Below are 69,843 nucleotides of genomic sequence, written 5' to 3'. Positions count from 1 at the left end.
CTGGCGCTTATGGCAAAGTGTGACCTAATGTGTGCCCACCATTAGAAGTGGGTGGATGCAGGACGGTATATTCTAATGGTGGGCATACCACACACTTTTTCTGGCAGAGATTTCTTCTCATTTTTGTCATTCAGTCCACAGGCTGCATACAAAAAAAAAAAGAACATAGTATATATACCCAACAAGGACCAGCGATGTACTGGTACATCACTGGACTTTGAATGGTTATACCAGGATGATTTTTTCAGCCGGCGATCGGCTTTCATGTAAAAGCAATCCTAGTGGCTAATTAGCGGCAGGATTGCTTTTACAAGCAGCGGGAGATGATGCCCCCCCCTCCCCCGCTGCCTTCCACGGCCTTCTCGGGCAGTCTCGTGCCATCGGGGGAACCTGAGAATGCAGCCGGTGTTCCTGCCAGCTGACCATAGAGCTGATTGGAGACCAGAGTGGTGCCAATCATCTCTATAGCTTAAAAATTCGGAAGCTACAAGCATTTCATCACTTCAGTTTCACAAGATATAAACAGCGCCATTTGTAAATTGGGAAAGCATCTGATCACACCGATTTTGATTTGATTAGATAATGTAAGGGCAGAGGAGATATCTAGAGCCTGATAGACCCCAGATTTCTCAAAAAAGAATATATGACAATGCCCATTGAAGATATAAGGGATATTTGCATTCCCTGTTATAGCATTAAAAGTGATCAAAAAAGGTACAAATGTAAAAATAATAAAAAAGAATCAAATCAAAAAAAAAAAAAAAAAAAATCGCCCCTCCCATGTGCGCACACCTGTGTGCACAAGCCTTGACCCTGTGCCAGTATGTAAACAGCGGTTGCACCATGCATGTGAGGTATTGCCGTGAACGTGTAAAAAAAAAAAAATGTTTTGTCATTTTACAGAAACTTGTGGAAAAAAAATAAATCTTCCATGGACTCAATATGCCTCTCAGCAGATAGCTTAGGATGTCTACTTTCCGAAAAGGGGTCATTTGCGGTTGTTTGTACTATCCTGGTATTTTAGCACCTCAAGAAATGTGATAAGCAGTCAGAAAGTAAACGCTGTGTAAATTCCATTATCTATACCATATTTTGTAGACGCTATAACTTTCACACAAAGCAATCAATATACACTTATTTTTTAACCAAAAACATCTAGCAGAATACATTTTGGCCTAAATTTATGACAAAATTTGAGGTTTTTTTGGATATTTATGACCGAAATGAGAAAATATTGGTTTTTTTTTTAAAAAAAAAATTTTCTTCAAAATTTTTCTGGTTATAGCGCCAAAAATAAAAAAGTGCACAGGTGATCAAATACCACCAAAAGAAAGCTCTATTTTTGTGAAAAAAAGGACATAAATTTCATTTATGTACCTTATTGCATGACCGCGCAATTGTCTGTTTAGCGCATCGCTGTATTGCAAAAAAATAGCGTAAATTGCAGTATCTATACCATAGTTTGTAGACGCTATAACGTTCACACAAAGCAATCAATATACACTTATTAGGATTTTTTTTTACTAAAAACATGTAGCAGAATACATTTTGGCCTAAATTTATAACTAACTTTCAGTTTACTTTATATTTTTTATAGCTGAAAGTAAAAAATACAGTTTTTCTTCAAAATTTTTGGTCTTTTTTTGTTTATAGCGTGAAAAATAAAAAGCGCACAGGTCATCAAATACCATCGAAAGAAAGCTCTATTTGTGTAAAAAAAAAAAGGGCGTAAATTTTGTTTGGGTGCAGCATTGCATGACCGCACAATTATCAGTTGAATTAGTGCAGCGCCGATTAGCAAAAAGAGGCCTGGTCATTAAGGGGGGTAAATCCTCAGGAGGAGGGCAAGTGGTTAATGACTTGGAGAGGATCTGCCAAGAGGAGTGGGCCAAAATCCCTCCTGAGATGTGTGCAAACGTGGTGGCCAACTACAGAAAACGTCTGACCTTTTTGATTGCCAACAAGGGATTTGCCAGCAAGTACTAAGTCATGTTTTGTGAAGGGGATAAAATACTTATTTACCTCATGAACATGCAAATCAGTGCATAACTTGTTAGACATGCATTTCTTTTATATTTCAATATTTATATTGAGAAACAAGCATATTAAAGCATAAAACATGATGGCAAACAATAAAAGAGAGAAGAAAAAAAAAAGGGGCCCACCCGCAAGGTGGAACAAGATGTAGAATCATAATCATAACGCTGGTAGGTACATAAAAAGATTAGCAGACAATAGCATTACAATTCACATAAGAAATGTCATAGCCATCAAAACATACAGGTTTCATAGATCAATAAACAAAAATTGAATCAAAATGAACCAAAAATAACAGAGAGAAAAAAAATGTTTCAACAAATAGTAGAAAAAGAGAGGAAGAGAGAGACGAAAAGGAAAGTACTCTCAAGTGAAAGAAAGAGAGAAAAAAAAAAAAAATATAAGAGGGGGGGGGGGTCAGCTGCCAGACACTCACGATACAGTAATATAATTAATCCAAGGATCCCAAGTCCTCTCAAATCTGGACACATCATCAGTGACGATACTCGTCAGTTTATCATTAACCATAATCCAGTTGAGTTTTTGTTTCACTCTATCCAGCGGGATCAAGGATTGTTTCCAACTCCTAGCTATGGTAATGCGAGCCGCCAATATGATATATAAAACTAATTTAATCGATTTTTTGGGAACATCAGAGGGTAGTATATTAAACAAGGCCACTTCCGGCGATCTACGGATATTAATTCCTGTCACTGAGTAAAGAAAATTAAATATGCGGATCCAGAACCTACTCACGACTGGACATTTCCACCAGACGTGGAACATGGTACCCTCTTGACCACAGCGTCGGAAACAGCCAGATGAAACGGAAGGATACATTATGGCTAGGCGAGCAGGAACCAAATACCACCGAAGTAGCGTTTTGTAGTTAGATTCAACAAGATCAGTGTTAATCGAAATCTTCGATAGGGCATGGGCCGCAGTCCGCCAGGAATCCAAATCAAATGAACTATTTAAATCCCGTTCCCATAGAGTCATGTAAGATAATTTAGTTAGGGGATCAACCAACAAAGCATAAACAATGGACAAGCGACCTCGCATCATCCCACTTGCCCCACAGGAGACCTCGAGGGAAGTAAGCACACAAGGTTCTGTGAGTAGTCTAAGTTTGCTATCAATAAAAGAGCGAAGTTGACGGTAACGAAATATCTCTCCACGAGGCATCCCACAAAAATTCACAAAATAATGAAGAGACCGAGGGCGAACCCCATCCAAATAATCCCCAATACGTAGCAACCCCTTATTAATCCACCATTGGAACCTCGCGAAAGATAAACCCGGGGCAAACTCAGGATTACCAAACACCGAAGCCAAAGGGGTATGCGGAGAGAAGAAAGGTTTACGAGCTCGCCATCTATCCCACACCGACAATGAATAGGATAGAGTAGGACACAAAATAGGAGGGCGCAATCTACTGGGAAGCCACATAAGAGTACCAATAGTGTCAGGGACCCCACTGCGGTAGCCTCTAGCACTCCACAGACTGGATTCCCCCAAGGCGCGGAATCTAAGCTCCGACCTGCTTGTTCACCAGGGCCCCTGATGGTGGGGATGGACTTGGAGCAGGCCGAGACCAGGTCGCGGCCCCTGGGTTCACCCAGCTGTGGTAGAAGCACCGTTGGAGGTGTATAGCAGGTGAGAGTCTGATGTGAGGAGGTAACAGGAGCAGCGTCAGGCAAGCCGGGTCGGTAACAGTGGTGGCGGCGTAGTACAAAATCAGCAGGCAGAGGGATAAACAGGTCACAAGCCGGGTTCGTTAGCAGGAGGTCAGAGCGTACAGGGTTAAGCAGGAGAATGGTCAGACAAAGCCAGGGATCAGAGCAGGAGACGGACAGCAAATCAGGGTCAGGCAGGTTCGGCAACAAACAATCTACTCACAGGAACTCAGGAACACAGATAAGACCATACGGCACTTGAGCATTGCAAGAGCCGGGTTTAAATAGTCCACCCGACTCCTGACAGGCACTCCTGGGTCCTAGTGCTTGCCTAGCCCGTCATTTGTGACAGGCACACCTGGGTCCTAGTGCCTGCCTGCCTGTACGTTTTGTCAGGATTCTACGCATGTGCAGATTCGATCACAGCGGCGATCTTCCCATTCCCTGACATTGCCCCCCCCTTACGGGCAGCCTCCGGATGCCCACCCGATTCCTCCTTTGAGGCTGGTTACGTAGGAATTCCCGCATCAATCTGGGGGCATGGACGTTTTGGGCAGGTTCCCACGAGTTTTTCTCCGGCCCATAGCCTTTCCACTTAATTAAATATTGTACCTGACCACCCCTCCTCCTACAATCCAAAATTGCTTCCACCTCAAATTCCTCCTCCCCATTGATGTCTATGGCTTCTGGAGGTCTAGACCTGCGGTCTAAAAAGGGGTCTGCAACCACAGGCTTCAACAACGATACATGGAAGACTGGGTGTATCTTGAGGGATTCAGGGAGAGTCAATTTAAACGCTACTTCGTTAACCTTACGTTCTACCTGGAAGGGCCCCACAAACTTGGGTGCCAATTTTCTGGACGGGCAAGTCAGTTTCAGGTTGACCGTTGACAACCAAACCCGATCCCCAGGATGTATAGCCAATTCTCCCTTTCTCCTCCTGTCACAGAACCTTTTACTGTCCTCTTGGGCCTTAGCCATTGTTTCTTGTAGTAGCTTGTTATTGGCAGTGAAGAATTCTAAGGTGTCCTGGGCCGCTGGGACTGAGTTCTCAGGAACCAGGTCTGGCAGGAAGGTAGGGTGAAACCCATAATTAGCGAAAAACGGGGATTGGTTGGTGGCAGAATGATTCGCATTGTTATATGCAAATTCTGCCATTGGTAGAAGTGTCAGCCAGTCATCCTGCAGGAAAGATGTATAGCATCTCAGGTATTGCTCAAGCGTTTGATTAGTTCGTTCTGTCTGCCCGTTTGTCTGGGGGTGATATGCTGACGAGAAAGATAACTTAATCGCCAGCCCCTCACATAATGCTTTCCAGAATCTGGAAGTAAACTGTACTCCACGGTCCGAGACAATCTCTTTTGGCACTCCGTGCAGCCTCACAATCTCTTTGATAAATACTTGGGCTGTTTCGGAAGCTGATGGTGTCTTGGCTAGTGGCAGAAAATGGGCCATTTTAGACAGGCGGTCCACAACCACAAAGATCACAGTGTGGTCTCGTGAGGGTGGCAAGTCAACAATAAAATCTAACGAGATCATACTCCAAGGTCGGTCAGGTATTGGCAGTGGTTTCAATAGGCCCCAGGCCTTGTCTCTGGTGGGTTTGTTTCGGTTACAGACGGGGCAAGATTTCACATATGCTTCACAGTCCTTGGCCATGTTTGGCCACCAAAATGTGCGTCGTGTCAGCTCTAACGTCTTATGTATCCCGAAGTGTCCTGCTAGGGGATGGTCATGACAAAACCCCAACACCAGGGATTGGACCTCCTTGGGTACCACGACCTGTTCCCCTCTCCAAAAGAGACCCTCCTTGTTCAGCAGGGAGACCCCAGGCAGGTTAGGAACCCGGTTGGAGGCCGCCTGCAATTTAGACAGTAGTTCTGACTGTAGCAATAGAAAGCTACCTACCTGCCGGTGTCTGGCTGGGGCGTCTCCCTAGGATCCTCGAACATCCGAGAAAGGGCATCAGGCTTAGTGTTCTTTGACCCAGGACGATACGTTATGTGAAGACTAAATCTCGCGAAAAACAGTGCCCATCTGGCCTGGCGTGGACGGAGGCGTTTGGCTGTTTTTAAATACTCCAGGTTTTTGTGGTCAGTATAGACCAGAATGGGGTGTAGGGCCCCCTCTAGCAGATAACGCCATTCCTCCAGAGCTGTCTTAATGGCTAGTAACTCCCTATCCCCAATATCGTAGTTCCTTTCAGAAGGGGATAGCTTCCTGGAGAAAAAAGCCACTGGATGCATTAGCTCCTTGGCCCCTACCCTCTGTGACAATACTGCTCCAACAGCCACTTCTGATGCGTCTACCTCTAGTATGTAGGGTAGGGATGCGTCAGGGTGGCTCAGAATGGGAGCCGTTGTAAATAGTTTTTTCAATGCGTCAAAAGCTACCTTTGCAGCTGGAGTCCATTGGAAACGAACTCCTACCTTGGTGAGCTGGGTAATGGGCGCTACCAGGCCTGAGAAGTTCTTTATGAACTTTCTATAAAAATTGGCGAATCCAATAAATCTCTGAACTCCCTTCTTATCCGTGGGGGCAGGCCATTCCAGGATAGCTGAGATTTTTTGTGGGTCCATAGCGATCCCCGTAGTGGAGATTATTAAACCAAGAAATGAAATGCTTTCCTGTTCAAAGCAGCATTTCTCGGCTTTCGCATAAAGGCCATGCTGACGGAGACGTTCCAGCACACTCTTAACATGTCCCCGATGTGCTTCCAGGGAAGAGAAAAATATCAGGATATCGTCCAAATAGACAATGACAAAGATATCCAGAAAGTCCCTGAAAATGTCATTGACAAAGTGCTGGAAGGTGGCCGGTGCATTACATAGCCCAAAAGGCATGACAAGACATTCAAAATGTCCGAACCGAGTGCGAAACGCTGTTTTCCACTCGTCTCCCTCACGTATCCGAACCAAGTTATAGGCACCCCTGAGGTCCAACTTGGAGAAGATGGATGCCGTCCTTAATCTCTGAAATAATTCTGGGACCAAAGGAAGGGGGTAGCGGTTTTTGACAGTAATCTTATTGAGGTCTCTGTAATCAACACACGGTCTTAGGGATCCGTCCTTCTTTTCAACAAAGAAAATCCCTGCCCCGGCCGGGGATGTGGAAGGGCGGATAAATCCCTTCCGGAGGCTCTCATCAATATATTCTCTTAAAGCCCCTAGTTCCCGCTCAGATAAGGGAAAAATGCGGCCAAAAGGAATCTCGGAGCCCGGGAGCAGATCGATGGGGCAATCATAGGCCCGATGTGGGGGAAGAACCTCTGCCCCCCGTGGACTAAACACGTCTAGGAATTTGTGGTAAGCTGCAGGTACCATCTGAGTTAACTTGGCCTGGAGTTGTGGGTGTTGGTGCGGCCAGGCTCTGGACCTGTCCCTCCAGGTGCTTGTATCCCTCTTCCAGGGTCTTCACTGCCTGTGTGAGTGCCGCCAGATGTTGGCACATCTCTTCCCAGGGTGAAGGTCCTCCTCCAGACTCTGACATGGCCGTATGGTTCTGTCAGGGACCCCACTGCGGTAGCCTCTAGCACTCCACAGACTGGATTCCCCCAAGGCGCGGAATCTAAGCTCCGACCTGCTTGTTCACCAGGGCCCCTGATGGTGGGGATGTACTTGGAGCAGGCCGAGACCAGGTCGCGGCCCCTGGGTTCACCCAGCTGTGGTAGAAGCACCGTTGGAGGTGTATAGCAGGTGAGAGTCTGATGTGAGGAGGTAACAGGAGCAGCGTCAGGCAAGCCGGGTCGGTAACAGTGGTGGCGGCGTAGTACAAAATCAGCAGGCAGAGGGATAAACAGGTCACAAGCCGGGTTCGTTAGCAGGAGGTCAGAACGTACAGGGTTAAGCAGGAGAATGGTCAGACAAAGCCAGGGATCAGAGCAGGAGACGGACAGCAAATCAGGGTCAGGCAGGTTCGGCAACAAACAATCTACTCACAGGAACTCAGGAACACAGATAAGACCATACGGCACTTGAGCATTGCAAGAGCCGGGTTTAAATAGTCCACCCGACTCCTGACAGGCACTCCTGGGTCCTAGTGCTTGCCTAGCCCGTCATTTGTGACAGGCACGCCTGGGTCCTAGTGCCTGCCTGCCTGTACGTTTTGTCAGGATTCTACGCATGTGCAGATTCGATCGCAGCGGCGATCTTCCCATTCCCTGACAAATAGCATATGGACGGCACGAAAGAGCCTCAATCCCAACCCACTGGGGGACATATCCCCTGGCCGAAGTACAAGATAGTTGTGCTATTTGGGCCACCTGAAAGTATGCGAAAAAATTAGGGAGTCCCAAATCGCCATGCCTCTTCAAAGAAAATAAGGTAGATTTGTTCAGCCTAGGGCGCTTTCCCCTCCATACAAATCTGGAGACTGCAGCCTGTAGTAAGACTAATTCCCGTTTGGGAATCAGAATTGGTAACGTCCTGAAATAGTATAATAATCTAGGTAGGAAGGTCATTTTAATAGAATTAATTCTACCGAACCAGGAAAGTGAAAGATCCTGCCAGGCTAATAAGTCATTTTTAAGTCGTTTGAAAAGCGGGAGATAGTTGGCCTGATATAGCGTCGATAAAGATTTCGTAAGGAGAATCCCCAGATAGGGGAGAGAACCAGGGGCCCACTGAAAATCAAAGTTTTCCCGGCAGTAGCGAACCTCTGAATCAGGTAACGAGATATTTAAAGCAACAGTTTTAGATGAGTTAAGCGTAAGACCGGAGGCCTCAGAAAACCGATGAAACAGATGGAAGAAACCAGGCAGAGACGTTCGAGGATTAGATATGTACATAAGAACATTGTCGGCAAATAGGGCGCATTTATGAACCCTTTCACCACAGGTAACACCCGATATAGTGGAATGAGCGCGAATAGCAATCGCAAGAGGTTCCATTGCCAACTCAAAGAGCAACGGAGAAAAAGGACATCCCTGTCTAGTTCCTCGTTCTATCGAAAAAGGGACTGATTTATATCCACGAATGGAAACTTGAGCTGACGGAGTAGAATAGAGGGCCTACAACAGCGTCGTAAAATAAGGGCCAAACCCAAACCTGTCCAACGTTCTAAACAAATAGTCCCAGGACAGACTGTCGAATGCCTTCTGAATATCCAGTGACAGTAGTAAAATTTCCCTTTGCGACCATCCATCCCAATTGGACTGCACAGCTGACAGCAAAGCTATAGTCCGCCTAATTTGGTCCGATGTTTGTCGACCACTTATGAATCCTGATTGGTCATCATGAATGTAGAAAGCCAAGAAGTTATGGAGCCGTAGGGCCAGGATTTTAGTTAGAATCTTTAAATCACAGTTAATTAAAGAAATAGGCCGGTAATTGGACACCATAGCGGCATCCTTGAAAGGCTTGGGAATGACACTAATGAATGCCTTATTTTCCTCTGGGAGAACCACTCCCCCCTCCCGCAAATAATTAAAGTACAGGGCCATATGGGGTATCAGAATGTCCGGGAAAGCTTTATAGTAATTATTGGGAAGACCATCCGGTCCCGGGGCCTTATGAGAGGCCAGGGATTTCACCGCATTCCCAACTTCTTCACAGGAGATAGGTTGTTCCATTAGCTCCCTATGGGCCTCCCGGAGGGGGGGAAATGAGACAGACTCCAAAAAAGCCTCCAGAGAGGAAGAACAACCCCCCGTGGGCAAACTATAAAGCTGAGAATAAAAAGAATGGAATTTGTGGAGGATCTTACCCGGGTCCTGGGATAACGAACCGTTGTCCAGTCTGAGCTTGGGGAGGGCCGTCTGGGAATGTCTAGGAGTCAGCTTGCGAGCTAACAGGGTGCCAGGCCTGTCCCTCCAAGTAAAGAATTTATGATTAGACCAACGAAGTTGTTTGTCCGCAGTGGTAGTAAGACATAAGTTAAGTTCCAGGCGGGCCTGATCCAGTTTAAGTAACAAATCAGAACTGGGATGTCGCTTATGTTGAGCAACCAGGTCAGTATACAATTGAGTTTTAGTAGCAAGTAGGTCATTTCGGGCTTTTTTTAAACGAGAAGAGAGTTGAATAATATATCCCCTGACTGAGGCCTTATGAGCTGCCCAATTAATTGCCGGGTTCGTGTCCTCTGCTTTATTAAAATCAAAAAATATTTGTAGGTGTGAGGAGATTTCCCGACAATGAGAGGGATTACCCAAAATAGAGTCATTAAGACTCCAATGAAAAGCTGTCTTACCAGGAGTCTCGGACGACAAGGTGATAGAATCTGGGTCGTCGTCAGACCAGGGCGTAGAAAAGATTTTAGCAGTAACAAGTTTGGGGAGTGAATATGTATGAAGAAAAATATGGTCAATGCGAGAATAACTATTATGAGCCCTGCAGTAGTGGGAGTAGTCTCGAGAAGTAGGATTAGCCTCCCTCCACGCATCAATAAAATCATATCGATATAAGAGTTGAGCCAATTTACAGCTCCGTCTAGAAGGAGGCTGAAGCGTGGCGATTCGGGAACGATCCAGAGTCTGGTCCAACGCTAAATTAGAGTCACCAGCTAGAATAACGTCACCCTCAAATTCTCCGGCCAGAGTGCTTGGCAAAGATTGGAAAAATTCAACCTGATTGGCATTGGGGGTATAATAAATTATAAAAGTGATAAGGTTTCCTCCCAAGTGGCCTTTCACCAAAAGATATCGCCCCTCCTTGTCCCGGACAATTTTAGATTCGACAAAGGACACTCGGCGAGAAAAGCATAGGGCCACCCCCCGCTTTTTCTCTGAAGCATTAGCAAAAAAGCAGAGAGGGTAATTTTTATGAACATAACATGGAGAGAAGGAGGGGGGAAAATGAGTCTCCTGTAAGGCAACTATATCCGCCCCAAGGGAGTGGTATGAGCTAAAGGCCTGTATGCGTTTGGATGGGGAATTAAGCCCCTGAACATTGTGAGAAAGGAAGCGAATTTCTCTGCTAGTAGACCGTAAGGAAGACATAATAATTAATTATGGAACTAAGCATAATAAAGACCCCTCGTTCCTTAAGAGTATGAAGATCCCTAGAAGTCCTTAAATGTCGCCAGCTGACCCCCAAAAAAATCAGAAAAAAACAAAGAGAAAATATCGGAAAATAAAAGAAAAAAGAAAAGAGGACATTTGGAACACAATAGTCCAAATGCCAAGTGACCGCGGTAGACATGCATTTCTTTTGAATTTTTTGTTGCTATTCTGTCTCTCAGTGTTACAATACACCTACCATTCGATTTGTAGACTGATCATTTTTTTGTGAGTGGGCAAACATTCATAATCAGCAGGGGATCAAATACTTATTTCTTTCATTGTAGTTCTTGCATACAAATACATGAACAATGTATTCCAACAACCCCATTCAACAACTACTCCCTATAAGTCCCATTTTGGATCTCCGTTCTATAAATCTGTTTCTTGTAAGTGGTTTGTCAAAGCATCTAATCTACTTTTGATTCTTATGGGTTGGTAGTCTTTGCATCTCATTCCATGAATCTGGCTTTGGTTTTAATGCTATGCGAGCAACATAAGACAGATGTTTGGCTGGGATGCCTTTATTGCTTCTGATGAATTTCCAGATTGATGCCTCTTGGGCCTGGTTTCTTCTTTTACAATATTTGGATCGTCTGCTTTAATTTCTATTTATGTGTGACTTTGTTGATATGTGACACAGATGTGGAATTTCCCTCGGTTTTTATGCGTTTGTGTTCTTGAAATTTCGAACAAACTGAAGTTTCTTCAACAATTACACTTCTACTGATGGTTACCTTGTTTAATGTCTTTGTGTAGAATTCTGTATCCCTTTTTGAGATTCACTGTACCCCACAAGTACACCTTCCTTTGCGCTAGCATCCCATTTTGTACCTTTTCTTTTGGGATATACACATAGGCTTTCCTTCCAAATTTTTTTTAGATAGTTCATATTCGGGGCTTCTCCATTTCACAGTTCATGTGGAGTTTTCCAGCTGATTTTCCAATCCTGGAGATTGGAGATAGCATGTGGTCATAATTACCTCCCCTAGTATGTGGTTGGCATATCTGCATCAAACAGCATGGTTCTTTCACTCTCACATAAAGTACAATTCATTCTTTCTGCAATCCTGTTTTGTTCTGGGTTGTATGGTATAGTAGTTTGAAGTATTATGCCATGCTTTCTGAGAATTGCCTGTGTATTGTCACCTGTATATGCAGTTCCATTGTCTGTGCACAGCACACTTTGCATTTTGCCAAATTTGTTGCTTACTTGAGCCACATAATGTTCAGGTTTTTCTGGTACTTAACTTTTGTTGTGTAACAGATATTGTGTAGTATGCCTGGAGTAATCATGTATAAAAAGTAAGAAAATACCTCTTCTTTTCTGGAGTCAATTTTTCCATTAGACTGCAAAGATCTGAATGAATTAAGTCCCAGAGGTTTTTTTAAGCTCTGCTGTTACTCTGCTTTGGAAAGGCTTTTCTTGTAATTTTTTCGTTTAATACAGCTGGTGCATTTCATTGTTTGATCACATAAACTCATTTTTAGTCCACTTGCATAGTCAGTCATTCTCAGTTATTTCTTTGTTATATCAGGACTTCTGTGTCTAAGTCGAACATTGAACTTCAGCTGATACAGTTCATCTGTAATTTTAGCCTTTGCAAGTAAGATATCCCCTTTTGTGATGGCACAACTGTCATCTTGGAAGGTCACTACATTGTCTTGTTATGTGAGTCTGTTCACTGAAATACTAGTTTCAGGTTACAGGAGCAGGTGTTTTCATCACAGAACCATATTGCTCACAAGTACCATATGGAGGAGGAATTATACAAAAAAAATAGGGTTCTCTCGTGGTTGACAGTTTAATTGTTCAATAAGACCCTGACAGTTGCAGAGATGAATTCCCGGTCTTTGGAGACGCCAAAGATCAGTAGTTAGATACTCTCTTTAAGGCTTCCATCTCTATGGTAGGAGTCAATCTGCTATCCCACGGGTTCATCGCACTTGTGCCGACAGAGGAGAGGTCTCATGGCATATCTTGAAACCTGTTCAGAGTTCCCAAGCCACATAAAGATGTCCAGCCAATTCTGGACCTCAAGCAATCCAAGTTTCTAAAAAAACAAAAATTCAGGATGGAGTCAATCCAGTTGATTGTTGCTTTGTTTCATCAAGGGGACTTCTAGCATCAGTAGATTTCAAGAATGCCTACCTGCACATTATGATTTTTGGATTCCACCAACAGTTTTTGTGATTCACAGTAGAGAATTGTCACTATCAATTTGGCCTATCCACAACCCCCAAGGTATTTACCAAAGTACTGGCTCCAGTTCTGGTGTGTTCAGGACCTGGGATATCCCAATACTGGGGTACCAGGATGACCTGCTTTTAAGGGAGCAATCAACTCAGAAACGGACGGCCAGTGTCCAGCAGCCAGTACAAGTCTTGCAGAGGTTCAGCTAAGTACTGAACGTTCAGAGATCGACTTGGTTCTGTCTAAATGCCTGCAGTACTTAGGCTTAAAGGATAAGTTCAACTTTTGTAATGTTTCATGTTGCACCCATATTCATGTACACATTCATGTAACATGTTATGAACAGACCGGTCTCTGCACCCCCCAATCCCCCTTGTGACAGCTAGCTGGGGATCTTAGCCTCCCCATTAGCTGTCACAGCTTTTAAAAAACGCGTCCGGCCCAGCCGCATCCCTCATTCATACTATTCTGTGAATGAATGGACTACAGGTCCCGACAGCCTTTGTGGCTGTTGGCTTTTAGTTCTCAATGAACTACCAGGACACAGTGGAGCACCGTGGTAGTTCATTGAGTCTTCCTGTCAGAATGTACAGTGAGGAACAGAAGTATTTGAACACCCTGCGATTTTGCAAGTTCTACCACTTAGAAATCATGGAGGGGTCTGAAATTCACATTGTAGGTGCATTCCCACTGTGAGAGACAGAATTAAAAAAAAAAATTCAGGAAATCAGATTGTATGATTTTTAAAGAATTTATTTGTCTTGCACTGCTGAACATAAGTATTTGAACACCTAAGAAACAGCAAGAATTCTGGCTCTCAAAGACCTGTTACTGTGCCTTTAAAAAGTCCACCTCTACTCCACTCATTAATCTAACTTAGTAGCACCTGTCTGAGCTCTTTAAAGACACCTGTCCACCCCACAGTCAGTCAGACGCCAACTACTACCATGGGCAAGACCAAAGAGCTGTCAAAAGACACCAGAGACAAAATTGTGGACCTCCACAAGGCTGGAAAGGGCTACGGGGCAATTGCCAAGCAGCTTGGTGAAATAGATCAACTGTGGGAGCAATTGTTAGAAAATGGAAGAGGCTAAAGACGACTGTCAGTCTCCCTCGGACTGGGGCTCCATGATCTCACCTCGTGGGGTATCACTGATAAGAAAGGTGAGAAATCAGCCCAGAACTACAAGGGAGGAGCTGGTCAATGACATGAAGAGAGCTGGGACCACAGTTTCAAAGGTCACTGTCGGTAGAACACTACGCCGTCATGAATTCAAATCATGCATTGCATGGAAGGTTCCCCTGCTCAAGTCATCACATATCCAGGCCCGTCTGAAGTTTGCCAATGACCATCTGGATGATCCAGAGGAGGCATGGGAGAAAGTCATGTGGTCAGATGAGACCAAAGTAGAACTTTTTGGTCTAAACTTCACTCGTCGTGTTTGGAGGAAAAAGAAGGATGAGTTGCATCCCAAGAACACCATCGCTACTGTGAAGCATGGGGGTGGTAACATCATGCTTTGGGGGTGCTTTTCTGCGAAGGGGACAGGACGACTACACTGTATTAAGGAGAGGATGAATGGGGCCATTTATTGTGAGATCTTGAGCAACAACCTCCTTCCCTCAGTCAGAGCATTGAAGATGGGTCGTGGCTGGGTCTTCCAACAAGACAACGACCTGAAGCACACAGCCAGGATAACCAAGGAATGGCTCCGTAAGAAGCATATCAAGGTTCTGGAGTGGCCCAGCCAGTCTCCAGACCTAAATACAATAGAACATCTTTGGAGGGAGCTGGAACTCCGTGTTGCTCAGCGGCAGCCCCGAAACCTGACAGATCTAGAGGAGATCTGTGTGGAGGAGTGGGCCAAAATCCCTGTTGCAGTGTGTGCAAACCTGGTCAAGAACTACAGGAAACGTTTGACCTCTGTAATTGCAAACAAAGGCTTCTGTACCAAATATTAACACTGATTTTCTCAGGTGTTCAAATACTTATGTTCAGCAGTGCAAGACAAATAAATTCTTTAAAAATCATACAATGTGATTTCCTGAATTTTTTTTAAATTCTGTCTCTCAGAGTGGGAATGCACCTACAATGTGAATTTCAGACCCCTCCATGATTTCTAAGTGGGAGAATTTGTAAAATCGCAGGGTGTTCAAATACTTCTGTTCCTCACTGTATCTGCTTGCCCGTATGAGGTGTTATAGGCACACAGATACATTGACAGGTCTGCAGGAGACCTGCATGGCACCAGCGATCCTCTGATCACTGGTGCAATCTTTTACAGGCTCCAGGAACAAAAACTTATAAATGCACATTTTTTTTTACCTGCAAAAAATATCTGCATATATTATTTTTTGTTAAAAGGTGAACTTAACCTTTAAGCCAGCCATAAACGGTTCGAATCTCAGCCGGTTCACCAAGAACCGGCCGAGATTTGAACTATGTATGGGCATGGTGAATGTACTCAAGTTGATTGATTGATCAACTTGGGTAAGACCAGCTTGCCGAATTTTACATATGAATATACTTAATGGCTGTTATAGGCGCTAGCAAGTATCACTGTGTTCTCCTGGTGTGAAGAACACAGTGGCTCCACGGGACAGTCAGTGTTGAAGGGGGAATCGAGTGAATTTATTTCATGAAACCCATGCTCACTCCGTCTATGGCTGGCTTTAGTTCTGGAGGCAGCTCAGGAGAAGGTACTGCAGCTGCAGGAGAAATGCTTGTCTCTGCAAGCGCTGGTGGGATCCCTGAGGTTGTTGTAAATTACTGTTTTTTGATACAACAAGCACAGCAGGAGCCTTATGGCCAGCTTTAATCTTCTTTAATAGCTGCCCCCTGTAACACACAACAGATGCTTATTGATGATTAATTACATGACTGCAACATCGCCCTGGAACTCTGTACAGCCAGGGGAGTGATGTCTGCAGTCTTTGCTAGAGCCTTCCTGCTTGCAGTGTAGTGGGGAATCAGCACATTCTGTCAAGTTATATGATGCTAAAAAAAGTGGAACATTATTTTGAGGTGCTAAAGATTCTTATTTTTACTTTAGATTAGCTGATGACCCATAGGCCCCTTTCACACAGGCATTCCATTTTTTTCATCAGGTCAGTCACATTCTTTTCCAAGAAAAAAAATTAATCAGTTCACATCAGTTCTTTCATCAGTTCACATCAGTTAACGTCAGTTTTTTCATCAGTTCACATCAGTTTTTCATCAGTTCACGTCTGTTTTTCATCAATTAACGTAATTTTTTTCAACAATTAACGTAATTTTTTTTCATCAGTTCCCGTCAGTTTTTTCGTCAGTTCACGTCTGTTTTTTCGTCAGTTTACATCCGTTTTCATTTGTTTTTGTCTCCTTACATCCATTTTTCATCCGTTTACATTCGTTTTAGTACATCCGTTTTTCATCCGTTCCGAGTTTTTCTTTAAACGGAAGAAAAATAGGGTTTTCTTCCGTTCAAAAAAACGGATGTTAACAAATGCAAACATTAACGGATGTAAACAGATGATCATCCGTTTACATCTGCTAGTCTATAGAAATACATGGGTGTCCGTTTTTTTATCCGTAAATGGACAGATGAAAAACGGACCTAAGGGCTTGTTCACACTTGACTGTTTTTCCAACTCTTGCCAAACGCCCCTATAGCGTTTGACAAGGGTTGGTCTGGCGTTTGCGGAGCGTTTTTAACGCTCCGCAAACGCCACATGCGTGGTTTAGCAGCAGTTGCTAGGCGTTTGCCAAGCGTTAAAAACGCCCCACAAATGCCTATAATTAAGTTTGAATGGTGTTAACGCTCCGCAAATGCCGGCCGGGCGTTTGCGGAGCGGTACCATGGACTTGAATAGGAGGCTTCAACTCCTCTTGACTTGACCAGAGGCGTCTGTTTTGACGCTACGCAACGCTAACGCTCCCGTTTGAACAGCACCATGTGCTGCAATATGCAGAATTTTCCTAGGCGTTTGGGAAATGGTAAAAACGCTTGCCAAACGCCTGTCTGCCGCTTGCTAACAAGGCTAGTGTGAACGTACCTAAGTGTGGTATTTGCAATTGGAATCTATTACTGTCTTTTTTTTTTTTTTTATAAATATTTATTAAATTTTTCAAATCGTATACAAAAAAAAACCTTTCAACATTTCTATTAAACTCCTTGTCTAAAAAACATTATTCTCCCCACAATTTATTTATATATAACTTCCATTTTTTACCATCCCCCTCGCCCGAGAACCTCCCCCCCATCCTCTTAACCCCTCCCCCCCATACTCCACCTTTTCTCTTCCTGGATAGATAGGGATCAAGAAGTGGAATCTATTACTGTCAACCTACATCATGCGTTCAAAGGAGCTGACCATGTAAGTGAAACAGGCCGTTTTAAGGCTACAAAAACAAAACAAATCCATCAGACAGATAGCAGCAACATTAGGAGTGGCCACATCACCAGATTGGTACATTCAGAGGAAAGCAGAACACACTGGTGAGCTCAGCAACATAAAAAGGCATGGACGTCCATGATAGACAACAGTGGTGGATGATCACAGGATGCTCTCTATGGTAAAGGAAAACCCATTCACAACATCCAAACAAGTGAAGGACACTCTCCAGGAGGTGGGTGTATCATTGTCAAAGTCTACAATCAATAGAAGACTTCACGAGAGAAAAGACAGAGGGTTCACCACAAGGTGCAAACCATTCATAAGCCTGAAGAATAGAAAAGCCAGATTAGACTTTGCCAAAAAAAAATCTAAAAAAAATCCAGATCCGTTCTGGAAAAGCATTCTTTGGATGGATGAAACTAAGATTAATCTGTACCAGAATGACGGGCAGAAAAAAGTGTGGAGAATGCTTGAAACAGCTCATGATCCAAAGTACACACGTCATCTGTAAAACATGGTGGAGGCAGTGTGATACATGGGCATGCATGGCTTCCAGTGACACTGGGTCATTGGTGTTTATTGATGATGTGACAGAAGCAGCCAGATTAATTCTGTAGTATTTAGAGATATACTGTCAGCCCAGATTCAGCCAAATGCAGCAAAGTTGATTGGATGGCACTTCACAGTACAGATGGACAATGATCCAAAACACACTGCAAAAGCATCCCAGAAGCTTTTGAAGTAAAAGAAGTGGAATATTCTGCAATTGCCGAGTCAATCACCTGATCTCAACCCAATTGAGCATGCATTTCACTTGCTGAAGGCAAAACTAAAGGCAGAAAGAGCCACAAACAAAGAACGACTGAAGACAGCTGCAGTTAGAGCCTGGGAAAGCATCACAAAGGAGGAAACCCAGACTTTGGTAATGTCCATGGGTTCCAGACTTCAGGCAGTCATTGCCAGTAAAGGATTCTTAACAAAATATTAAAAAACAAACATTTTATTTATGATTATATTCAATTGTCCAATTACTTTTGGTCCCTTGAAAAAAAGGAGGGGGGGTGGCTACTTTCAAGAGCTGTAATTCCTAAACCCTTCCTCCAATTTGGATGTACATAACCTCAAATTAAACATGAGAGTGTGCACTTTCAGCCCATATCCATTATAGAACTATAGCTTAAATATGTTTTGGTAAATACCTGAAAAAACTAAAATTGTGCCTGTGTCCAAATATACAGTATATGGAGCTAACTGTATATCCCAATTTTCTGTGTAAAATATGAAAAAGGATGTTATGGTGAATAAATAGATACCTAACATATCACACTATAAAATTGCGCACATTTGTGGATTGCCAACAAACTATCGTACTTAGTAATCTCCATAGGTGACACTTTCAAATTTTTTCCAGGTTACCTGATTAGAGTTGCAGGGGAGGTCTAATGCTAGAATTATTGCTCTTGCTCTAATGTTCGTGGCAATACCTCACATGTGCTGCGAATACCATTTACATATGTGTGCACGATTTAGGTATGCGTTCGCTTCTGCGCGCGAGCACAGTGGGATGGGGGTGCTTTTTATAGCACTTTTATTCCTATTACAAGGAATGTAAACACCTCTTGTAATAGAAATATGCATGACAAGTCCTCTTTAACTGCCTCCCACCCGCCATATAAGGAAATGACGGGTGGCGGTTCTCTTGTTCTGGGAGGATGTCACATGATGTCCTCCCACTTTAACTGCACATGCACGCCCTCGAGGAGTACAGAGCAGCGATCGGTAGTGCACTGTGTCCCTGGGACACAGAAGATGACCGATCAGAGTAAAAAGCCAATGATGTCAGCTCTGTCATGTGATCAGCTGTGTCCAATCACAGCTGATTGCATGTAAACAAGGAAATGCCGGTTATCGGCATCCCTCTCCTCACGCTGACAGCAGCATTCCTCAGAGGTGACATTTACAATGATATCAGTGTAGCTCCATCAGTGCCACCTGTCAGTGCCTACCAGTGCACATCAATGCCACATACCAGAGCCCAATCAGAGCTGCCTTTCAGTGCTGCCTATGAGTGCCATACACCGTGTTCCAAATTGTTATGCAAATGATTTTTTTCTCATTTACCTAAATAATTGATATAAATAACAGTCAGCATAATTCTAATATCAACTATTAAGAGTACAATTCACATTTTATTGAACAAACCTCCTAATGATAACAGTATTTTTGTTAAACATAAAAAACTTCCAATGCACTGTTCCAAATTATTCCGCACAGTAAGTTTCAAAACACTTTATAGGTTGTAAAGAACTGAAAATTGTCATTTGTTGTGTTTGCAGCATATTTTATTTACTGAAATCAAAAGCTATTTCAATCAAACTTTTAACAACATTTTAACTTTTAAACATTTGAACAGGTCACGTTACATTGTAACATAGGACCCCTTATTTGATAGCAGCTTCACAAGTCTTGCATCCATTGAACTTGTGAGTTTTTGGACAGTTTCTGCTTGAATTTGTTTACAAGATGTCAGAATAGCCTCCCAGAGCTGCTGTTTGGATGTAAACTGCCTCCCACCCTCATAGAACTTTTGCTTGAGGATGCTCCAAAGGTTCTCAATAGGATTGAGGTCAGGGGAGGATGGAGGCCACACCATGACTTTCTCTCCTTTTATCCCCATAACAGCCATTGATGCAGAGGTATTCTTTGCAGCATGAGATGGTGCATTGTCATGTATGAAGATGATTTTATTACGGAAAGCATAGTTCTTCCTTCTGTACCAGGGAAGAAAGTGGTCAGTCATAAACTCCACATACTTTGCAGAGGTCATCTTTGCACCTTCGGGGACCCTAAAGGGGCCGACCAGCTCTGTTCCCATGATTCCGGCAAAAAAACATGACTCCACCTCCGCCTTGCCGACGTCGCAGCCTTGTTGGAACAGGGTGGCCATCCACCAACCATCCACTACTCCATCCATCTGGACCATCCAGGGTTGCACGGCACTCATCAGTGAACAGGACTGTTTGAAAATTAGTCTTCATGTATTTTTCTGCCCAATGCAGCCGTTTCTGCTTGTGAGAATTGGTTATTGGTGGCCGAATAGAAGGTTTATGCACAGTTGCAAGACTCTGGAGGACTCTACACCTTGATGTCCGTGGGACTCCAGAAGCACCAGCAGCTTCAAATATCTGTTTGCTGCTATGTAATGGTATTTTACCAGCTGCTCTCTTGATCCGAGGCATGGATCTGGCAGAAATCTTCCTCAATGTGCTTTTATCTGCACCAACCCGTCTGTTCTCTGAATCAGCCACAAATCTCTTAATAGTGCGATGATTACGCTTAAGTCTTTGTGAAATATCGAATGTTTTCATACCTCGTGCAAGGCATTGAACTATTTCACTCTTTTCGGCAGCAGAGAGATCCTTTTTCTTCCCCATATTGCTTGAAAATGGTGCTCTGCTTAATAATGTGGAACACCGTCCTTTAGTACCAAATAAATCTTTCAGTAAACTTGATTTACCCTCTAATAAATAATAGTGTATACAAATAAAGTCCTAAACCAAAAAAATCAAAAAAATAAAGTCCCAAAAATATTACTTCATAAAAAACAATCTTTATCTGTAATTTCTCAGTTCTTCATATCTTCAAACCATGTTTGTGATATACTTCAAACCAAATCTTCATATACCTCAAAGAAAAAAACTCAACATGTGTATTATCTCAAAAAGAGGGGTATATAAAACGTGCCACACGTGTTTCATGCAAACAAAAATGATGTGCCACCGCAACCGTGAAGAGAAATCCCTCTGCCTTAGGAATCAATCCACTGCATACCAATAAAGGAAGTGCATAATTACCCTCAGAATAGTATCAAGGGTCTGAGTACTTATTTCCAACCTTTTATATTCCTTCAGCCTTTCCAGCCACTTCCCACAGACATTCAAATAAGATGAAATCAGCTTCCACACCAAAACGATTTATCCACAATCCTGCCTCTCCTCAAAAGTGTGTAGGTATCCACACCATCCCACTCCCGAGGGGGAACAGATCGCCTATGGTAGGTTTCCAATAACTCAGAACCCCATGAGGATTCCAGGAAGGCACAACCGCGTGTACCAGGATCAAAGATGACTGCCACCGCACTTCCGGAAGAGCGTCACCACGTCACGTGCCCCAGACGCGTTTCGTCACATCCGGAATTTGTCAACAGGGATATATATATATATTTATTTACCGTCCTTTAGTAGTTTTTCCTTAAATTGGGCTCACCGGCCAATCACAGGTGTCCGAGATTGTTTTCAGTGATCAAAAGAGCCCTGACACACAATGCCATCCATGAGTTAAACTGAAAAACAAAATATTTAATCTTTGTGACACTTAAATAGAATTTGCATAATAATTTGGAACGCGGTGTATATGAGTGCTGCCTTTCAGTGCACATCAGTGCCACCTACCAGTGCCGCCTATCAGTGCCATATAAGTGCTGCCTTTCAGTGCATATCAGTGCCACCTACCAATGCCGCCTATCAGCCCATCACTGCAGCCTCATTAGCGCACATCAGTGAAGGATAAAAATTACTTATTTACAAAATTTTATACCAGTACCTGTCAGTACCCATCAGTGTCACCTGTGCCGCCTATCAATGCCCATTAGTGCCTCCTCATTAGTGCAGTCTATCAGTACCCATCAGTGTCACCTATCAGTGCCATCCAGTGCTGCCTGTTAGTGCCGCCTATCAATGCCCATCAGTGCCTCCTCATTAGTGCAATCTATCAGTACCCATCAGTGTTACCTATCAGTGGCAGCCAGTGCCGCCTATCAATGCCCATCAGTGCCTTCTCATTAGTGCAGTCTATAAGTACCCATCAGTGTCACCTATCAGTGCCAGCCAGTGATGCCTGTTAGTGCCGCCTATCAATGCTCATCAGTGTCTCCTCATTAGTGCAGTCTATCAGTACCCATCAGTGTTACCTATCAGTGCCAGCCACTGCCACCTATCAATGCCTATCAGTGCCTCCTCATCAGTACAGTCTATCAGTACCCATCAGTGTTACCTATCAGTGGCAGCCAGTGCTGCCTGTCAGTGCCGCCTCATTAGTGCAGTCTATCAGTACCCATCAGTGTCACCTATCAATGCCCATTAGTGCCTTCTCAGTAGTGCAGTCCAGGGGTGGACTGACCATTTGGGAACTCGGGCACTGCCCAAGGGTCCTGGATCAGTAGGGGGCCCCATGAGATGCCCCTGGTACCTTTCATAGGCTTCTTTGGGTGTGGTTTGAGTGTGATCCAGGACTCCGGGGCCCCATGAATTGTCAGTCCACCCCTGGTGCAGTCTATCAGTGTCACCTATCAGTGCCAGCCAGTGCTGCCTGTCAGTACCCATCAGTGTCACCTATCAGTGCCAGCTTTGTCTAGAAAAAAACGATAAAAATGTGGCTTGTGTACAATGTTGCATGACCCACAATTGTCATTCACAGTGTGGGAGCACTGAAAGCTGGCCTGGGCAGGAAGGAGGTACCAGTGCCCGGTAGGTAAGTGGTTAAAGGGATTTGATGACAACCTACCTCACGGCCCACACTAGTGTGAACGGAGAACAAACCTGACCGGAACCGTTGAACTGAACAACTACTTTGTCAATTAGTGGAGAAACTGAGCTTTCATTCGCACGGCACATGTGTGAGTGAAACCGCTCACCTTCTTCCCTATCCCCGCCCACTAGGCTTTCTACTACCCTGGCCTATCCCCCGCCCCTTTGCTTTCTAATACCATTGCCGATCCCCGCCCTCTATGCTCTTCCCCGCCCCCAGTTAGTAAACATATCCACCCGCTGCAGCACCCTGTGAACGTCAGGTGGAGCTCGCCCTCCGACCAGAGACTTTTGTCTCCGCCAGGCCGCCGTAGTGAATATGTGCGTGCAGCTGCTACTAGAGGCAGGTGTCAGTGGGAGTTCCGTAGTACGGGCACACGGAGACTTGTCTCGTCACTCCTCGGGCTCTACTCTCCGCTCCAGCACTCACTTTCCCTCAGAGTTTCCATAGCCAAGGCCAGAGCTCGTCCTCCGGAGACGCTCAGCCTGTTCTAGCAGTGTAGAGCACTTCGGGCTTGTGGAGAAAAGCGGGGACCGTGTGAGTGTGGCAGAAGGGGCACTCACCCCAACTCCAGCAGTGACAACATCCTTGTACTGGAAGTAAGTGCTGGCTGTACTGGAAGTAAGTGCTGGCTGTACTGGGCTCCAGCTGAGCAGTCCATCCACATACTTGTCTATGGTTACACTGGGATGATGGATTCCTAGGTAGGTGGATCTCCAGTGCTGGTCACCCTGCTCATTGCAGAGATCAGGTGACCCCACAACTGTGCCCAGTTACCCATTCTATACATGACCCCTCCTGATTCCAGGCCATGTACCCCTCTGCACTGGGTTTAACCACTTGCCTACCAGGCACTTTTACCCCTTATCTGCCCAGGCCAATTTTCAGCTTTCAGCGCTGTTGCACTTTAAATGACAATTGCGTGGTCATGCAACATTGTATCTATATTAAATTTTTTTTTCACACAAATAGAGCTTTCTTTTGGTGGTATTTAATCGCCACTGGGAGTTTTATTTTTTTACACTATAGACAAAAAAAGCAAACCATTTTGAAAAAAGTTTTTCTTTATTTCTATTATAAAATTTAACAGGTAATTTTTCTCCTTCATTGGTGAGCACTGATGGGCAGCACTGGTGGACATTGATGAGGAGGCCCTGATGCAACACTGGCAGCACTGGTGGACATTGATGAGGAGGCCCTGATGCAACACTGACTGGCAACACTAATGGGCACTGATAGGCACCACTGGTGGACATTGATGAAGAGGCCCTGATGCAGCACTGATTGGTGGCACTGGTGGGAGGCTCTGCTGGTCGGCACTTTGATAGTGTGAGGAAAGTGCTGTCGATAACCGGCAACTGTATTTACTCCATGATCTGTTGTGTCATTGGACAAAGCTGATCACGTGGTAAAAGACCGCTGTGCTTGGCCAATACCTCATCTTGTGATCAGCTGTGTCTATTAATACACAGTGATCAGGGACAGCACAGAGTGCACACCACTGTGGGGCACGCAGCAGGGCGCGTTCTGGGAGGACGTCATATGACGCTCTCCCAGAACTGGACAACCGTGCTGTAGCCGTCATTTGGCTATAGCGCGGTTGGCAAGTGGTTAAAGCAGAACTGAAGTTCAGCTGTAAAAAAACTTGTGAGCAGGCAGGTTTTATTGCAGAAGGACATGCAGTGTCTCTTTTTCAATAAAATGCCCGTACCTGCCTGTTCACTGTCTCCTCAGGCGCTGTAACCTGAGCTGCGCATGCGTCATCCTCTGCTGGCCAATGAGGAGGCCCGAAGCCTGGGACCCCGAAGAAGTTGCTGGTGCAGGACTGTTGGACTGATAAGTATGGAGACTTTAGTTCTGCTTTAAAGGACAAGTTCACCTTTTAACAAAAAATAATAAATTCCCCCTTTTTGTTTTTTTTTTTTTTTGCAGGTATTATTATTATTATACAGGATTTATATAGTGCCGTTTGCTCAGTGCTTTACAATATAAAGGGAGACAATACAGCAATGATACATTTCAATACAAGAGGGTAAGGAGGGCCCTGCTCCTGGGAGCTTACAATCTAATAGGGAGGGTCTGGTAGTAGAGGTAATAACTGTGGGGGATGGACTGATCAGAGAAATAGAAGATTTGTTTATTAGTTGAAGGCAGGATAGGCTTCCCTAAAGAGAGAGGTTTTCAGGGATTGCCTAAAAGTAGGAAGAGTAGGTTCTAGTCTGACAGATTGGGGTAGAGAGTTCCATAGGATGGGGGAGGCTCTGGAGAAGTCCTGGAGACGAGCGTGAGAGGAAGAAACAATGGGGTTAGAGAGCAGGAGGTCGTGGGAGGAGTGGAGAGGACAGTTTGGGTGATATTTGGAGACAAGATTGGTGATGTAATTTGTGGCAGAGTTATAAATGGTTTTATAAGTTATTAATGTTTTGAATTTTATTCGTTGGGCAATGGGAAGTCAGTGGAGGGATTGGCAGAGAGAGATGGCAGATACAGAACGGTTAGTAAGGTGGATGAGTCTGGCGGCAGCATTCATCATAGACTGAAGAGGGGATAGCCTGCGATGAGGTAGGCCAATGAGGAGGGAGTTGCAATAATCAAGGTGAGAGATACCAAGGGAGTGGATAAGTTGCTTAGTAGTTTCAATTCTTAAAAAGGGGCGTATCTTGGAGATGTTGCAGAGGTGAAGTCTACATGATTTGGACAGTGATTGGATTTGGGGCTGAAAGAACCGATCGGTGTCCAGGATTACACCTAGTACCCTGGCATGAGGGGAGGGACTGATGATTGTATTATTGATCTTGATGGAGAAGTCAGGGGAGGGGGCACGGGCTGGAGGGAATAATATGAACTCGGTTTAAGAAAGATTGAGTTTGAGAAGTGGAGTGTCATCCATGCTGATATGTCAATTAGTAGGTTAGTAATGCGAGAGGAGACTGAAGGGGTGAGATGAGGAGTAGAGATAGATTTGTGTGTCATCAGCATAGTGGTAAATAATATGTGCATTTATTATTTTTTTGTTTCTGGAGCCTCTAAACCAGGGATGGGCAACTGTGGCCCTCCAGCTGTTGTAGAACTACAAATCCCATGAAGCATTGAAAAACTTGACAGTTACAAGCATGACTCCCAAAGGCAGAAGCATGATGGGACTTGTAGTTCACCAACAGCTGGAGGGCCACAGTTTCCCACCCCTGCTCTAAAGCATTGCACCAGAAATCAATAGATTGATGGTGCCATGCAGGTCTCCCTCTGACCTGCTACTGTATCTGCTTGTTCGTACATCCCGTACGGGCCAGTAAATGCTTACTGACAGGAAGACTCAATGAACTACCAGAGTACTCCACAGCACCGTGGTAGTTCATTGACAGCTACAAGCCGACAGCAGCAAAAGGCTGTCAGAACTTGTAGTGTTCTCATTCACAGAACACTGTGAATAAGTGATGTGGCCAGGCGAGCAGAGCCCCGCACAGCACTTTTCTAAAAAAAAAAAAAAAAAAAGTGAAAGTTAGCAGAGGAGGAGATCCCCTGCTAACTGTCACAGCGGGGATCAGGGGGAGGTCTGATAATTACATGTTACACTCTGAGTATGGGTGTAACATGTTACAATAGGTGAACTTATCCTTTTAAAGTTGGACTACGGAATGATCTATATTACGTAGTTTCATTGGTGGAGCTTGGCACAATATAAGTATACATATTTCATACCTAGGGGTCTGCTCTGGAATTTGACAACCCCTGTAATAGTTAGCACTGCTACAGTGATCATAGCAATCTTCCAGGTCCTGTGCAAGCAGTTTCCCCTCTACGCACTGACCACAGGGGGTCAATCGCTTGTCATGTGCCATTTATAGAACTCTTCTTATTTCTGATTTTGCGGATTGGAAGAGGGGGTGACGATGACATCCTCCTCTCTACCTTGTCCAAACAGAGAATGCTCTGTATTTAAAAAAAAAAAAAAAAAAAAAAAGACGTGCGGCGAATGGCAGCAGTGCCAAGCAAACAAACTCGTGTTGGTGTGTAGAGGGGGAAGGCATTCGACACATGACCTGAAAGATTTTGGCTATCACTGTAGTGATGCTCACTAATACAGTGATCTGCACCTTTCACAGCAGCCCCTCCGTTCAAAGATATGAATACTTAAAGTGGTAGTTAACTCTGTATGTGTACTTGTACTTACAGGTAAACTTATGAGGCTTACACGTAGGTGCAATGAATATCTCCTAAATGTGCACCGTGTAGGAGCAGGTTCACATCGGCAAAAGCTGATGGCATCACCCAGGTATGCCCAGTGACACTTTACGTTCAGTGCACATAGAGTGTGTCGTGGAATGCAGAATGCTTTGCCACAATTGTGATTCCTGCACACATGCGCTGGAGAAACGTCACCCTGACTTGGCCATTCATACGGCTGGAGCCCACAAACCTGGGAGGAAGACTGGATGAAGATGGAAGCCTTTACAGTGGTGACAACATGCCAATGAAGGAATCCATTTAACCACTTCCTACCCGTAGGACGATATATGATGTCTTCAGGTTGAAGTGGTTGTACTGGGAATGAAGCCTGCACCTACAGGCATCATCCTGGTATCAAATATTCTGCCTGCAGTTCCCTCTTCAGCAGAAATGATCACTTCTGTGGGCAGCGGAAGTAGTTCTCCCTCACTGCTGCCCTTCCTAGGCTCTCCAGTCTGATCACAGTGCCTAGGACCGCTGCAACGGCGGCACTATGCAGAAGGTGGAACTGACATTTCTCCCTCTGTGTCCCTGGAAGCAGCGAGGATTTCATTATTTCCAGTTTCGGCTCTCTGTTTGTTTACCTGGTTGTTAGTGGCTAATAAAGCAACTGATCAGAACGACCTGTGTCTTATCAGCTGCATTGGATGCCAGAGAAGAGATTTGAGGTCTAATAGACCCCAGATCTCTCTATAAAGAGGACCTCTCACAGTCTATGCTTTCACAAGGGATGTTGTACAGCCCTTGTGAAAGCAATAAAGTTGCTAAAAATTAGAGACAGTGTAAAAAAGTTTCAAATAAAGTAAAATATTTTTTACAATTTAAAGTGCCTCCTCCCCGCATGCTGACGCACAAACATGAACGCATACTTAAGTCCTGCATGCATATGTAAATGCTGATCACTCTGCACTTGTGAGGTATCGTCGCGAGTCTCAGAGCGAGAGCAATAATGTTAGTTTTAGACCTCCCATGAAACTCTAAACTGGTAACCCGTAAAGGATTTTAAAGCATTGCATATAGATATTTTTATGCACTGTAGTACGTACGTAATTTTAAAGCGTGACATGTTTGGTATCTATCTACTCAGCTTAACATCCTCCTTTTTATATTTTAGACTTGGGTGTTATTTACTGGTTTGTGTAAAATAAAATTCAAGTGTATTTTACTTATATTTTGAAAAACTGCTGCACAAATAGTGTGACACTCACCATTTTATTGTCTAGGGCCTCTGATTGAGATTCCAGGCTACACTTAACTAATATCCCCACCCCTCTACTAACATCTATACTAACTAACCTATTTAAGAAATATGTATATACTTGTCTATTTTCAGCCCACTTTGATCACCTGATCCAGCTCCCCTGTGTCAGTCAGTGGCGGCTGCAGGAAAGAGGAGAGGACACTGACAATGGAACGGCCGTTGAAGCCTTCGGGTGATGTCACTGCTCCAGGCTTTACTAGCCGCTGTCAACTGCTCTTTCTTTCCCCTGCTGCTGGCTGACACAGGAGATCATATGACTGGGCTGAAACATGTAAGCATGCACATATTTTTTTTTTGCACAGGTTAGTCAGTGTGTTAGGAGGGGGAGGGGTATTTTTAAGAGCTGTTGGGTATAGCCTGGAATTCCATTTTAATTGTTCATTAAAGTGCACTGAACCCTCAGGTTTTTTAGGCAGTTTTATTATGCAGCCTCTATATATATTTTAAACTATATTTATATGAGCGACAGGGGAGCAGATTGTTTGCTGCATTCATAGGTGGCAAAACAATGCTTCAGGACACAGCTGCATATTGTGCTACGGTCACATATAAACTGGCCAATTGGCTGCGGATAAAAACAAAACAAAAAAAAAACCACTCTGGGCGCACAGTGTCTGTCAGAGGTTCTATTCACATGTAACTGCTCAGATGAGGAGGAAGTGTTAATAGACTGCTGATCAACGTACAAGCTATCTGCTATGGTGGCAGAAAGGACTCATAGTTTATTCATTTACAGATCACTGTGAATGCCTGACACAGCTGTGTTGATGGAGCCACTCTGATTTTAAATGTGACATCGGCTGTCGTGAGGGGGGCTGGAACATGGTTCCTTTCACATGGGGTGGATTCTGTTCCAAGCAGCAGGGGATCAGCTCAGAGATGCTCTGCTGAGCTAGCCAATGGTACTTCCTGTGTCAGTTTCTGCAGAGCGGACATGTACAGAGCCCAATGTGCTCTATGGGCGTCCGGGAGTAAGTGGGGCTCCACTTTCCATTTACACCCACCTGTTCTCTAATCTGATCCACCTAAACGGTAAAGGACATCCCCTTCTCTCTTCCTTTTTTTTTTTTTTTTTTTTTTTTTTTTTTTTTTGACAAAGCAAACTGAGTGGGACTCGGAGGTAGGGGGGTGTAAATGGACACAAGTCCATTTACACTTGCCTGTGTAATGCAGTTACCATCTTATTTAATTACTTAGACTGTGCTTCTTACTAAGGTTCCATTCATGCCCAAGAAGTTTTGTAAATGCATGCAGAATCAGTTTTTTTTTCCATTGCTAACAACAAATGTGGCAAAACGCGTAGCTAAAAATGTGCAAAACTTCACAAAGTAAAAAGCTACACAAGCTACTGTGCCATGTGTAGGAAAGCCATTGATTTTAATAGGCTGCCAAATTGAACATAAATGTGGCATGATTTTGTGCACATTCTCAGTATACCTAGGTGTGAATGCATTGTTCTAATAAAGCACAATAGAAGTCACCAGTTAGATGTTGATCAACCTTGCAATAGAAATGCATAGTACGTTCTCACTGATGATACATTGTAGTTTCCCATTATGGATGTGTGAGTGGAAAAGATAATCAATTATGTATTTATAGGGCTATTCTTCCACAATGGCTTCTGCTGTGGCAAGTTTGGTGCCCACTACTGCCTCCCGCTTTGCCCTCCTGAAAGTAGACAGCAGCAGCGACTCTGATTCAGAGAAGTCTAAAGTACCACGTGGGGCTGGGAAATCGCGAACTGCATCTGCTACAAGTGGTAAAAGCAACGCAAATGAGAAAAAGAGAGAAAAACGTAGAAAGAAGAAAGAACAGCAACAAAGCGAGGCTAATGAGGTAATCTTTTTTGCGCTAAAATAAATCCGTATCTAGGATAGTCCTTTTTTTTTTTTTTTTTTACTTTACCATCTAGATGAGTTTTTAATTTAAAAAAAAAAAAAAGGATCCTACCTCTTTATTTTATTGTCTTAGATAGGTTTGTAGAGCTTTTCCTCTCACTCCCTGTTGCGTCTCTGGGATAGGTAGTGAAGGGAAATCCGTGGTTTTAATTATTCCATGTTCTAAATCTACAACAATTTTTTTTTTTTTTTTTTTTTTTTATCTGCTGAAGGAAACTTACTTTACTAACGTGACTGTTAAAGTGATACTAAAGGCTGTTTTGTTGTGGGTTTTTTTTTTTTTCGTTTGTTTGTTAATAACAAACATGTTATACTTGCCTGTTCTGTGTAATAGTTTTGCACAGAGCAGCTCCAATCCTCCTCCTCTGGGGTCCTCCGCTAGCTCTGCTGACCCCTCCCTCCTGTCAGGTGCTCCAGACAATGCTCTGTTGTCCATTCACACCCAGAGCTGTGGCTTGTCCCGCCAATGAGGAGGAAGAGTCCCCGGCAAACCGAGACTTTTGTGGACATCGCTGGATTGTGATGGGGCTCAGGTAAGTATTAGGGATGGGCTAGGGGGACTGCTGCACACAGAAGGTTTTTTACTTTAATGCATAGAATGCATGAAGATTAACACCTTGAGCCTTTAGAACCACTTTTGGATGCCACAAAATTGTAATCTATTCAGTGCCTTTTTATATTGGGTATCTCAAGCTTTACATTGTTTTGTGTGTGGTGTGTTTTGGTTTTGTTTTTTTTTTTCCCCCAAATGTGATTGTTTTAATTCCATCCTCTTTTATGCGCTTAAAGATGAAACACAACCTTACAGATGCTGCACATCAATTTCTGTTCTCTAAATAGCTGTGCACCTAAATCTGCTACAGCTTCACTTTCCAAACTGGGCAACTACTGATTTTGCTGTACAATTGCAAGAAAATTATGTGAACCCCTTGGGATTACGTGGAGTTTTGCATGAATTGGGCATAAAATGTGCTCTGAACGTCATCTAAGTCACAACAATAGAAGAACACAGTCTGCTGAACATAATACTACACAAACATTAGATGTTGCCATGGTTTAATTGCACATAACATGTAAACGTTCACAGTGCAGGGAGGAAAAAGTATGTGAACCTTTGGAATTAATAACTGGTTGACCCTCCTTTGGCAGCAATAACCTCAACCAAACATTTCCTGTAGTTGCAGATCAGACCTGCACAACGATCTGGAGTCATTTTGGACCACTCCTCTTCACAAAACTGTTTCAGTGTAGCAATATTCTTGGGATGTCTGGTGTGAATCGCTCTCTTAAGGTCATGCCACAGCATTTCAATCGGGTTGAGGTCAGGACTCTGACTGGGCCACTCCAGAAGGCGTATTCTGTGCTGTTGCAGCCATTGTTTTGTTGAATTACTTGTATGCTTTGGGTCATTGTCCTGTTGCATCACCCATCCTCTGCGGAGCTTCAGTTGGCGGACAGATGGTCATACTTTTTCCTGCAAAATGTCTTGATAAACTCTGGAATTAATTTTCCCATCAATGACAATCCGTCCAGGCCCTGAGGCAGCAAAGCAGCCCCAAACCATGATGCTCCCTCCGCCATGTTTTACAGTGGGGATGAGGTTTTGATGTTGGTGTGCTGTGCCTTTTTTTTCTCCACACATAGTGTTGTGTGTTTTTCCCAAACAACTCAATCTTGGTTTCATCTGTCCACAGTATATTTTGCCAGTAGTGCTGTGGAACATCCAGGTGCTCTTTTGCAAACGTGCTGCAATATTCTTTTTGGACAGCAATGGCTTCCTCCGTGGTGTCCTCCCATGTACTCCATTCTTGTTTAATGTTTTCCTTATTGTAGATGTGTCAACAAAAATGTTAGCATGTGCCAGAGATTTCTGTAGGTCTTTAGCTGACACTCTGGGATTCTTCTTTACCTCATGCAGCATTCTGCGCTGTGCTTTTGCAGTCATTTTTACAGGACGACCACGCCTAGGGAGAGTAGCAACAGTGCTAAACTTTCTCCATTTGTAGACAGTCTTTCTTACCGTGGACACATGAACATCAAGGCTTTTGGAGATACTTTTGTAACCCTTTCCAGCTTCATGCAAGTCAACAATTCTTGATCGTAGGTCTTCTGAGAGCTCTTTTCTGCGAGGCATGGTTCACATCAGACAGTGCTTCTTGAAACCAGTAAACCCAAAACAGGTGTGTGTTTTTTTTAAGGGCAGGACAGCTGTCAGCAACACATCCAATATCATCACACTGATTGGAGTCAAGGTTGGCTCACTCCTGGCTCCAATTAGCTCTGGGAGAAGTCATTAAGCTAGGGCCTCACATACATACTTTTTCCTCCCTGCACTGTGAATGTTTACATGTTGTGTGCAATTAAACCATGGCAACATCTAATATTTGTGTAGTATTATGTTCAGCAGACTGTGTTCTTCTATTGTTGTGACTTAGATGACGTTCAGAGCACATTTTATGCCCAATTCATGCAAAACTCCACGTAATCCCAAGGGGTTCACATACTTTTTCTTGCAACTGTATATGTAGCAATAGGATAGTGTACAGGTGGACTGTAACATATGGTGTGCTTATCCCCTTCACGCCTAAGGGTAAAACAAATCTTAAAGCCGAAGTAAAATTTTACAACTTTGATATGTGTTAGTAAAAGCGTACATATTTTAAGTACTGTACATCAAGGTGAATTATACATTGTTTTTTTTTTTTTTTTCAGGACAAATTGGGCTTTCATTTGGTGGTAAATGGTAATTTTTTTTTTTTTACTTATCAAAGGAAAACTGGTCCAAAATAGTAAAATAAAAAAAAATCCTTTTTGTTTTTTTTTTAATTTAGCTGTGTTTCTTGTTACTACCATAACCTACCACCAAATACCCACCCAAAATAAATTTTAGCTCTTGATGATTGCAGTGAGAGTGCGCATTTTGTTTTTTTACGTAGAACACACTGACATTAACTGACACCAATTATAAAAAATAAATCCTGACCTTGACCTAAACACTAACCCTGGCACTGAACTAGATCAAACTTTGATCTAGGTATTTTTTCTTTATATTTTTTTTTTTTTTTGCAATGTATCTCTCTCTCTTCCATTCAGAGAGAGAAAATACCAAGGGGGGCGGGCTTCACAGTGACCACTGTGATAGCCAACCAGAGGCTGTCACGGTTGTCATGTGACCCGAAATCGTGAGTCCCGGGTCCTGATCATTGGAAGGGAACCCAGGGCTCTCAGTGACACCCCAGTCTTTGTGCTGGGAGCTCTCTCCATTCAAAGAGAAAAAAAAAACCAAGGGGGCGGGCTTCAGTGACTGATCACTGTGAAAGCCAATCAGAGGCTATCACAGTGATCATGTGACTCGGAATAGAGAGTCTCGGGTCTTGATCGTTCGAACGGGACCCGGAGCTCTCGGTGACAACCCGCTCTTTGTGCTGGGAGCCCGCTGTGTGGCGCGCTCCCAGCAGAAAGACAGGTATGCAAATATGCTGTCCCACGGAAAAAAGCCCAGTTCTGTGAGGCCGTATATTTGTGTGACATCGGTGTCGAGGAGTTAAATTGGATGTAAAGCCAAAACGTTTCTCACTTAGCTATTCAGATTATAATGGGCTTTTTATAATGTAGATTCATATTCCTTTTTTTTTTTTTTTAGAAAGAGAGGTTGGCAGACAGTTATTGGCTCTTTCACCTTCATGTGGCCGATGAAAAGCCAAAGTAATTTTACTGACTACTTTTTTTTTTTTTTTTTTTTTTTCTTTTTAACACCTAATTCACAAAGAAAAAAAAATGGACTAAAATTGCTTGTGACAAGGCATTTATATCTTTTAAAATTCCTGTTTAATGAATAAAGTGATAATATCAATCCAAAAAAAACCTTTAAACATACCATAAATCTTTCTGCTAATGTAATGGGTACTTCCTCTCATCCCGTGTGGTAGTGGATGGTCCATACTACTTGAGCGGTGCTCATCTTATGACACAAGTGCTATCCTGTGCAGTAGTACTGTGAACCCAGTATGGTATTATCATGCACCCCCTAAGTAGTGACAGCCTGGGCTCACAGGAAGTGGATTGGATGCCGTGGTCTTTCAACTCAGAAGAGTATCACAGTTGGATTGCAGACAGCACCAGAAAGGAGGTGAATATTTTTGCCAAAGCTACTTTTAATTCTGCTGAGCTACTTTTAAGTCCAACTATGCACATCTTTTAAGTTTGTTTTTTTTTTTTTTTCAAGGGTGGTTTGTATCATTTGAGCAGTAGACTATTTAGATAATCGGTATGCCTATTAATTAAGGTTGGTATTATGTGAGCATTAGGTTAGATTAGATGCATATTTTTTAGTATTTACATTTATTTCTTGCCACTTACTGTTCAATGCTTTATTAGTTAAGGAATCTGGCATTTAAGAAGATTCCCCAGAAAACCTCTCATGGCACTGGTGGGCCCCAGCAGGAATCGGTGCCACAGAGTACAGCTAAAGATGCTCAAGAAGAAGACTGGCAGCAGTGGCGACAGAGAGATGAGCAGGTTCGTGTATTTTATGCCTCTTTGAACATTTATTACATAGTGAGCCATTGAGGCTATACTTTAAATTGTGTCCTGGATGCCACAAAGACCCCAAATGGAAACTTGTTCATGTGATTTATTCTAGCAGTCACACGGTGTCCTTCTCTCGGCTTACTGATTGTCAGTAATTATTTTTTAATGACAAAATAGTTTTTAACCGCTTCCCATCCGCCCTATAGCAGATATACTGCTACAGGGCAGCACGGGTGTTCAAGATCACGTGTGTATGTATGTATGTGTGTGTGTGTGTGTGTGTATATGTATATGTATGTATATGTGTATATATATATATATATATGTATATATATATATATATATATATATATATATGTATATATATATATAATTTTGCATTTCTACCCTAACCGTGCTGCCATTCGCGGCCACGACTGTCAATCACTGGGTCCCGGCCACCAACTATAGGGTGACTTCCTTTTTAATTACATCTCAGTCCACAGACATCAGATTTAAAAGATGTTGTTTTAAGGTAAGCAGTGTGGGCACAGTTGTTGATAATACAAAAGGGGCATTGCTAAGTGAAGAAAGTGCTTTTGCAGCTTCTTTAGTAAACCTTTTGAGAATTCAAATCCTGTAATCATACACCCTTTCATATTTAATATTATTGAATATTTCTTGTTTTTTCTAGCTGACATCTGATATGTTTGAAGCAGATCTTGAAAAAGCCTTAATGCTGAGTAAGCTAGAATATGAGGAACTGAAAAAGGTACATTTTCGAGGATGGATTTTATTGTAAAATCTTAACAAGTAAAATGTATGTATGAGGAAAGATTAAAAAAAATATAATAAATACACAGGTTTTAGGCTGGGTTCACGCTTTTGCAGTGTTTTTTTTTGTTTTTTGACAAAAAAAAAAAGACATGCACCATTTCTGACAACAGGGCGCAGCACAGCTCAGATGTCTTTGAGATTTGTTACCTTTTATTGTCGAGGTGTCACAGCAGTTATTCCCCTGTAATTGGAGATGTTCTTTGTCCTGGGGAATTTTAACATTTGTAATTTAAAGGCTAAGTTTGCTTTTTTTGAAAAAAAATAATTGCACAAATTTTTGCTGAAAAAAAGTGCTTTTATTACTTTTTGCTGCAGGAGCATGGAAAGCATTGCACCTGTGATCAGGGGTGCAATGTCCAGCTTCTGCAGACAAGCCCTACAGCTTTCAGCCCCTATTTTTAATATAGGCTGTCTGAAAGTTGCAGGGCTTGTAATGGACTCTGTAATCGCACCCTCGCACTTCGTTTAGAACTGCAAGCTTTCAGCCACGGTGGATGAAAGTAGTTGTAGTCCATTCACTTACAGGAAAATGTGAATAAATGACACAGCCATCTGGGCAAAGCCCCACATGGCTGCACTTTTCTGAATTGTGACAGCGGGTGTCACATGAAGGGGGGGGATTGGGTGAACTGCTGGCTGGAGCTGAAACCTGTTACATGTTCCACCCCAAGTGTGGATGGAGCCTGTAACATGTAACCATAAGTTGCATAAGGTGAACATTTTTTATGTTTGTGTATTCTGCATATTTTTGTACTTGCAGTATGTTAATGTAAGGCAGTGTGTGTGCTTTTATTTTAGACAATTGTTTGAATTAGTGCCATGTGACTTATTGGATAACAAATAGCACATGTAACTGTTATAGTTGAGGATCCGAAGATGTTTACATGCTGTACAAGTGTGCTTTGCTCTTAAATAAGCAATGACATGTGCCCGATCATGTTGTGGTAAACTACTTCTAGGACTTTTCATGTGTGACACCTGCATCACTGTCTGAAAACTTTTACCCCTATATACGTAAAAATTGGGATGCTGGACATGGGTTATACAGTACATTGCCAAACGTATTGGGACGCCTGCCTTTACACACACATGAACTTTAATGGCATCCCAGTCTTAGTCTGTAGGGTTCAATATTGAGTTGGCCCACCCTTTGCAGTTATAACAGCTTCAACTCTTCTGGGAAGGCTGTCCACAAGGTTTAGGAGTGTGTCTATGGGAATGTTTGACCATTCTTCCAGAAGCGCATTTGTGAGGTCAGGCACTGATGTCAGATGAGAAGGCCTGGCCAAAGTTACAACTTCATGGCTGAGTTGCTGCTGTTCCTAGTTGCTTCCACTTTGGTATAATACCATTAACAGTTGACTGTGGAATATGTAGTAGTAAGGAAATTTCACAGATGGACTTATTTTAAGCACAGGTGGCAACCTATCACAGTACCACGCTTGAGTTCACAGAGCTCCTGAGAGCGACCCATTCTTTCACAAATGTTTGTAGAAGCAGTATGCATGATTAGGTCCTTTAATTTTTATACACCTGTGGCCATGAAGGTGATTGGAACACCTGAATCCAATGAATTGAAGGGGTGTCCCAGTACTTTTGGCAATCTAGTGTATGTTATCTGGGAAGTACCTGGCTCCTGGAGATGACAGAAGGATGGTATTGATATGACTGATCCATTACACAATAAAACACTCAGACAACCCCTTCCCTGTGCCACGCTGAATTGAACACATTGATGCTGTAACTTAGTCCTCCTCAAAACTAACATTCATCTGCCCCAGTTGTAAAGCTGAGGCTATCAATGGGAAATTCAAACACAGGTATACTTTAACACCAAACGATCATGTGTAAAGATTTTTAGGGAAACCCACTGAAGGGTTGAGCTTGGTCCATGTTATATGATTAAGGCACTGACCATCATATTGGGTAAAAGTGAATTACTACTATTTAGTAGTGTGTCAAGTACATTGTTTTGATAAATATTTACCTATGGTGTTTTTTTTTTTGTTTTCCCCCCCCCCCCCCCCCCAAGGAAAATGACAGTGGAGAAAATGTATCACCTCCGTCAAAAAGGGTTGGTAAAAAGGATAAGCGCAAGAGTCAACAAGGGAAGGACAAGCCTCTCACAGTATCCCTAAAAGACTTCCAATCAGAAGGTGACTTCCTTCTAAATAGTATATGGCATCTACCTAATATATTAATTTTTAAAAATATAATTTACTTTTTAAGAGAATTAAAGGCAAACCTTTTTCCTTTCCCCCCCCCCCCCCCCATTTTGGATAGGAAGATTGAGGGATACAAGCCCTGTTAAGTGTCTTTTTTCAGAAGTGAGGAAATACCTTGTCACCAGAACTAGTACCTCTCTTGGAAGGTCTCCCCTCCTGTTGTTGTGGTGACAAAATATAGAATTTTCTTTCACTCTCGGTGATGACTGTTAACAGGACAAGTCGATAGGGTGAATCTCTCTAATGGGGGCACAGACAGCAATAAAAACTTGACAAGCTTTCTATGCCCTCTCCGCTGTCAAAAAAAAAAAAAAGTTTGACTTTTAAAATGGTATCCGTGTTCCATAACAAGAGATTCTTTCTTTCTTTTTGTCAAAACACTCAAAAAGGAGAAAAATAATTCTTTAGATGTAGAAAATGAAAATGTTTTTCAATGTTTAGAAGCCAGATAATGACCTAAAGATGACAACTTTTTGTTCTACTTTTTAGAACATCCAAAAAGGCTATGACAAAAGTAGACAGCACTGATGCAGACCTTTTTATAAAATTAGCTATGGATTTAGCCAAACATTTATTGCAAAGCAAGTTGGTTCTCATGAAGTATTTGTGTTTTTGGCAACCCCTGCGCCTGCAATCTTGACAGTTGAGACTGTTTTGCCGAGGTCTGCAACAGATTTATTACTGTAGATGAGACATCATTCAACCCAAAATGCATGCACAATGTCTCCAAAACACATCTATAGCGAAGTAGTGGTCAAGACAGGTTTTATTTTAGAGCAGCGGAGGGTGGTATTTATGAATCAGTCTGCATTCTTATAGTAAACATGTCTCATAATCTGTTGTTGCTCCTGTTTTTTGCTCTTCCTTTTAATGCAAAAGAAATCAAGAAGAAATCCCCCTAAAACGTACTGATGAATATGACAGGTAAATCGCAGACAGACTGCAGGCTCATTCTACAAATGCAGGTTTAGAATTCTGGGTTGAGTGTTGCTTTTGAGTAGATTTGCTAGGCAACAAAATGGACAAGCATACATGTTTTAGCAAGCCTTATGTCTTGGCTTTATGGATGGGCTGATTCAATGAAGAAAACTCAAGAAGTTGTTAGCGAAAGTATGTTACCAGTAAGGCTAATACCCTACTGCTGTATTAATTGAGTTTCTAAATGTATAACATTTTTTTATTTTTTTTATTTCAGAACAGCACACTAAAAAAACAGAGGTGAGTCCTGTAAATGGAAACAGCATTTATGACAAACGATAAATAGGCTTTTTTGTACTCAAAGTAAAATCTTTTTTTGGAGCCCATTGAGGGACACAGGAATTCTTTAACCTTAGGGCTATATTGTTACAGGAGGATACTAGCGAAGAAATATTGTAGGGCATACCAGGATCAGCATGCCTCAAATTGGTAGGAATGCATTACCAAGAGTGGGATCCTTAAGCTATATCATTGGATTCCAAGAAAAGGATTTACTGTGCGTTTACAGGATGTCTTTACCTTTTCGGACATCCAAAAACAGAGGAAATGAAGGGCAAACATTCGATACCAGGTTTATGAACAAACCTAAAAAAAATAGGGACTGCCCACAGCTCAAAGCCACCCGAAGGACCCCCTGCCCAAAGCTGGTGTCAGACAAGGCTGAAACATCAACACTGAGAATGTATGAACAGAAGATCAGGTGGCAGCTTGGTAAACCGTTGCTTGATACCAAAAAGCGCAAGAAGTACAAACCGATATAGTACAATGCCATTTTGACAGAAAATGGTGGAACCTGATCCTTGCGACCACAAGCTTGGATGATGGTCTGCCTGAGCAAACTAGAATGAGAAGCGGGTGTACCCTTACTGGTTCCCTCTAGGGTTGCAAAAAGGGAATCTGTCTTCATGAAAGTACCAGTGGCTGAGAGACCCTCACAGCCTGAAACACATCCAGATAATGGGAGGAAATTTTTGGTGTGCTGTAGTTAAATATCCAAAACAACATGTCCTGGTTGAGGTGAAAGGCATAAACTACCTAAGGCAAGGAGGAAGTCCTCAGTCTGATCACCATCTTATTATGCAAATCCAGAATGGGAGTAAGGCTGCCAGTTCAGACACTGGCCTCGCAGAAGTGATGGCTAAAGGAAACACTACCTTGTGGGTGAGAGTAGGGAGAGGAATGTCTATAATGGGTTCAAAAAGTTTGTGTGTTACAGTTAAAGGCTTGAAAGGGTGCTGAGCTACTTGGTGAGCTGCGCAGCACCCTTTCACGCCTTTAACAGTTTTTCACTATTTTGTAATATAGTTAGGTGTCTGCGGCCACTTTGTTTTTTGGCTTTTGGGGTAGGGAGATAGCATAGGAGGATTGTGTGTGTTGTGTTGTGTTTTTTTTTTTTTTTTTTTTCTTTAGGGTGGTGGGGGGGGGGGGGGGAAGAATCAAATTTTACAGTGTTGCCGGGTAATGGATGGGGGCAGCTAAATGGGTGTCCCACTGTACAATGGTTAATAGACCACAAATCTCTGAAACAGGATAAAAAAAGGACAGAAACAAGGCCCCTGCAAATGCTGGTCCAGACCTGACTACAAGAAAGCTAGAATTCTTCCACAGAAACATTTAGAGTGAAAGCCCCAAAACACATGCATCTAGTGAGTATTCCTTCCATGTCTGATGATAGACCTTACGAGAAGTAGACTTCCTAGATTTAAGCATTTTCTGAATCACCGACTCTGAAGCTGCTTTGACCCTCAGAACCTGGGTTCAACAGCCATGCAGTTAAAGCCAGATGATGCAAGATTGCAAATCCACCTTTAGGACAAAAGATCCTGACTATCCCACTGAGCATCTGCCACGAGCATTATCAGGTCAGCGTACTACATCTGCCTGGTACAGTCTGGAGCAGTGAGGATTACCAGAATGTCCTCCATCTCAATCCTGCGAATTACAGTGCTGTATACTCTAGGTCAGTGTTTTTTAAAAAATTTTTCAGTCAAAGCACCCTTTAGAATTGCGCACAATCCTGGGGCACACCTGTCTAAGGGCTTGATCACACAAGGATGGCATCCGAACGTGAGTGTTTGTTTTTTTGCGGCTTCCCACTTGTTACATTTTTAATTCATTTTAATTTAACTCCTGTGTGCAGGGAGCGCACATCCCATTCCTCCTCCAGGCTCTCTCCCTCCTGCTGTGCTATATGTACTATTGCTGGCAAAATAGAAGCTGTGTGAAAAAGCCTGAACTTTCCTTAGCAACAGATGATGTCATTGGTTGGTAGGACATGGGTGGATGGCTTGTACGGCTTTCAGTTTTTTGCCAGCAATAGTATAGGTCAGGGCTTAAAATTTCGAGTCTAGACCTACTAGCCAGGCACAAACCTTACTCTCCACCAGTTGCCCCACCCAACCTTGCCCAGGTCTGCCTCCAACCCCACCCCTGGCCCATCCCCCAACCCCACCCCTGGCCCATCCCCCAACCCCACCCCTGGCCCTGCCCCCAACCACGCCCCCTTAAAGCTTATGACATTACATTGTTCTTTAGAATAGAGAGTCCAAAATATAAAAAACTGCAATTATAACATAACTTTGTTATGTTTAAATTGACATAATAGCAATAGGGTGCAATCAAAATATCAAGTTTTACAGCTTTAAACCTGTAGTGAACATTTTTGTATTTTTTTGTTTATCTCCTGCATCTTTAAAAAGAGACTTTAAACTAAACTTACATCTTTTAAAAGAGACTTTAGTTACTAAAGTATAGCAAAAGAAAAAGTGCTTATTTTGATGCCAAAAAACATGGAATAATAGTTACTGTAAACATGTTGTATTTTTTTTTATCTCCAGCAGAGACCTTAGAGAAGTGTGGCATTAAGAAAAAGATAAAAATAAAAGTGCCTCTTTTGATGGGCAAAAAACAATGCATAAAATAAATAACAATAGTAAACATTTTTGCATTTTTTTTATTTCCTGCTTCTTATTAAAAGAGAGCTTAGAGAAGTAGTGCATTAAGAAAAAACAAAAAAGTGTTTATTTAGATGCCAAAAAACATGGCATAACAATAGTAAACATTTTACCAAAGATGTGCTAATAGAGCAGCTATGGTTTTCGTTGTACAGCAGCACTAAGACTTGTGTAATACCCTTTTTCTGATGCAAAATACCACTTCAATGGCTGTGTGTGGATTGCAATCTATTCCATGAAGAAAAAAAACGCATCAATTTTTTTGGATGACAAAAAGCAGTAGGAAGCCAGTTTCACATCAAGATTTGCTATGGTTTTCGTTGTACAGCAGGACCACAACTTGTGTAAAGCCCCCGCGGCGGTGGAGAGGGTGTCTCCTCTCAGCAGAGGAGAGCGGATCTCTCCTGCACCTGTCCTCTCAGCGGTGCCACTAGTGTAATGGCGGTGCCGAAGAAGCCGGAAGTTGGAAACCGGAACTCTGTTTCACAATGAGGCTTGGAACGCAGGTGCAGCCGCTCCATTCATCATCTGTGCTCGCCACATAGGAATTTCTCCTCGCATTTGGCGAGCGGGTGAACGGATTTTTCAAGCCCTGGTATAGATGATATCAGGAGGGGGGAGAGCCTGGAGGAGGAATGGGATGTGCTCTCCCTGTATACAGAAGTTAGCATAGGAAACCTTTTAATCATCGGATTGTACAGTGCTTTCTGTGTCTTTGCTGCGGCACCCCAGGGGACTGTTTGGGGCACCTGGTTAATAAAACCCTGCTGTAGGTAGCTGTTGCTAAATGCAGTTTTATACAGTGCACCCATGCGGCACATCTTGAAGGAAATGGTTTGTTGGGCCAGCTTGGTCACAGTAAACATGAAGTTGGGGTTTAAATATGTGCAAGTAACTAAACAATTTGGAGACTTGCATACTGAAATATAACACTACCTAACCAGTAAAGTGTTCTTTTGGGTACAGTAACAAAATATGTTGTGTTTTTATCATGACATAGTAGTCTATCTGCTATCTTCAGTTTAAAGTTTTAGATTAAACCATTAATAAGTGTATATCATTGGCTTTGCATAATATTTCATTAGTGTCACTCCATGTTAAAATAATCTCCCAGTTGGCATACAGTACTACCTCACTGTGTAGTTTATTAGTAGCTGCTCTACTCAAACTACATATCCTAATCGTACCGTATGAACACAGGAAATGTGTTCTTGGACCAGGGATTATATGCTGCTACCTCCTAGTGTAATAAATTTTTCTTTTGTCTTCAGGTAATGGACCTCTGCTCCTGTAAGATTTTTATATATATATATATATATATATATATATATATATATATATATATATATACACACACACTGCATCCAGAAAGTTTTCACAGCGCTTAACTGTTGCCACATTCTGTTATGTTACAGCCTTATTCCAAAATGGATTAAATTCATTTTTTTTTCCTAAACATTCTACAAACAATACCCCATAATGACAACATTAAAGAAGTCCGTTTTTCAAATACTTTATTTAAAAAAAAAAAAAACATAAGTATTCACAGCCTTTGCCATGACACTCAAAATTGAGTTCTGATGCATCCTGTTTCCACTGATCATTCTTGAGATGTTTCCACAACTTGATTGGAGTCCACCTGTGGGAAATTCAGTTGATTGGACATGATTAGGAAGGCATAAACCTGTCTATATAAGGTCCCACAGTTACCAGTGTATGTCAGAGCACAAACCAGGGCATGAATTCCAAGGAATTGTCCGTAGACCTCCGAGACAGGCTTGTATCAAGGCACAGATCTGGGGAAAAGTACAGAACATTTTCTGCAGCATTGAAGGTCCCAATGAGCACAGTGGCCTCCATTATCCGTAAATTAAAGAAGTTTGGAACCACCAGGAATCTTCCTAGAGCAGGCCGCCTGGCCAAAATGAGCAATCGAGGGAGAAGGGCCTTAGCCAGGGAGGTAACCAAGCACCCGATGATCACTCTGAAAGAGCTCCAGCGTTTCTCTGTGGAGAGAGGAGAACCTTCAGAAGAACAACCATCTCTGCAGCATTCCACCAATCAGGTCTGTATGATAGAGTGGCCAGATGGAGTAAAAGTGGCAACTCCTCAGTAAAGGGAAAATGGCAGCCCGCCTGGAGTTTGCCAAAAGACACCTGAGGGAATCTCAGACAATGAGAAACAAAACTCTCTGGTCTGATAAAACAAAGATTGAACTCTATGGCCTGAATGCCAATCGTCATGTCTGGAGGAAACCAGGCACCGCTCACCACCTGGCCAATACCATCCCCACAGTGAAGCATGGTGGTGGTAGCATCATGCTGTGGGGATGCTTTTCAGCAGCAGGAACTGGGAGATTAGTCAGGATCAAAGGAAAGATGAATGCAGCAATGTACAGAGATATCCTTTGATGAAAACCTGTTCCAGAGCACTTTGGACCTTAGACTGGAGCGACGGTTCATCTTTCAACAGAACAATGACCCTAAGCACACAGCCCACATAACAAAGGAGTGGCTATGGGCCAACTCTGTGAATGTCCTGGAGTGGCCCAGCCAGAACCCAGACTTGAACCAAATTGAACATCTCTGGAGAGACCTGAAAATGGCTGTGCACTGACGCTCCCCATCCAACCTGATATAGCTTGAGGTACTGCAAAGAAGAAGAATGGGAGAATTTGCTCAATAATAGGTGTGCCAAGCTTGTAGCATCATACTGAAAATGATTTGAGGCTGTAATTGGTGCTAAAGGTGCTTCAACAAAGTATTGAGCAAAGGCTGTGAATACTTATGTACATGTAGTGTTTTGTTTTTTTTTTAACAAAGTGCAAAGATTTCAAAACTAATAAGCAGATCGGACTTTTTGCCTCATGGCTCACTAGCGGTTTCCCAATTGGTTACTCTCAATGTACATTTTGGAAACTGTACCTGAACCCTGCATATTTTAGGCCATCCTGTAAGGTTTTTTTTGGGTACTGGATCTTGCATTTGGGGCTCACTTGGTACATGGTGAGTTAGCTACAGGGTACTATAGAAGTCCAGATCTGTGGTCCATTCCTATGACAGCAGACCCCAAGAACCTCTTTTTTTTACCTAATATGAAGAGTATCTGTAGTCAAAATGTAAAATCGTGTATTCATTTCTACACTGTATTTTGATTATCTATAGCCTACTCCTATTACTCTGAATGATCTTGAAGTTCGTAATTTCACTTTTGTGAAGATCTTCACACATTTTCTTCTTTGAATTCCGCAACACTTATTCATTATGCCCTGTTGGTGGGCAGTGCTGTATCACAGAATTTACAGCTCCTGCCTTCTGACTTAGAGGTGCTGTGAGGAGGTGTTTTAGGAAGCGGAGTCAGTACAGGAATCGCAGCTTGCAGGCAATAAGGTACCATGGGATATATAGTCCTTGAAAATCAAAAGTAAACCGCAGCAGAGAAGCTGCCAAGCATGCAGGGAATCCAAGAAGTTGTGGAAAGAGATGGGTGCAGAACTCACAACATGAAAGGAGATTTTTCAATTAAGCTTATATTGGAATATCAAAAATGTCAGTCTTGTGTATTGCTATTACAATGATCTAAAATGAAAGTGTATGCTGTGACTATAGATTTCCTTTAAGTTTGGCAGTCGGCTGGCTGGATACCTTGTCTGCCTGGGGCTTCTGCCCTCTGGGAATGAATCCTTTCTTAAGTAATCCTTAAGCCTATCCTCACAAAAATTGTGTGTCTGTTTGTTTTATGATGTTTTGTGAATCTACCATGAAGTCATAGTTTTGTTTGTTTGTTTTTTTTTTTTGTTAGACAACTGGTGGGCCCTCCTTTTTATATAAGCTTTTGGCATCAATATGTTTTTCTGCGTAGGTTCCCCATTCTTGTTTTTCCTGTTGGCGTTTGTTGCCCACTTCTTCAATTTTATTGCTTGGGGATATCCTGTGTTCCAAGGATAAAATTTGTGTCCTTTTTTTACTGTACGATTATGATAATAGGAACTTCTTTATCCTAGATCCCAGAACACATATAGTATTTTCTTGTTCAAAAGTTAGAAATCAGAATAACATGAACATGTTGTCAGCGAAATGGTACAGTGGGTATAGACAGGTACAATGAATAAAATAAAATGAGAACACTCAAGACATTTATAAAACAGGTAGAGATGAGTTTGACTAAATGCAGTACCATGTCAAGCTATGGAAGTACAGCAGGTTCAAAGAGGAAGATGACTTTGTGTTGTACTCTGGTTGTGTTTGTGGGTTTTTGATACTGTAGCACCTGAGCATACAATTAGCGGTGTTTATAGAAAGGAAAATGTTGATTTTACTGTCGTTTTTCTTGAGCCCCATGAGGCTGAAGATTTTGGACAATGTCATGGTGTATAGTAGGAGAAAGGGAAATGTGTAGAAAAACCTCAGGCTGAGAGACATGTGAAAGGTAGCTGAAAGTGAAGGAAGAGTAGAATTCAGAAAAGTAGCAGTAAGAGATGGGTAGGTAGGGGGAGAGTGGAGGAAAAGAGATCCTGTATAGAAAGGGGGGAGGATAGGGTTGTCCCTGGGGTGGGAAAGGTCTACTCAGGGGTAGCCTCAATTTTGGCGTGGATCATGGCTTGTGTGACCCGGTAACATGCAGCCAGCATGCTGAGGGCTGCGGTTTTCCATGCTGCTGCAACAGTCTGTTTGGCCACTGTGGTTATTTGGAGAAATAATTTGAATTGCCTGCGGGTAATGTCCAGTGGCTTCATGTTCAGGAGAGCCACTGCAGAATAGGAATAGGAGTGTTGAAAAGGATCTGAAATATGTCAGCACAGAATACTTGTACCACTGGACAGTTCCACCAGATGTGCAGGTGGGTCCCCATGGAGTCATAGCCACCTAAGTAATGAAGGGGTAGAAATTTGGAGATCCTGGCGAGGACACTAGGGCCACAACATTCTGTGAGGGAGACTTGGTGGCTTCCCAGATTTTAGACCAGTCTCCTGGGTCTAGAGTGAGGTCCTTCTCCCATTTAGCAAAGTAAGGACGGTGGTAGAGTTTGCAGGTTCTAGGAGTTGTCTGTACAAGTCTGAGATCAGACCTCTGCTCTGGGGATCTGATTTGCAGGTACATTCAAAGTAAGAAAGTTGTGGGGTGAAGGGGTCTGAGGGGAGTAGGGAGGAGAGAAAATGTTTTATTTGGAAGTTCTGATAAAGGTATGCCATAGGTTTCACATGAAGATGGGAACGGTGCTATCTTGGAAGAGAATATTAATTTCTATGTACAGATCAGGCCAGCAGAGGCCCATGCTGAGAAGGAAGAGAGGGAGGACCAAGCTGGGTACAACGCAGGGTTTCGGAGGAAGGAAAGCATGGGGTTGTGGGGTGACTGTAAATGGTAGTGTTTTTAAATCTGTCCCAAATGGTAAGATAATGACGTGATTGGGTTGGTAAGATTGCGTCTTAGGACAGGTCTAGCCATAAGAGGTTGGCAACCGATTTAAAAGGTCGCAGTTCACGGATTCTAGCAACACCCATAGAGGTGTTTCTTTGGTGGTGTGGTACTTGGGGAGCTGGGCCAATTGTGCTGCATGTTAGTATGCTTGGAAGTTGGGTAGTCCCAGACCGCCTCTTAGTTTATAGGTGTAGGGGGAGGAGGGGGGTGGAAGGGGGGGTGGGGGAAGGAGGAGGGGGCAGTAAGGCAGCGGTCTATGGTTGGTTGTAATGGTGAAGGAAACCACGGTATGAGGAATATGGGGGAGTCCTCCCCAACTCGCTTAAAGTTTTCACTGGCATTGGTGAAAGAACGAGTAAAGGCTGTGCTCACTGTTCCAAAGAGGGTTGTTCAATCCATAGAGTCCGCTTGATCACGGACAGGTGAGGTGTAGTGTCCTCTTTTATGGGCGCCAGCTTGATTCTTGGATCCAGGTGAGGAGTGGAGCTGGATGCAGAGTGGTGGCTGGAGCTTTTCAATGGCAGAGCTGCTGGAAGAAGGTGGAGCTCTCGAAAGGGTGGACTGGAGGTCTTCTGAGGATTTGCAGGTGTAGTGGGTTCCCTGGAATGAAAAGTTGACAGAAGGGGAAACCCCATCTGTATGTTATACGGTGTTGCTGTAGAGTTAGCAGATGAGGTTTCATGGCTCGTCGCTTGGAGATGGTAGAGGGAAACAAATCTTGGAAGATATGACCTTGAAAGACTAGCACTTCCTTACTGCGTGCTGCCGGCATGAGCTGTTCTTTTGTGCAGAAGAAGTGTAGTTTTGCTATAATGTTGTGAGGGGGGCCTTCCGGTCTGCGCGGGTCAGTGCCCTGTGGATTCTGTCCATTTCCAGTCTCTCTATTGGAATGGAAGGGGCCAGTTCCTGAAATAGCTCTGTAATTGTCGATTTGTAGGTCTATAATCGATTTTCAGGGGGGGCGCGGATACAGAGGTTGGAGCGACTGGCTCTGTTTTCAAAGTCCTCCAGTCTGGTTTGTAGTGTGAGGTTTTCTTCATGTAAGGCTTCTAGCTCCTCGTAGTGGTTAGCTACTAATGGTGTCAAGATCATCTGCTCGTTGTTCTAGGGTCTTGGTGCAGTGTCCCAGCTCCCTATTTTCTTGGGAGTCTCTCAGTGATGTGGTCGGATGTTTAAGGGCTTTGCTAATCATCCGCTCAAATTGTTGGACTAATTGCTGATATTAAAAATACCATTTTAGCCTTTGCAGATGACACCAAGCTATGCAGTGGAATAACGTCCTTACAGGATGTCTCCAACTTACAAGCCGACATCAATGCAACTATGTGGCAAATGAGGTTTAATGTTGATAAATGTAAGGTTATGCACTTGGGGGCTAAGAATATGCATGCATCATACATACTAGGGGGAGTACAACTGGGGCAATTAATGGTGGAGAAGGATCCGGGAGTTCTGGTGGATCACAAGCTTAATAATCGCATGCAATGCCAAGCTGTGGTTTCTAAAGCAAGCAAAACTCTCTTGTATTAAGAGGTATAGACTCCAGAGAGAGCGATTTTATTATTCTACCCCTGTACAAATCATTAGTAACACCTCATCTGGAATATGCAGTTCAGTTTTGGGCACCAATTCACAAAAAGAACTGGAGAGTACAGAAAAGGGCAACTAAACCGATGAGGCATGGAGGAGCTCAGCTATGAGGAAAGATTAGAGGAACTGAATTTATTCTCTCTTGAGAAGAGGAGATTATGGGGGGATATGATCAACATGTATAAATACATCAGTGGTTCATATAGTGAACTCGTGTAGTTCTTCACCCTGAGGACATTAGAGGACAAGAGAACTCCTTTCAGTATCTGGAGATTACATTTCTTTTTCTCCGGATGTAAAGTTTCTTCACAGTAAGAGCTGTGAGAATGTGGAATAGACTTCCTCAAGAGTTGGCTCTGGCCAGCTCAGTGAATTGTTTAAAAAAAAAAAAAAAAAAGCCTGGATTCTTTCTTGGATACACAGAATAGAACTGGTTACTAACATTTATAGATAAAGTTGATCCAGGGAATATTCGATTGCCTCTCGGGGGATCAGGAAGGAATTTTTTTTGCCTTCCTCTGGATTAACTGGGTGCAGGATTATAACTTTTTTTTTTTTTTTTTTTTTTTTTTTTTATGGTTGAACTGGATAGACTTTGGTCTTTTTTAGCTACACTAACTATTTTAACTATAAGTCAGAGTGAGGGGAGTAGTCCCAAATTCTGGAAGACAGGCTGTAATACTGATACTTAGTGGCAGAATGCCTCCTAGCTATGGGAACTGAACCCGAATTGATGATTCCTATCTGTTAAATCCAGCTCTGATGAAAAAGGATCACCTTTCGAAACGCGTTAGCTTGATGAAGAGTGTATCTCCCCTTCGGATGGAATTTGTACGTGACCTGTAACCCTGTGTTGGCTATTGTTGTTATATGACTATTTTACTGCTACTCTTGTGACTATATTTTATTCATCTAATGTTTACTGAGGAAATGCACAAGGTTGGTGCGCTCTTTTGTTCTTTACTACATTCTATATCAAGCTTTCCCAGCTTCGTGATAGAGCTGCACAACCTTTGATCAGTATTGGATGAACATACTTTATCATTAATAATCTTCCAATAATTTTCCTCTGATCAGAGCCCCTGAGCGCAGGAGATGGTGGATGTATGTCGTTTATCCCAAATTCTGTGTCTGAATCGACTTCTGTGGTTGTCCCCGTTGAGTCTGCTTGTCTGAGCGGGATGCGGTCGGCTGAGGGGAAAGAGCCATCACTATCATAGTTGAGGCCCGCGCCAGGGCTTCTTTGATAGATTTTAGCTTGAGCATTTGTTTAGCACCCACATAAACTATTTCTGTGGACATCGGGTGTTCGGAAGGAGTAAGCAAAGCGGCTAGTGTGCAGGAGGGTTACCGGGTTAGGGCTGCGTGCGGCCGTGGGAGTCTGTGAGGAGCGGAGCTCTAATCAAGCATGTCCTGCTCGGTTGGCTTTGCGCATGCACCCCCTGGACACACAGTATTTTCATATCTATTACAGTAGGGTTATGCTGCCACCATCAGGTGATTGGATACTGTAAAAAGACAGTAAATCCTCTCCCAGGCATAACTCCTAGCTAAGCATAGATTGATAGTGTCACAGGTGATGATCATGTATATGCAGTTTCTGCACAAATTGCTTGTTTTAGCTAGTTCTTAAGATTTCTATCTGGGAATATGAGACTGGCTTATCTGGCTATGTTGCCTGTTGCTGTCTGCTAAGGGGCATGGTACCCAGACTCTGTACTAGACATGCGGAGATGAACTGTAAATTTGCCAGTGCCATTTGGCACTGGACTTTGTGTAACAGGGCCCTGCTCAATTATATATTACCTTGTGAACAGAATGCTATATAGGTGCAGGGCAGTAATCCCTACCTGGTGAGTCAAGTTCCTGAAGGCCTTTGTGGCATTGGCCCACTGAGAAGGGTGAACTTTTGACCCCTCCGGGGCCTGCTGTGTGGAATTGTGAATGCCCTGATGGTAGTCCTGGATTGTTGGTTCACTTCATGTCTCCATGGGACCTCAGTTTGGTACTTTCTGTATTACAGAAGTCTGTGTGAACCCATCTGGGATATTCCATTAGTCCTTAGGTTATTTTTCTGGCTGCACTAAGGGGAGCCAGGAGGTAAGTGTGTAGGAGTGGTTTTCTACCGGACTCAGAGATGGGGTTCTACACTTTTTTTTTTTTTTTTTTTTTTTTTTTTTCTGGATGAGTTGTCAAATGATACTAGAAGGGAAACATGAAAGAATCAAAATAAAGGTATTGAGTAATATTTGTCGTTTTTGTTTCTTTTTTAATATTGGTTTAGTGGTGACACTTCGATATCTGATTATATTCTACTAGTGTGTATGTATGTAATTATAAAAAAATATATATATATATATATATATATATATATATATATATATATATATATATATATATATATAATTTTTTTTTTTTTTTTTATCTAGGAATTAAAGTCTCCTCCCATGTTACCACATGATCGTGGCTTTTTCAATAAATTGGAAGATGATGTCACCAAAATACTCCTTAAAGAAAAGAGAATGGAACAAAATACATTTACGGATGTAACAGAAAGTTTATCTTCTCCTGAATACAGTATGGTATGTGAAATATATTTGATCCTGAACAAGTGATGAATATCAGTGGAGCAGTCTACACAGTTATACTAAACTATACTTCGTAGAATGCATACAAAATATAGTATGTCTTTGCTAAAATGTACACTATATAGCCTAAAGTATTGGGACACCTGCCACTTGAACTTTAATGGCACCTTAGTCCGCAGTGTTCAATATTGAGTTGGCCCACCCTTTGCAGCTATAACAGCTTCAACTCTTCTGGGAAGGCTGTCCACAAGGTTTAGGAGTGTGTCTATGGGAATTTTTGACCATTCTTCCAGAAATGCATTTGTGAATTCAGGCACTGATGAGAAGGCCTGGCTTGCAGTCTCCGTTTTCAATTCTTCCGAACGGTGTTCTGTCGGGTTGAGGTCAGGACTGTGTGCTTCCAGTCAAGTTCTTCTACCCCAAACTCACTCATCCATGTCTTTATGGACCTTGCTTTGTGCACTGGTGCGCAGTCATGTTGGAACAGGAAGGGGCCAGCCCCAAACTGTTCCCACAAACTTGTGAGCATGAAATTGTCCACAAATGTCTTGGTATGCTCATGCCTTAAGAGTTCCCTACACTGGAACTAAGGGGCCAAGCCCAACCCCTGTAAAATAACCCCACACCATAACCCCCCCCCCCTCCATCAAATTGTACCCTTGGCACAGTGCAGTCAGGCAAGTACTGTTCTGGCAACCGCCAAACCCAGACACATCCATCGGATTGCCAGACAGAGAAGTGTGATTCTTCACTCCAGAGAACACATCTCCACTGCTCTAGAGTCCAGTGGTGGTATGCTTTACACCCCTACATCTGACACTTTGCATTGCTCTTGGTGATGTAAGGCTTGAATGCAGCTGCTTGGCCATTGAAACCCATTTCATGAAGCTCTCTATGCACTATTGTTGTGCTAATCTGAAGGCCACATGAAGTTTGGAGGTCTTTAGCTATTGACTCTGCAGACAGTTGGCGACTTCTGTGTGCTTCAGTGTGCACTGAGCCCACTCTGTCATTTTACGTGGCCTACCATTTTGTAGCTGAGTTGCTGTTGTTCCCAGTTGCTTCCACTTTGTTATAATACCACTAACAGTTGACTGTGGAATATTTAATAACAAGGAAATTTCAAGGATGGACTTATTGCACAGGTGATAACCTATCACGGTACCACGCTTGAATTCACTGAGCTCCTGAGAGCAACTCATTCTTTCACAAATATTTGTAGAAGCAGTCTGCATGACTAGGTGCTTGATTTTATACACCTGTGGCCATGGAGGGGATTGGAACACCTGAATCCAATGATTTGAAAGGGTGTCCCAATAGTTTTGGCAATATAGTGTATGTCCAAAACATTTTAATAGAGTGGGGAAAGATTAGAACCCCTGTTGGGATTTAATTGCAACATTAGAGATTTCCCCTCACTAACTGGTATGGTGACAACGATTTCACCTGATGAGAGTGGAAATTGCAACAGCAGCACAGAAAACTTTTTACAAATAATTTTCAATAAAGTATTGAAAATATGTGATAATTATATTAATGGCTGTATTTTTGTTAAACTTCTCAAACTAATTGCCAAAAGTCCACACTTCAGCCAAGTCTCAATTGCTTCAATTCATGTCCATTGTGCTGGCATATGGAGTCAAAAATATAACATTTTGTCAATGTTCAAATATTTATGTCCCTAACTTATATTTACACTGACCTAATAAATAACTGCACACTTGTTCCACCTGATTTTGGTTAGAATTGTTACAGGTTATCTAATCCGGAATTTATGCTAAATAGGTGCATGGTAATGACAAATGTAAAATTTCCATTTATATCTATAAATGAATAAAAGTAACTGGTTATCAAATAGAAATACTGGATTTCATGAGTGGTTTCTTAGGCTCCTTTATTTATTTTTTTAGGTATGTTTTATTAAAATTAGAAATCGTGCAATTGAATATCTCTTGTGTTTTTATAATGAAGGAACGAGTACTGAAAGATGGAAGAACAGAGTTACTCAAGTTGGAACTAGAAAAGAAAGACACAGAGATACAGCATCTAAAAAGCATAATTTCTCAATGGGAGGTAAAAAATTTGATATTTAACTTTTATTTCACATTAAATAATTAGCAAAAGGAAAGTGTAAATTTAGTGTTATGTGCTTCTACCCAAAAAGGCAAAATACAAAGAAGTGAAAGCCAGGAATGCACAAGTACTGAAGATGCTACAAGAAGGTGAAAGTAAGTGAATATTCAAAGGAAATTGTTTTGAGGTTATTTTTTTTGTGGGTTTTTTTTTTTTAATTTATTTATTTAAATTTTTTTTTTCTAAGCTGAACTCCATTTTTTTTTTCCCTTCCCCCACACTTGTAGCAAGTCCTGTCCTGTGTTGAGAACTGACTACTCCCTGCAAACTAACATCTCCACAATATAACCCACTGATGCTGCAGCAGCTTACTTGAGCCCGCCTTAATTTCCTGCCTGAACAACTTCAGTCATCAAAACCCCTTCTTACTGTCATTGCCTGCATCTCACAGCTATCAGATTTTTCTGCCATCACCCATTTGCTCTCCCTTATGTGTAGGTGTGATCTTAAGTATGGTGTCAGTCGCTGTACATCTTTCCCTGAGCATTATATGAAAGAACACATCCCTGGCATCCTTTTTAGACGTGCATGATCCTGATCAGCTGTGCAGTCTACTTATCAGTTGCTCAATTAGGTTGATTGAATTTCGGCTAGTTCAGCAGGGACTGGCTGAGATTCAATTCATGTATAGGTGGGCTGGTTGTACCACAGTCTATCCATTGATCGACTTCCCCCATCAGCACCGACTGTGATGGGGAGTTGAACAGTTTTCTTCCCTGCAACCCTTGGTTGCAGGAAAGAAAATTTGAATCGTGTGGCTTGCTTTACACTCCTAAAGCTAGTCATACATTCATCAGTTTTCTTCAGTGTTGAGGGGGCTTCAGTGTGAGGAATGTTAGGTGGGGTGGAGGTCAGAGCAGTGGTGAGGTCGAGGGAGAGGGGTGATGAGGGGGTAGCTGTGTGAGAGGGGACGAGTTTGGAGGGAGTTTGTGCAGCGGCGATGTCCCTGCGAATTGTCAATCTTGTTTTTGAAGTGATTGGCAATCTCAAGGGCGGTGAGTGAGGTGCTGGGTGGAGGTGGGGGCAGAGAGAGTAGAGAGTTAAAGGTGGAGAAGAGTCGGCGAGGATTGGAGGAGAGGGTCTTGAGGGTCAGGAAGTAGGCTTGTTTGGCAGCATGGAGGGAGGAGGTGTAGGTGTGGAAGGCAGATTTATAGTGGGTGAAGGCTTGTTGGGATCGGGTTTTACGCCATAGTCGCTCCAGCGCACGACTGCGTCTTTTAAGAGTTTTGGAGTGATCAGTCTGCCAGGGCTGGAGCGGTCGGGGTCTGATGTTTCGTGTGGTTAAAGGCGCTAGTGAGTCAAGGGCGGTAGACAGCGTGTTGTTATAAGCAGTCATAGCCAGGTCGGGCAGGACAGGGGGAGGATGCTGTCATGGAGTTGATCAGCTGCAGAGTGGAGGGGGGCAGGGTTCAGGTTGCGGAGGTTTCGACTGGTAGTAGTATGACGTTTGGAGGGGTAGGTGTTAGAGGATGAGGAGACAGAGAAGTTAAGAAGGTTGTGGTCAGAGAGAGGGAAGGGGGTGTTTGTGAGGTTGTGGGGAGCACAGAGGTGGGAGAAGAGAAGGTCCAGGATATTTCCGTCGGAGTGGGTGGTGGATTGTATGCACTGTGCGAGTGGAAAGGAGGAGGTTAAGTGGAGGAGTTGGGATGTGGCCGGGTTATCAATGTTGACAGGGATGTTGAAATCCCCAAGGATGATGGTGGGTAGCTCAGAGGAGAGAAAGAAGGGTAGCCAGGTGGAAAAGTCATCAAGGAAACGGGATACGGGTGCAGGAGGTCGGTAGATTATGGCAATCTTCAGGGGGGTTGGGGAGAATAGTCGGATGTAGTGGGCTTCGAAGGAAGAGAAGGATAGAGAGGGGGGTTAGGGAGGACTCGGAAGGTGCTCTGTGGTGACAGGAGCAGACCAACCCCACCACCTTTACGACCGTTGGGTCTGGGTGAGTGGATCCAGATGAGACCTCCATAGGAGAGTGCAGCAGGGGAGGTAGTCAGTGGCCTGGATCCAGGTTTCCGTGATCGCTGGGATGTTGAGGGAAAGGGAAACAAAGAGGTCGTGGATGGCGGTGAGCTTGTTGCGCACACACACCGGGCGTTCAGGAGTGCACACAAAAACAGGGGGGTTGGCGGTGGTTCTAGGGAGCAGGGGGACAGATATTAGGTTGAGGGGGTTGCGGCAGGACGTGGAAGTGGGAGGGTGCTGTGTGGGTGAGCGAGATGGTGGACGGCCAGGGTTCGGGGAGATGTCCCCCGTGGTTAGGAGGAGAAAGGTGGCATGGGAGCGGGATGTTCAGGGGCAGTGATAGAGTAAGGTACAGCAAAGAAAGTAGTAAACCTTTGATCCTTCATTCAAAGATGAATTGGGCTGGCTGTTATTGGCAAGCCTAAAGTTCAGTTATTGGACAGCACTGCTAAGCAGGGAACTCAGACTGCATGTGTATTGGGATATATAGTTTCCCAATGTGTATGTATAGTTCAGAAAAATTTTACACTAGATACAAAAACTAAAAAAAGATACATTGATAAAGTTTTTGCTAAGTCCTGAGAGGCATCCATTCTGGAATACCAACCTGTGTGCATTTGTCACAAGCAAAAGTGTAAAAGTATTGTTCTGAACATCTGGCCAGTCAGCTCACATGAATCATGTATACAGAAAGGCCCAACAGAAGGTCTTGCCTTTTCAATGCATCACCGTTGGGGCAGAAAAAAATGAATAGAGAGTTGACCATTTCCTTTGACATTACTAGATTCTGTCTCATTCTGAGACTTCATGAATACAAACATATGTATATTTAAAAATGGGGGGGGGGGGGGAAGTGTGTGTATGCACCCACTCATTTTAAATTTAATATGAACACGTTCTTCCTGAATTTTCTTTCTTCTTCTAAATTCAGTGAAAGACAAAGCGGAAATCCTCCTACAAGTTGATGAACTGCTTACAATTAAAAATGAATTAACGTTACAGGTGAGTATAATTAGTTACATTAGAGCTCTATTCTAAAAATACACAACTTTAAGATAAAAGATCAATAATTAAAATTTCTTACGGTTTTATTAGCAGCTCACTAATTGAGTTTACACCTTTGAATGGATTTGCAGTCCTCCTCAGAGTATTATTTCAGTTATGGGTTGTGTTTGGTGGAATAACTCAACTACTGGTTGCTTTTCTTTAATGGGGACTCCAGCAGAAAGACCATCTTTTCTGGCTACCCTACATTGAGGTCTCATGCTTCCTGTTACAACAGCAGTGCTCACACTTGTTTTTATTGCACTTTCAGTCATCTAAAATAAATTAGAAATTCAGCATGGAATAAAGGGCTGCCCAAAACTATCCTGGTGGTTGTGACACTAGGAGGAAATCAAAGAAGCAATATCTGGTTTGGATGGTCTGCCTTCTTAAGGTCATTTTAAACACTTGTTATAATTACACTTATTTATAGAGGGGTATCATCCAGAAAGGACTGTTTGGAGAACAAGGACCATAAAAAGATGAACATGTCAATATAACCTATTCCTATAAAAGGGACAGGTGGCAGATGCATAATAGCTTTTTTTTTTTTTTTTTTTTTTTTTTTTTTTTTTTTAATTATATTTTTCTGGCTACTTGGCAAAACTGTCTGAATATGCTTCAGTGATGTGTGCATCTTTTAAAATGTAGTCTGCTGCGGAGCACATATTCCTGAGCCTTCATTACACAGGTTTCATGTATAATTACATCACACAAAACTTTCATGCAGAGGCAATTTATTGTTCTGTCAATGCTGATTTCTTAGTTTTATTTCTGATTTTCCCTGTATCATCATAATAATTCAAATTCTAGGTCACCACTCTGCATGCTGCCTTAGAGCAAGAACGATCAAAAGTAAAGGTTTTACAAGCGGAGCTTGTGAAATACCAGGTATGTATGCAAGAACTCTTAATAAAAACATTATTTAGGAAATAATAGAATGCGGTGCTTTAAGCAGACAGATCTAACTAAGCTTAAAACTGTTCCCACCCCCTTCTAACTCCTATTCTAACTACCCTATAGAAGGAAGATGCTTATACTTGCCTAGTCTCAGGGCACTCGAGTCTAGTGATCTCTCCAGCGGCCAGCTTCAGAAGAGATGAGAGAGTGCCGACAATGGCTGGAATGCTATCTCATCGCCCATTGACTTACTAAGGGACATCTATTGTCTGTCCCTCCTATCCCTTGAAGCCGGCGCTGAGAGCCAAACGTGTGAAAAGTAAATGCGTCTTCCTTCTGGGAAGGGTAGTTAGAATAGGAGTTAGGAGGGGGGTGGGAGCTGTTTTTAAGCTTAGTTAGGTCTAGCCTGGTATTCCACTTTTAAGTGGCATAATTTAATAAACTATTAAATGTTACTATATTTAAAAGTAAATGATAATTACATAAAAATAATAATGGTGTAGCGCTAAATATATTAATTTAAACATACGTGAGCATGAAAAACATATACCATCACAAACTGAACTCGTGATTCCCGCACATATATATCCCCAATCGGGGGACCAATAATTAGTGAAGTGAGTGATTCACCACAGGGGAACACAATAGCACATGTGAAGAAAAGTGTCCCAATGCAATGCATCATGCTATATTGCAGTACATATTAGCAATTCCAAGGTGCAAGAATTTCCCGCACACACATGTGAATGTAACCACAGACAATAGGTGCCGCACACTGTGATGTGATATCAGTAAGTGGCCAAAGTGCCTCCTCACCTCCTTTATGTGACCACAAGGGCCTACTCGCTTAGTGGAATAACCACATATTTAAAAGGTGATCTAGGTAAAATAAATAACATACTACTTCAGTGCTAATATAATCTTATAATATGAATTTATAACTGTTCAGGTTTTTCAGCGATTTTAGTTTTGGGTGAATCCCAATTGCTTCTGTGTGAACTAAAGGCAGGCACCCATTTGCTGTCTTGTTAAAGTGATTCTTTGGTGCATTCAGGGAAAAGGGTCACTTAACATCCCACCTACCCCACACCATTTACTCATCTTTATATTGCTCTTCCACTACTTTGATACCAGGTACTTTCTGCTGCCAGGCACTTTCAGGTATGGGTGAGCATACAACAAAGAATGCTGGTGCCTCAAATTTGCTTCAGTGCTGTCACAAGAAAGTGGGGATGGAGCTTGCTTGAAGCTTACATAGGACATTGTTTTCAAAGCCCTGATTGCAGAATGAAGAGGCACAGTAGCAGGGAAAGGTAAATGCTGTTGGAGAGGGAAGTTAAAGTGGTAGTACACTGCATTAAAAAAAAAAAAAAGGGGGGGGGGACCCCTGGAAGGTAAAAACATAATGTGCTAGTATGCATTGCATACTAGCACATTTATGAAGGACTTACCTTGAAAAGAAGCCCTCCAGCGAAGCGCTGTCACGGCTCCCTTGGGCTTCCATCTTCGCCTGGTCTTCTTTTTTTTCGGGTTGACAAGCTCTGGCCAGCTGACTGGCCATGGCACAGTGCGCTGAAGGAACGGCATAAGTATGCCATTCCTTCCGGTCGCATGCGCGGGCTATCGGGAAGGGCCAATATCCCCTAAACTGCTCACATTTAGGAGATCTGAATTTTACCTACAGGTAAGCTGTATTATAAGCTTACCTGGTAGGTAACATTTATTAAAGAAGAGTTTACTACCACTTTAAGTGACCCTTTTGCTTTGCTTAACATAGGAAAACGGAAGCATTACTTTCAGGCCAAATGAGATTACCAACCAGCTAATATATATTAAAGTGAACGTGGTCTGGCATAAAATATTTCTAGGGTACCAGTGCTAAAGTAATGGCACTGTGTGGTGCCTTTTTTAAAATACCTGTTGTTGGTTTTCAAATCTATCCCTTTTTTGAATTCAGGACCCTTGCTGTATATGGAGTTCCTCTTGGTTCCCCATCCTTATCAGTCAGCTGTCAAATGGCAGAGCCTCTACTGCCCGGGTCAGTTAAATGGCTGGTTGGGGCTTAGCGCCACATGTGGTGGGGTTTAATTTCATCTTTGTAGAGAAATTCAAGCCCCACATACAGCCCAAGCCTGGAATCCAAGAGCCCATTATCCTTCCCCTTTGCTGAACATAACCCTTCCCTTTTTTTTTTTTTTTTTTTACAAAGTTATCTAAATTATGAGAGAACTTTGAATAAATAACCGCTCAATATTTCTTTCCTCAACAGGGTGGTAAGAAAGGTAAAAGAAATTCTGAATCTGACCATGGACGATGATAAAGCATTTCTTTATCACTGGAGGAGAAGGAGCATTTTGTAAAAAGCACTAACTTTTCTGCAGAGTTGAAATACTGCTGTTCCAATGCCATACATTAGTTTTTCATGACTAAATAAAACTTATTCTTCCATAAAAATACTTGATTTTTAAGCATGCGATTTGAACTATAGGGCCTGCCTTCTTAGAATATAAACTATACCCGTTTCACAACTCTATTACAAGAGTCCGGTAACTTGCTGTCTTTCAGAAAATATAATGAATATCAAGACAGGAGGCCAAATGGGAGCTCATAATCAACCAGGGATAGAAAAGTGAGGAGGGGGAGTGATTGCAGTTGGGCATGAGGAGGGCAAAGTGCAAGCTGATTGTAGGTGGTGGGGGTGATGCAGTGGAAAAGTTGAACATATCTGGAGAGGCAAGCAGAATAGAAGCTGTTGATTAGAGATAGGCTAAGCAGGAACTGATCATAGCCGGAAAGGTAGAGTGGTATCCTCTCCATATGACAGGAGAGGTGGGAGCTGGTCATAACTGATTATGGAAAAAAGGTCTTACACCCTGCTGTCATATAGAAATTAGAACAGCCATGTTGTGTTGGTAGGTTTAATACTGTGCAATAAATCAATGTATGAGCCATGTATGCATAGTCATGCAAAGCATGTCAGTGTATAGTGTGAAGAATGCAGTGCCGGACCCCTGCCCTTCTCACCAACTCATTACAAAGGATCAGCTAATGTCACACCGGCTGTCACTTACTTGCGTAACAATGCCACCCTCAGCTGCACCCTGCACAGAGATTTTGCAGCTCCCAGGACCACAATATGTGCCAGCAGCCTGAGAGCGACTGGAGTTTTGAAGGGTTAATTGCGTAATTAACCCAGTGACAACCTGCCACCAGATAGCTTTGGGACTATCAACCCTTCATAATATTCACAAAAACAAATGTCAACAATAAACGTCTAACACACACTGTCACCACAGACAGGTATATTCAGAGGATTATTATATACAGTAGCACTCTTCAAGAGACCGGGATTATTTAGTTTGCATTAAAAGCCTTAGAGATCATTTTAACACTTTTCAAAATAGGGTTTAATAATGAAAAGGTTAAATGGTGCAATTAAAATATTTACAGAAAAGGATGTTACAAATAGAACAATAAAGCAACAGAGAAATAAAAGGAGTTAAGAAGGTAGAATACTTGTAAAGTCCTTAGTTTTTTTTTTAGCAGAGTCCAATTGTCCGACCAAAAATGTTGCGACCTTGACCTTGGTTGATGGTAAAACGAAAGCTTAGCCTACTAAATCCTGTCCGTCCTTTTTCTATGATATCGAAGGGGTGTGGACAGATCACAACTGACCATCCGGTTTAAGGGATGAGTCTGGGAAGTCACCATGTTTATGACTAAGTCCCAACTAAAGTTTCAAACGATTATCGATAACTTCCAATACGTGCAGGTGGTATTCTAGAAAATCAGACTAGGCACTGGCAGTTTGTTCATGACTGGTGACAGGAGTCCAAGTTGTTCTCCCCAAACAGGGCCAAACACTGCAAGGCCCCTAAAGTAGGCAACTGCACACGGTTCCACTCCATACTGTAGGTCATTCATGACCCCCGGAGAGGTGGCTGGTGCATTCTCAATCCCAGCTTGCCTGACCGTAAATTCAGACAGGCCACATGGAGTGGTGAAGGTTGACTTGTCCTGAGCCTCCCTTGTTGGAGAGGTTGGCCCATACCCTCTGCTCAGGTCCATGACTGTTAGACAGCGGGCACCTACCAGCTGCTCCATTACCTCATGGTTCCTGGGCATGGGGTAGGCCACAACTGCAGATCTGGCATTCAGTTTTCCAAGGCCCTCATAAAGTCTGTTCCTCTGATCCCTTCTGGGGACTGGGACTACTGGTGACACCAGACCCTGTGGGACTTCTGAGCTTGACTAAGGCATTCCCTCTAGCTCTTTGGCCCATTCTGTCTGCACCTCCTGTGAGACAAGGTGGGCCAAAGGCATAAGGGAAGGATACATGCATAAAAGTGGCCACCCGCCCAAGTCTATAACTGGCTTATGAAGCAAGGACACATAAACAGGCATCACATAGTGAAAAAAAGGGGGAGAGAACAATGTTCTTGGACAACTTGCCAGCCAGCTTGCTAACAACCGAATTAACCTGTCTAACAGTATGCGTTTATAACAGGGGTTTAGTTAGCACACATTTGCAAATACATACGTAAGCCACAGAGCCACGACACGGCACCCTGATCATCTGTGGTCCTAACTCTAAAATTTATGAGTCCCCATAGTAGAGGCACATAAGGGAAGGATACACCCTGCCGTCTGCCTCATGAACAGCATGGTGGGCCCTCCCACGGTTTCCCTGAGCCCAGACACAGTTTACCATAAGCACTGCCAGCAGCTGCTATACCTGGATGGAAAGGAAGGGTGATTGGAGCTGAAGGCCTAAGCTTCCTCCCTGGGGGCTGGCTATCAACTCCAATAGGGCCCCTCGCGCTTCCAATCCAGGTATACTGCCCAGGAAATGCGTTTTGTGGAGGGGTGAATCTAAGCCAGAAGAAATTCTGTATGACTTCCTCCCTGGCTTCAGGTTTTCCCCATGGACCTTGACGGGCCATGTCAGGTGACACTCTCAATACATACACCCTAGGATGACTGGAAGCAATGAGCAGCTGGTTAACTCTTTCAGTCCCCAAGCCCCCTGCCTGTAGACTATTCATTCCTAGCTTCTCACTGTCTGGATCAAGCTGTTTATCTTTCTCAGCAGGAAAGCTCACAGCTAGCCTGCTGATGTCTTCAACACTTTGGTCACTTCCCAGTGCTGACTTAGCCCTGGGGCTACAAAAGGCATTCAAGGAGCTACAGGTATGCCAGAAGAACATCTCCATAATGTGTTTCAGGGCTTCCTGCATTTGAGGAGCGTCTAAACTGGTTACAGGCACTCTGGTGCTGGTCTGCTCATGCTGTGGCGTGGAGGGTGACATTCAGTGGTACCCCAGTGTCAGTCTGTTTGTCCATCCTGCGAGCCTGTAGCAGGAACCCCTTCAGTTTCCGGTACCCCCGGGTTCTGGTCTGCCCGGATATACTCCTGTAGGGCATGAATCAAACTTTCATGATTCTTGCCACCGCTGTCAATTCCTCTTGCTTCACACTCAGCATATAAATCATCTTTGCTCATTCTTTCATATTCAAACCTGCTAAACCAGGCATGATTTCAATAAAAAAAGATGGAGCAGAAAGCAGAGATAAGGAGCTGTTGCTGTATGTCTCTTTAAAAAAACAAAACAAAAATTTGCATGGTTTGTCTCCTAAGGACTGTTTCCACAAATGTTACAATCCTTCAGTGCAGAGCCAATTCCTAACACTGCACTGAATGCAGATCTATCCCAAGTACGCTGCAAGCCAGTATGTGGCGAATGTGGTGCCCAACTCCTGCCCTTCTCACCAACTCATGATAAAGGACCAACCAATCTCATACCGCGCTTTCACTCGCATAACAATGCCACCCTCAGCTGCATCCTGCACAGAGATTTTCCAACTTGCAGGACAATCTATGGCAGCCTAACAGTGATTGTCACTGGGTTAATTACACAATTAACCCTTTAAACTCCAAACTGCCACCAGATAGCTTTGGGACTATCAACCCTTCATCATATTAGCAAGAATAAATGTCTGTAACACACACTGTCACCACACACAGGTATATTCAGAGGATTATATACAGTATCGCTCTTCAAGAGACAGGGGTTCTTTAGTTTGCATTAAAAATTTTAACACTTTTCAAAATAGGGGTTATTAATGAAAACTGTTAAATGGTTCATTTAAAATATTTACAGAAAGGGATGTTACAAATAGAGAACAATAAAGCAACAGAGAAATAAAAGAAAGGAGTTATGAAGGCCAAATACTTGCAATGTCCTTGGTTTTTAGCAGAGTCCAATTCTCCGAGCAAAAACGTTGCCGTGGCTCTCTTGGGTGTTCTTTGGTTGATGGCGAACAAGAGCTTGCTTACTAGATCCTCTCCATCCCTTTTCTGTGATATCAAAGGGGTGTGGACAGATCACAACTGACCAACCATCTGGTTTAAGGGATGGGTCTGGGAAGTCACATTTATGACGAATTCCCAACTACAGTTTCATACTAATATTAACTTGCAATACATGTGGGTGGTATTCTAATGACTGACAAAATTTTATTCAGAATTATATTTTGTATCCAGAAATACCAAACACAGCGTACCTTTGTTGCCCAGGTGGGAGGAGTTTGCTTTCTCCCCTTTTGTATGTGCTAGGGTAGTCATGTATTACCTTTATTTATTCGGTATGATATTCCCCATTGAAATATATACCTAATATGTGTCCTGTTCCTGTTGAATTGTATTTGGAATTGTTAGGTTGTGGAATAGATGTTTTTTTTTTTTTTTTTTTTAAGCACTGTATTTTAATTGGGATAAGAGGTTCTTTTGAAATTTGTTAAAACTTACAGCTACAAATGCCATAGTTTGCAAAGGAGGGGGTAGGAAAACTTCTCATGAGACCTTTACAAGATGGCTGTTGCATACAGCTTCCATGTCTCTATTCTGGACAATCGTTACATATAGTGCTGAACATAAATATTATTGCAGGGATAGACTGGGGTGGACAGCAAAGTAAATAGGTGCAGACAGAAATAGGCTTTAGTAAGGACAGTGAGGGCGGTGTTGCAAGAAAAAGTACAATAGACTGTAAGGAGCGAACTACTAGAAAACATAAGCTAGAAGCTGGCCATACACAGACAGTGTTGTGTTTTTTATTTTTCTCATACAGGTGGAAGGCTGAACAAAAAAAAAAATCTGATTCATCCATCCACCCAAAATAAGTGAATGGAGGAATCCAGAACCCCCTGCCTCTGCCAGAACACTATTCTAACAGCATCACCTGTGGCTGTCAGAATACACTGATCAGCAGCTACAATTCTCTGCAGCTGAAGACTGAGAAACATTTTCCAACATGTCCCTTTGTCAGAAGCTGATCTTTTTATCGACTTCTGTCTATCGGGCACAGCCAAATACTGATCGAGCATGGACTGACCAATTTTCCATGAGTGCATGGCCAGCTATAGTATGCAAAATTGGGGGAACAAGAGATTATATTCTGAACAGTGGGGAAGAGCTACCAGAGAACATAGTTTGGATTGTGGGAGAGTGCTGCCAAAGAATTTAGTGTGAGTGGTGGGAGAGAGCTGCCAGAGAACATAAGTGAGGATGCCATAGCTGAAGGTTTTTCAATAAGTACCATGTGTTGGAGAAAATGGGTAAATGAGCAGTATGATTATTGTAAAAACCAAGGACAACTGCAAACTATATATTGTGGGGATGCAATTTACATCAAGGCCTCATTTACCCACCTAATGACATCTTATGATAGCATGGCATATGCCAGATTTTGAATATTAGGTCCACAGTGCAGAAGTGCATTGTAATAATTTGGAATCCTTAGCTTTCCCAACGACCGTGTCTTCACAATGTAAGAGGGAGAGACGAGGCAGATTTTATTTCAAAATAAACAGAGCATATTATTTGAGACAGTAGCCAGAAACATTGTACAGTGGCTGTACCAGTATGTAAACAACTTGGTTAGGCTGCAGTATTAGAGGGAGAGATCAGGCAGGTTTTAGTTTGAAATAACAGAGGGCATTATGTGAGTGACAATAGCCACACATTTTTGAATGTTGAAGCACCAATATAGGTTGCAAATGGCAAGGTGCAAAGCAGAATTTCCCCACAGTAAACAGTAGAAATTTGGAAGCTAGGGTTCAGCTGCTGAAATATTGTGTACCATCTTTACACCTTTAGCAAACATCACAAATTTATAATTCTGGAGCGCCAGCCAGGAAATGACAATAGTAGTGGGTAGTCTCTTCATTTATAATTTTTTTTTTTTTTTTTGGGGGGGGTGATAGTGGCTTTTGATAATGAAAAGTTTAGTCCTTCTGCAGCTGAAGACCCTCTCAGAGAGCCTGCAGGCCAGAAGCTGCAGTGCATACTGGCTAAGCCCTGGGCTCAAAGACACCAAAGTCCACTTTAGAGATTGTCCACATTAGCCCACGACCCAATGTAGTCAGGAGTCACGTGCTTCAGGCACTGCCTGTGAATGCTACCTGCAGCCCTGCCTGTAATCTATACAAACCTGTGCTATGGCAGCCACCGCTGCTCCTACTTTTCAAGGATCAAAGGATCTGAGGAATTTTGGTCATCAGAGGGGATCCTGCCATTGCAAGGACGTACTTCTGCCGTACCTCCTCAAACTGCCAAATTTTGGACTGCCTCTGTGGTGGGTGGCAGTAGATCACCCATTTTACATTTATAGTTATTGTGGATCTAAGGGGGTGGCCACCCAATAATGGTCCTTTTTGACCTGATTCCTGGGATCTTTACACGAGACGTTAGGTATAAAAGACCCCTTCTGTGGTGAATTTGTGATACCTTGATGCATATTATCGTACAATGTCATTTTCTGGTTCATAAATGCTCACAGTTCCCCATTGTGGGCTTTGCTACCATGCAATTTTAATGTTATTTAAAAGACCCCCCCCCCCCCCCCCCCCCCCGTCACAGATTGCCTGCAGCAAAGTACTCCGAGTTCCTAAGGACAACTCTGTCCTCAACATTCGCATACCCACCCATGTTTGGTAGGGTAAACATCCCTTGAAATCTGCCATATTTTTTCCTCCCCTAATTCCTTCTCAGTCTCCTGCTGCCTCTGCTTCACAGGGTTTTAGGCAGTATGCAAAACATCCTGCTGGCCCTAAGACAGCAGCAAGTTCTCTTCCTCCCACTGCTGTGCCTCCATGGTCTTGTCTGTCAAGCCATGAAGTATGTGCTCCAGGAGGGACAAAAGAGGGATTGTATTGCTCTTTGCCTCGTTGCCACTTAACATTTTGGTTGCTTTTTCAAAAAGTGCCAAAATGCTGCACTCATCCTAAATGATGAGCCATTGATCAGGTTAATAAGAAGCCCAGCTCCCCAGAGCCCATTATTGTATCATAATTGCACAGGTATGAATTGTTGCAGCATGGCCAACTTAAATTACAGCACATGGGGTTGTTGCACATGAGGTAATTGGCAGGTGGCTAATATTGGTGCTGCATTTCTGCCAGGTGAACATTTGCCGGGTATGGTCACAGACCCTTTTAGCTAGAAAAAAGGACTTTCTATAACGCAGGGTACCTCACGATAAAGTGCTACACCACCAGGTTGAGGACAAATGCCAAGCAAGGCCCCTGTATGATTTTTTTTCTTTTCTTTTCTTAGCTGAAGGGTGGCCAGTGGGTTACTGCCATTGTTACACATAATCTTTCCTTGCTGAAGATGGTGTAGGGTCCGTTGCCTCTTGACCTAGGCTTGTAGAGGTGCCAGAAGCTTTGGCCCAGTGTGGCTACTGTCCCCCCCCCCCCCCCAGAGCTGCAACACAGTATGGTAGCATATAAGCTTGAGGTGTTGTACATGCTCTGGAGTGCTAGGAAGGCACTGCTGATTCTGAGGAGTCTGAGTGTTACAGGTGACTGTGGTGTCACCATCAGACAAAACACATGGCAATACTACCAGCTCCAATGGTCTTCTGTCCTTCCCAGCTGCCAGAAGCTTGATCCAATGTGCCCTTAAGGATATCCAGCCTCTCTGCCCATGCTTACTGGACCACATATCAGTGGTCGTATGTACCTTGTTGCTGACAGCAGGGTCCAGTGGTAAAAACACATTACGTACTACATGCTGGTGGAGGGTGGGGATGCTCTTCTGAACAAAATAACAGCTGGATACATGCTAATGTGCTGTAAACTTATGGAGGGGTGGGCTGATTCCCAGAGCAGTTTTTCCAACTTGGCATTAAGATGCTGGTCATGGGGGGGGAGATACAGGAGCATTTTTGTTTTTTTAATTTTTTCCCCCTATTATTCCTTATTGTTGGAGATGATAGGGTGCATGTGGAAGAATTCTGTAGAGATTTAAGCCTTTTCTTGACCCTGCTTGATGTGGCCTGATGTCTCTTGCCTGCTTGATGTGACATAAACTTGGCCTCTGAAACACCTTGTGAGACTGACCTCCCTTTTGGTGCTGACTTTTCTCACCTAGCTCTGTGGTGTGGTCATGTGTTTTCTTCATGCATGTGGTACTCAAATGGATGTTCATTTTACCATGACTAATATGATGAAGCAGAAGCTGCAAATCAGAAAAGGGATGTTTGGAGCATATATGCTAGAAAAAAACACAACTGCATAGCTCTGTGAACCATCCTTGGGAAACTGCTGGCCTGCAACTGTGGGGCAGTGCTGCCAGATGGATTAGGATGACTGTTCCCCACAGTTATCTGCAAACTGCCCCTGGACAAAATCCTCCCTTGCTCCTCTGCTTCTGTCTCAGGACTTTCCTCCTCTCCAATTAGTGGCACCCATGGTCAGTCAGCCACTTCATAATCCCACGCCCTCCTCCACATCACTGGAGCCCACGCCGGAGTAAGCTCCAGCAGCTGGAACATTACTGCCTCTTGCTGCTCCCTGCCTGTGATTATGGCACAATCTGCCTTATCTTCAATATCTATAAAAAGAGAAATGCTTGCATATGACCAAGACCATCCTGTGCACCATGGAGGAAGAGGAGGCTTTGACATCTGCTCAATTACCTCCACTGTGTGATCTGGCTGTATAGCATGCCTCCTCTGAGAAAGAAAATGTAAGTGCGAATACAACCCATGTAGATGCAGTCCAACCACCAGTTTTGTCCTAGAGAAATCTGTTTGCACCCTATTACCTCTGCGTGCAGAACCTCGTCTTCTAAATTTTAGATCTGTCCAACATTTAATAAAGAGAATTGCCTACTTTGCTGTAAACAAGGGGCACCTTTGCCTGTGGCACCAACAAATATACATCTAGCACCTATAACTAAATTAAAGAATGCATTCAGATGACATAATAGTAGTTTGGCCTGTGAGAAATTAATTCAATTTTTGAATTTTTTTGATGATTTGGATAACAAATGGATCCGAATTTTGTTTCATTAATTCGGATGCACATGACGCCAGTCAATAGTGTCCAGTCATCTCATGACATTTCTCTTTGGTGGGTTTGACTAGCATCTGAATATATCGAATCCATCTGATTTTGTAAAAAATTTAATATAAAGCAATCTTCCAGAAAAACTAAATTTTTTAAAACCACCTGGACCAATAAATATATGAAACGAATGTCAAAGATATGAATAGAATTCCAAATATTAATTGAGCCAACATAACAAATATAACTAAACAAAATTCTTCAATTTGAATGCATCCGAAACAATATAAAAATTTCCTGAATTTAACCTAGCAAAAAAAAAAAAAAAAATCTAAAATAAAAGTAAACAGAAAACTGCAAAGGGGTCCCAACAGCTAGACAGTTGATACAGTTGTTGCTCTCACACACACACACACTCCTAAAAAAGACTGTTAGGTCTCTGAACTGTGAACACAGGGTGGGTACACAATAATATGTAGCCCACTATACTGTCCACATGTACACAAGTATTCACAACCTTTGCCATGACACTCAAAATTGAGATGTGGTGCATCCTGTTCCCACTGATCATCTTTGAGATGTTTCCACAAATTGGAGTCCACCTGTGGGAAATTCAGTTGAAGTTTAGAACTACCAGGAATCTTCCTAGAGTGGGCTGCCCGGCCAAAATGAGCAAATGAGGGAGAAGAGCCAGGGAGGGAACCAAGCACCCGATGGTCACTCTGAAAGAGCTCCAGTGTTTCTCTGTGGAGAGAGGAGAACCTTCCAGAAGAACAACCATCTCTGCAGCACTCCACCAATCAAGCCTGTATGGTAGAGTGGCCAGACGGAAGCCACTCCTCAGTAAAAGGCAAATAGCTGCCCGCTTGAGTTTGCCAAAAGGCTCCTGAGGGACTCTCAGACCATGAGAAACAAAACTCTCTAGTCTGATGAAACAAAGATTGAACTCTTTGACCTGAATGCTAAGCGTCATGCCTGGAGGAAACCAGGCAACGCTCACCCCCTGGCCAATACCATCCCTACAGTGAAGCATGGTGGTGGCAGCATCATGCTGTGGGGATGTTTTTCAGCGGCAGGAACTGGGAGACTAGTCAGGATCAG

At 43.0% G+C, this 69,843-nt stretch overlaps 1 protein-coding gene across 1 annotated transcript; it reads left to right on the top strand.

Moving 5' to 3' along the window:
• Nucleotides 1-23,127: 23,127 nt before the first annotated feature.
• Nucleotides 23,128-59,846, top strand: GKAP1 (G kinase anchoring protein 1). Its single transcript, XM_089662101.1, has 12 exons — nucleotides 23,128-23,463; nucleotides 29,952-30,188; nucleotides 34,628-34,768; nucleotides 35,454-35,531; nucleotides 37,629-37,752; nucleotides 39,017-39,039; nucleotides 51,193-51,345; nucleotides 53,323-53,424; nucleotides 53,516-53,579; nucleotides 56,378-56,448; nucleotides 57,304-57,381; nucleotides 59,660-59,846. The coding sequence occupies exons 2-12, from the start codon at nucleotides 29,967-29,969 to the stop codon at nucleotides 59,705-59,707; spliced, it is 1,104 nt and encodes a 367-aa protein (XP_089518227.1). The 5' UTR covers nucleotides 23,128-23,463; nucleotides 29,952-29,966; the 3' UTR covers nucleotides 59,708-59,846.
• The last annotated feature ends 9,997 nt before the right edge of the window (nucleotides 59,847-69,843 follow it).

This window comes from Staurois parvus, unplaced genomic scaffold (genome assembly GCF_062004578.1).
Source record: "Staurois parvus isolate SC_StPar_1 unplaced genomic scaffold, SC_StPar_1.0 ptg001432l, whole genome shotgun sequence".
Taxonomy (NCBI): domain Eukaryota; kingdom Metazoa; phylum Chordata; class Amphibia; order Anura; family Ranidae; genus Staurois; species Staurois parvus.
This window is presented reverse-complemented; position numbering and strand designations above follow the sequence as displayed.

Excerpts from the sequence above, each read along its gene's own strand:
- GKAP1 (XM_089662101.1), top strand. The coding sequence starts at position 29,967 with ATGGCTTCTGCTGTGGCAAGTTTGGTGCCCACTACTGCCTCCCGCTTT. Across the intron at positions 34,769-35,453 it reads GGCGACAGAGAGATGAGCAG|CTGACATCTGATATGTTTGA; the intron begins GTTCGTGTATTT and ends TGTTTTTTCTAG. Across the intron at positions 53,425-53,515 it reads GCATAATTTCTCAATGGGAG|GCAAAATACAAAGAAGTGAA; the intron begins GTAAAAAATTTG and ends CTACCCAAAAAG.